We start from the raw sequence: 72,089 nt of genomic DNA on the forward strand, positions 1-72,089 counted from the left end.
ACTAAATGTATATATAAAGATTTAACAAAGTCAAAAGCCACATACAATGTTTATAGGTATACATGTACATGTATATGATTTAACTGATTTTACAAATTTTAAGAAATACATTTTGTCATCTAACAATTGTAAATGTATATTATAAAATAAACAGATCATCAGCATATCAATCATTTCCAAAATGAGCATCACCAAATATATTCTAGCACCCTACTCCATAAAGCCAAAACCACAACTTACAAAATCTTCAAATGTCCTAAAACTAATACCATGTATTCATTTCACACTTTACAACCAGTATTCTTACATGATTCATGAATCTAATCTATACTTTAAAAATATACAAAACTGACATTCTTTTATGTGATCTGGTTTCATTTACTTAATTTGCTTGATTATGAATCTTTTATATGATCATTATTCCCCCAGGCACTTTAGTTCCATATTCACATTGGATTGGAAAGGATTTTTTTTTTCTCATCTGTAATGAATCTAAAATAAACAAAAGGTATAATAAGTGTGTGCAATATCACTTGAATATTATTTACTTTACAGAAATCTCATTAACACTGTATATTCTATAATCACAGAACACAAAATGAATTTAATATTTGTAATACACTGTATAAATATTATTTTAAACTAAATGAAAAATAAAATGGAATATTTCAATTATATACAATACATGTACCTACCCAATTACTTCTCCGTCCCAATGTCAGGCTTGAAATCAGGCTGGACGGCTTTGGTCAGGGATTCTGCATACAGGTCCAATCTCTGTGTCATCTAAATGTAAAAGCATTAAAATATAAAAAGCTCAGTATCAAAAAAACTAGATTTCATCAATATGTTTCAGCATATACACTTGTATATATTTAAATGAAAGTATCTTTTATACCATATGTTCAAATTCTCTATGTAGAGTTGTAACAATACCTTCAAATGTTCCATGTTTTTAACTTGAGTGAGCTAAACACAATTTGATGGACAGATAGACAGAAGGACAGAAGAAAGACAGGACAAAGCAAACACTATACTATATATCCATGTCAGGCAAGAATATGTTCATGAAAAATCTGATTTTAGGAGTCCACAAACAATTGACTTACTCTGAAACCCCACTTGTCCTTGATCTGACGACAGAGATTAAGGTCCATCTCAGCTACCAGTAGTCCATCTCTTGTCCTGGATAAACCCTATAATACACAAATACTTAACAAATGCGTCTGGAACATTTCAAAAATTGTCATACATCCTCAAATTACAGAGAAGGCACTATATTAGCTGTGATAATCAACATGAGAATATATATAATCAACATGCATGTTGATTCACAGTTGACCAAAAGAATTTCATTGCATTATGATACAGCGAAAAACTGTCTTCAACACTTGTGCAATCCATTTCATTCTGAAATCTGTCATTTACATGTATTTTCATTTCCATTTCCATTTTCTATTTTCCAATTTTTTTAACATCATGTACACTCTGTCTATTTTGACACAAAATTGTGGGATTACACAAGTTTTTAAATTTCTAGTTACAAATATATCAAGTTAATATGAGTTGCTCTTCATTTTACATTAAGAATATATTAAGAGTCTACTCACTGGAGTTCTACTTCCGTCAGGTGCTGCAGCATAGCTAGATCCTAGAAAGTAAAATTTACAGGGGTTATTCATTATTTGCATGTAATGTTCTATTTGTTCCTAAAATCTTTTGGACATTTAGTTATATCACTGTGTAGAAACGGACTAGGGTAAAGTGCGTTACCCTAGTCCAAAATGGCGACAAGCAAATACGCTTCGATCATTTTGCACTTAGTATCAGCATTATACAGACTTGTATTATCAATTTTGTTGTTAAAATTGAATTATTTCGAACAGAAGAACACAACTATCGCAAAAAAGGCGGCATGACTTGGCTGATTAAAGCCAGATTGCGAATACAAAATTTGAGCATGATTAGGGTAAAGTAAATTTTTGATTAGGGTAAAGATATTCTGAGTTTTTTTGGTGACTAGGGTAAAGTACGTGTAAAATATCATTTTCCTTGTTTCAGAACCTAAAGGATCCTATTTTGAGGGATGTTTACTCCTTCTAAGCAACTGAACCTTCTTCTGTAATTGTCAGGGGTCTGTGTTTTATACCCTGTCCACAGATTCCATTGTTTGTAGTTTTAAGTGATAGATCACTATTCGTTATCCTACCTTTTTCATTGAGCACACTAAACACACAATCTGGATCTTTTCATAAAATCATTGCACAAAACACTAATAAACGGAAAAATTCTGATTTTAAAATGAACCGAGAGCAAATTCCAATGGCGAATTACTACTTCTTGTAGTTAGTTTATGATCCTATTTATGGACATAATATAACTTAATTAGTAGGAAAAACAACGCTCTTTTCATTTAGTTGCGGCGAAAATATTTTCAAACATCTACAGATCAATTATTTAAAAATTATAAGGAAAGGGGGGAGGGCATTTATTTTTTATTGTATTGACGTGTGCATAATGGCCAGAAATGGGGTTTTTGTAGTATTCTTACACTGGATCTATGATCAAGAAACGATGCGAAAAAATTATCATTGCTGTATCCACTAAGGTAACTTGCAAAGCATTTCTTCGAGAGAGAAAATAAATCTATATTCGGGGTTCTGATTCTTATAATTTCTTTATGTAAGGTATTTCTTCAAAGGTGTTTCTCTGACAAGTTGAACACCTGTGAAACGTTTCTGTTTTTGTAAAAAGTGCACGAAGATTTTGCTAATGTTGACGTTTTACCGTGTTCAACTCTGTGCACATCACTGAGTATATACGGGCTGATGTTACTGGTGAGTTGGTTTTGATTTCCTACATTTCTACTCTAATTTTTCTGGATTATACTTTGAATATATTTTATTAAAACACAACAATTTTTTCACTTCTCATAAGTACATGTATTAAGGATAAAATTTGCTTTGCAAGGATGTATCAATTAAGCGCATCCCGAAATTTTTAGTTTCAATAATTTCCAGATTTATAGAGTAAGTTTTTGAAATTATATTTCCGTGTGAAATGCTATAGTAACATAGGTAAAACTCCAAAGTCCGATGATGACGCCAATGAAATGATGACTTCAAACGAGACTGCTGAAATTCTTGTTTTATCAACTCGTTTGTCAATAATTTTCCTCATTTTAGAAATTGTTCATGCGTGAGCATGCTCTTGCGTATCAACTGAGATACTAGTATATTAACTCCGATTGCAGGAGATGAAGGTATATTGCTGCATAAGTAAGGGAAATTGACGATAGAAAAGTTAAAGACATCACATTTATCATAGAGCTTGGTTGTTAGATGACCATTATAACGGGTTTTTCAAGTAAAATATCTAAGAATATCTAAGAAACAGGTGTCTTAGACTCTGTGGTATCCTTTATCTCAAGCTCACCAGTATGTATCGTATCGGTATTAGAATGGAAATTACCATTGTTAATTGACAATACGTCGTCAAACAAAACAAAACAAAAAAAAAATATAACAAACTCAAAACCATTTTTTTTTGTGGATATTGATACAGCTATGCCCATCATAATACATTGTCTAAAAATGTTTTATTTATATACATTTACTGTTATATAACCTTTTTTAATAGAGATACGTACGTTAAACGATTAATTTTGCTTCCATGATTTTTATGCAGGATAAAAAAATACTACCTTAAAAAGTAACAGTATTTAAATATTTTCCAGAAATCCTTTCTCAATTTTATTAATTGTATAAAGCAGTTGTTCTGTGTACATTTAGTTTGTATAATAAATAACTTTACCCTAGTCTCGAAAAAACTTTACCCTAATCGTAAAGAAACAGTTCTTCGACTTTACCCTAGTCTACGTCAAAACTTCGTAACGTGTTTTCTGGTTAATTACGCAGAGTTAAATAAAGTCTCCTTCTAAGCGAGAAAAAATGATGCTGCAAAATAAATTGGTGCAAAATAAAGTAAGGTTTTTCATAAGTATTCACCGATATTTATTCATGGAAATTTGAAGCGTATGAGCTTGTCGCCATCTTGGACTTGGGTAACACACTTTACCCTAGTCCGTTTCTACACAGTGTATATGGTCATCTGCATATCTGAGCATTATTGCATGTACATGTATCTGATATTTTCTATCAAAAAATCTGTTCAACAGTGTTATCAACTTATTAACTTTAGTATAAAGTAAAGTATGTGTATATGTACATCATATCAATCCTTAGTATGAAATTGTAATCATTCAAAGTTACTTTGCTGATACCACTAAGATGGCTGTAGTAAAGTATACACAACATTGTGAGGGAAAATGAAAATAACGTACCATAGAAGTGACCAAAATCTTTATGTGCTGAAAATGTACAAAGTTAAAATTAAAAATGGCATTTTTTAATATCACTATACTGTATATGTACAAATAATAAAGAAACAAATTAGAAAATTTAAAATTCACAAATCAAGAAAACTCATTTTAACTGAACATATTCTAAATTTAAGCCAACTTAGTGAAAATTAAATCAAAAAAAGAATGGCCATTGTTTTACCTGGTTTCCCATCACCAGAGGAGAACTCATTGGGAAACACCTCCTACAATTGATAGAATGTCAATGAAATTACTGTGACACATAAACCATTCAATATATCTACGGGTACATCTAACCCAGTAAGCAAACTTCAATGGCTAAGGGGTGCTTGCTAAATGTACATGCATATACCGATACTTAAGTGTTCCTTTTAAGTACAATGTATAGTTACATGTATAACACAAGTATTATGAAAGATCTATTGAAATCCATATACATTTTTGTAAGTACTGGTAGACCTATTTTGCTTTCAGACTGAAAATGGCAGGAATAGTACCAAAATGGGTCTATAGAACGTTAGTTATATTCTTGTAAAATACACTGTATAAATGCCTTTGAACAAAGCTATTCATTAGACAAAAGCCAATGAATTGAAGGTTATAAGCTTAGAAAATGTTCAATACTGCATCTTGTGAGACAGGCATTACCAGATAAGTATGGAATGGTATGAATTTTCAGATAAAAATCTCCATTACAGCCTCCATCAAACCAACAACAAGAGTTGCAAAAAACTTACTGTTCCTACTCTGTTAATGGCACAGGTAAAATAACTGTTTGCAATAGCAGCATTCCTTGCTTCTATGGGCCACATTGGCTCGCTGTACACAAATAAAATTTACAGTAATGCATGAAAACAAAAATTTGTTCATTTAAAATCAAAGTGTGTCAGTGAAAAGCTGATGCCCAATATAGGCAGATCTTGGTCAACATTAAATTTTGTCAAACTTCAAGGTCCAGCAGTCAAAGTTGTTAACTTGATATTTAAGAAATATTGTGTTACAAGGTATACGCAAATGAAATATAAAAGATCAAGCTCTATGTTTTCTGTTCACTATCAGACAAACAATTTTTAAAACATATTTGCTCCTAATATCTGATTATATGGACATAAAAAGGGCTGAAATGAAATAAAATCTACAAGTACTTTTTGATATAAGTTAGTTAGGGCATAGCAAAGTACTTGTTTACAGTTAATACCTGAGAGATCCCACAGTTGCTGAAGGATTGAAGACAATTTCTGCTCCATTGACTCCATACATCATCCAGTTCTGGGGATGGTGACGGCCATAACAGATATTGATGGCTATTCTGCCTGTGATGAATATGAAACCATTTGTAGGAAAAAGCTCATTTTGCTTCATCTCTCTGAATACTTCTATATATCCAAGTAAATAATTTTTCTTACCAAACTGTGTTTGAAATACTTTGTGCCCTGTATTTCCCTCCATGTAATAAGTAGACTGAAATTAAATGTAAAATATTGCTGATCTTCATAACACATAAGCTGTAATGTTCTTGTTTGACTGATTTCAAACAGCATTCTTTACTTACACAAAGAGGAGCAAAAGAAAATGAGTAATAAACTGATACAATTTTTTAACCTCATTGAAATCCCCAACGCGAGGTATGTGGTTTTTCCGAGATTTTCCAAGGTACTTGCCAGTGTTTGAAATGACCACTGCAAAAAATAGTGCATGTGAATATCAATGTATAACCCTGACTTCTTAAGCTGAAATCATGCAATATTTGAATTGCTTTTAAAGTTCTTTCCTGCAAAACTAAAATTATGCATTGCAGCATCTTTGCTATCATGTTTTGACTGAAATGATTGTAGTACCTGCAGTATTGGCTAAAACATCACCATGCTCTTCATCCCGTTCCAAGATGGAGGATACAATCACCATGTTGTGTTTTTTGGCCAACTATATGTACAAACAAAATTTGACAAGGTCCTTAAAACATTCATGTATTTTCTTCTGTTTCTTATTTAAAGAGATGAGCAAGGTTTGCATCGGTTCTAAGGCAAGATGTGATAGTTTCCTACACTTTTACTTAATTTTGCTTTCAAAAATTTGTGATAATTATTTTGTTGACCTTCATGTAATTTATATGATTTTGATCTGACAGAGTCACAAAATAAATTAAAAATATCTTTCCATTAGGTATAAGATCAGTAACTAACTAACCTCTTGCATCAATTTTGCTGTGGCTCCAGTTTCAGCAGGTTCTGCAAAATCACACCAAGGATGCTTCTCTCTAGTGCAAAATGCAAAAGGCATAGCTGCAAAACATAATAAAGGCATAGCTGTAAAACATAATAAAGGCATAGCTGTAAAATATAAAGGTATAGCTGCAATGCAAAACTTTGCTTGACTGAAATTGTCCATTTAACACCAAAACCTGATGTCTCAGATATAATTTATATTTTTTTCACTTTCTAAATGTGCTTGCCAGAATGTATGTTCTGGTACATTTTTTTCTTAATTTTTACTAATTTATTGTTCATGGGACTAGCATGAAAAAAAAAACTACCAGAGTATATACATTACCATACAAAAAAGAACTACATGTATATTACCGTATAAGCAAAATTTTTAGCGAGGATTTAATTTTGGCATTATTAGCGAGGGTTATGAGATCCTTAAAATTGAATATTGCTAAAAACTGATTGTGTTTTATTTGTATAAGGTTCTTACGAGAGCATTTTAAATCACTAAAATTACATCTCGCTGAAAATAAAATACTAGTTTTCAAGGACAAATTGCTAAATTTGCCTCTCGCTAAAATTTCCACTTATATGGTAATAAATAGAGATTTTTTAAAAAGATCTTTGTAAGACTGTGCTTTTCTTTTCCAATTTGATTACGGTACATTCATTACAATTATCTAATGTCATTTTGTAAGATTCCTACAAATTTAGAGACATACTCCATGCTTCCTGAGTACAAATAACATTGACCCCACATTTTGCTGCCACTTCAATTATCTGAGAAATTCTGTTATGGAGGGACTCAATCTGCATAAGAAAATACACACTGTATCAAGAAATGTTTTACAAGTAGACTCACTTGTTTGAATTTTCTGCAATCTGACCTAAAATTAATAAAACAAAAAAACAAACAAACAAACAAGTGAGTATATTGCCATGTAGTTATACAACTATAGAGAGTTAGGAAGTGGATAATTACAGATTAGTTAAAAAATACCTATGTCTAGAATTAGGGAGTGAAAGAGAGTTGTTAGACCCGCATTGCTGAAATGTGGAAAAAATACATCCCTATTAAAACACGTGCAGAAAATTATGCATAAATGGATCTGCAGTGTTATGGTCAAAGACTAATATTCAAAACCATTATGCTACAGTTCTGCAGCTAGTCATACCAGTATCTCAGACATCAAAAGCAACTCTTGTAGTGTACATCAATAAATGTATCTTCAGTGCCAAGTTGGATAGCATGGGGCTTATAGTCATTTAAGAGAGAAACTGCTCCAAAAACTTGAACACAGTAGCTCATCTGGAAATCTAGGTCAGATCCAGCATCCAAAGAGAGTCAAGTAGTGTGCATCCTTAGATGTATCGTCCATGCAAATTTAGTCAAACAGGGCTTCAAGTTACTTTTGAATGAACTTTAAACCTGGTCAATCATCCAGAATTTTAGGTCACTTTCAGCATCTGAAACAAGCCTGTAAGTGTGCATCCATAGAAATGTCATCCTTAAAAGATTGGTCAATATATGAGACTTGAAATTATTTGAAAATGAAACCTGCTCCAAAAACTTTAACCTGATCATTCTTTTAGCTAAAATTGCAGCATCTGAAACCTTGACTGCAGGTACAATGAAAAATACTTGAACCCATCATCCATGCAATATAAGGCGATGGAAAACTTGAAAAGAAGTTTCCTCCAAAAAACTTTAACAGTTTAATCTGGGACACAATGCAGAGGTTATTACTCAACCTCCAGTCAACTTTGTTGTGGTTAGCTAAAAATTATCTTAGAAAATGGAGGACCCCTAGACCTGATTAAGACTGAAGAAAGTTTACAAATAAATCAATGTTTCAGTTCAAAACAGCTCTGTAATAACTTTGCTGGGACATGATATGGACCTGTTGTGGGATTGGTGCAGTGGTCGGTAAGATAATCTGGTTCTGAATCAGTCCAACCCGGACAATTCTTGGTGGACGCATACTCTCCTCTGCTGCAGTGAATGCATAGCCCTTCAGTTCAAAGTTCTTCTTGTCTGCAAGATTTTTCACCTCTGAGGAAAACTCTAGCGCCCTGAAAAATGATACAAACACGTGTTACTGTTTGTCAACAAAATATGACGTAAATATTTTTTAAATCACGTGGTTTAAAACGCGCTTTGTCGAAAATGGAAGTGAATGTGGAAAGCAGCTGATAAAATTCTGGATTAATTGTAAGTTTTATTCACCTGTCCCTGATAAATGCATGATAGCAGACCATTGCAAGTGTGCCAAGCAATCTACGCTAGATAAGGTTTCCTGTGTACATTTACACTTGCATTTGAAAAATCTTGCATAGATCGCTCATAATAAAAAAATTGTGTGCCTGGTTTTACCTTAACTCCTTTCCATACAGAATTCGCCTCACTTCAGCTAATTCTCCCGGTGGAAGATGCTTTTCCAGCGACTTTTCAACGCTCTCAAACTCTCCTGACATGCTGCGTTTCAGACGTTAGATGCAGAAAACAACCTTGACCTTGTGCATTAATTTCAAGGAAGATAACTCTAACTTTGACACATTTTCCATTTCTACAGGTGGTGATGTGATGAATACAGCAGGAAAAAGAATAAATGAAGTGGCAGAGCAACTCCTATCAGAAGTGAATACTGTGTACAGCAAAACAGGGAAATGTATGTTAATATTAAGCTAAAATTTGTAATCAATAAAATCTCAATTCCAAAAGCTTGAAAAAAAATTTCAATAAATTCAAAAGTATTTTCTTTTCAGTAAGTGATGAACTTCTGTCAGCGTGAGTACATGTAATGAATTTAAGAAAAAAAATATTGATGAACTATTACTGTTTTAATTTGCTAAACATTTTTATTTTAATTGTTATTGTTTAGAAATAAAATAGGAAAAAAGAGAGAAAAATCAACATGTCAGTCTCTACTAAATTGACTAAATCAATACACAGGTTGAATTTTGTGTTCCAAGCTCCACTTCTTCCAGCTTTGGATATAATAGACCACAGAAATGTGACTACCATCTCTGGTCCAAGTGGACGAAAAGTTTATCAGGTAAATAATAACTTAAATTAGCATAAAAAATTGCATACACTCAGCCTCTTCATGTGTCGGAATTGTCAAGCAAAATCAGTTACAAGTATTGGTCACTATCTGTATTCTTCAGTATTACTGTACTTTATTTTTAGGTGCTGGGGACATCAGGTACCCCCTATATCTGCCTGCCGTCCACTACCTACTGCTCCTGCCCTGCTTACAGATACTCAGGTACTGATTCAAGTAACTAAGTACTGATTCAAGTAACTCAAGTTGTTGTGGAAAGAACAGAAATGCGTCTTGATCGTATAGTGGTTTATTTTAGACTCTGTTATTAACTATAGAAACATAACGTACAGTGTGACTTAACAATAACGTTACATTACATAAACCCGCGGATAATCCGTGACACAAGTACTGATTCAAGTAATACGGTACTGATTCAAGTAGCTCAGGTAACTGATTCAAGTATAACTCAAGGACTGATTCAAGTTACTCAAGTACTGAGTCAAGAAACTCAAGCACTGATTCAAGTAACTCTGGTACTAATTCAAGTAACTCAAGTACTAATTCAAGAAATTCAGGTACTGGGTCAAGTAACTCAGGTACTGATTCAAGTAACTTAAGTACTAATTCAATTAACTCAAGTGCTGAGTCAAGGAACTCAAGTTCAGTGTCAAGTAACTCAAAATGCCAATTCAAATAACTTAAGGAACTGATTCAAGTAACCAGAGTGTACAGAAAAAATGTGTTTTAACAAGAGGCCCATGGGCCTTATATGTCACCTGAGCATTATGCAACAACTTTCCAGTGATTTAATTTGATTCATGTTTTAAGCCAGATGCTATGGCGTTCACAATTTTGAAAGAGGCACCATTGATCATCATAACAAACGCTTAGCAGTTGCTCAGTTTGTTTACTTCATACCCATAGGCAGGGTGGGGGAACAAAACATGCATTTCAAGTAATCAGTAATATTCAGCAATAATCAGTAATGCCCCTATCACACATGAACCCCTGACCCTTAGGCATAGATCCACACATTGCACAATTTTTGAAAAGGCACCCTTGCTTTTCAAAAATATTTGATTAATACCAAGGAGCAGATCTGAAACAATTCATCCAGTTTCAGTATATCAGTACACCCCCCCTCCCCCTATGGTACCCTTGACCCTGGGGCCTTGAAATTCACAATTCTGGAAGATTAGGGTCCTTTCTCATCATAACTACATAGGTAGTTCATCTGGTTAATACCCAAGAGCAGAGAAGAAAATTTTCAAAGCTTTAATGTATTTTCACTATATAATCAATAGAGCCCCGTCCTATCACTAGAACCCCTGACCCTAGGGCCATAAAATCAAAATTTTGGAAGAGGTATTCTTGCTCATCATAACTATGTACTTAGTTTATTTAATTCCTAGGAGCAGAAAAGAAATTTTTTTAAAGAAGTCATGTATTTTCATTTTATAATCAGTGGAGCCCTGCCCTAACACCAGAACCCTGACCCTGGGGCCATTAAATTCACAATTTTGGTAGAGGCACTCTTGCACATCATAACTATGCACTTAGTTAGTTTATTTAATACCCAGGAGCAGAGAAGAAGATTTTCAAAGAATTCATGTATTTTCACTATATAATCTACAGAGCCCCACCCTAATACCAGAACCCCTGACCCTGGGGCCATAAAATTCACAATTTTGGTAGAGGTACTCTTGCTCATCATAACTATGCACTTAGTTAGTTTATTTAATACCTAGGATCAGAGAAGAAGATTTTCATAAAATTCATGTATTTTCACTGTATAATCAATAGAGCCCCGCCCTAACATCAGAACCCCTGACCCTAAGGCCATAAAATTCACAATTTTGGTAGAGGCACTCTTGCTCATCATAACTATGCACTTGGTTAGTTTATTTCATACCCAGGAGCAGAGAAGAAGATTTTCAAAGAATTCATGAATTTTCACTATATAATCTATAGAGCCCCGCCTTAACACCAGAATCCCTGACCCTGGGGCCATAAAATTCACAATTTTGGTAGAGGCACTCTTGCTCATCATAACTATGCACTTAGTTAGTTTATTTAATACCCAGGAGCAGAGAAGAAGATTTTCAAAGAAATAATGCATTTTCACTATATACTTATTTAACCCCACCCTAGCAATAGAACCCCTGACCCAAGGGCCATGAATTTCACTATTTTGGTAGAGGACTCAATGCTGATTACAATCATGCAAACAGTTTGACTGCTTGATGTCCAGAAGTAATGAAGAAGATTTTTAAAGATTGCATTAATTTTAGTGGTTTTTGCCCCACCCCCCGGGGGGGGGGGGGGGGGGGGCAGGGACCATGAAATTCACAATTTTTGTTTCCCTTCACCCATAGATGCTCTGTGCCAAATTTGGTTGAAATTGGTTCAGTGGTTGCAGAGAAGAAGCTGAAAATGTTCAAATGTTAACGGACAACGCACTACGACGGACAAAAACAGATAGCAATAGGTCACCTGAGTTTACTCATGAGACCTAAAAATTCATTCCTTTGAAGGGAAATTCAGTCTTTTTCAGCATATACATAAAATCATGATAAAATCAAAACATGCAATTGCAAAATATAGAAAAAAAAACCTTGAATGGCTATTTTAAATCTTCATATCTGAAAAAATGAGTGCAGATAGCCACTTTTTGAAAATTTGTATATATGTGAGGATATTTTTTTTTTTCCAGTTTTACTTAAAGATGATCATATAATGGTTAGTATGGCTTTAATAACATTATTTTGATATCATCTTATTTAGAATTAAAACATACACATGTTGAGGGTATTTTGATTTAAGAATTTTTTTTTTCTTTCTTCAGTGTAAACATGTGCTAGCAATAAAACTTGCAGAGGCCATGAACTTATGTAAATCTCAACAAGTATCAGACCAGGAGATGACCAATCTCATCAAGAACTTGGAATGAGTAACAACCAGGATTGAAAATAACAATCAGGAATAAAAAACAACCATGCTCAGCTTACTTCTGATAAGGAGGGCTTGCACATTAGTACATGTATATATATTCACAGCTGTGAAGCAATAATTTTGTTGTTGAAAGTTGCTTTTTGTGCCATTTATTTTCTGTTATTTAATTAGCTTTACTTAATGTTTTCATTAAAGGGATCAGAATCACATTTGTTAGTTTATAACTTACAAGGAGATGTGGGTTTGTGCACATATGTATGATATCTCATGTAGATAGGACACAATTAATTTTAACATGAGCTTGTTACTAAGCATTGGATAACATCTAAGTCTGCCTCTTAAGGAAATAATCTCTGAATGTCTTTGAGGAATTTGATGTCTCTTGTGGCTTCAAATTTACATGTAGTGCCATAATATTAAATCTAGTGGTAGCCCTGTAAAAGACCTTTTATTATACATCTTTCACCAACACAGAAGTTTCTGAGTGAAGACAAAAACTCATAAAACATGATTATTTATTAGCAAATTATGCCAAACAAATTACATATTGTTTACACTGACTAGACTCCATATAAACAGAAGTTGCTTATTAACACTGCATCATGCAATACCCCTCTTTACTTTCAAAAATGAAAGCATTTTTACAAGGAAGGTAATTAACCACTCTGTGACCATTTCATCATATCAACATGTATGACTGATGTTTTAATAATCATAATTGATCCACAAATATTAAACATTGCTTAAATTGAACTAAGTATTTTTTTTGTTCAACAATAAAAAATGTATTTAGATTGTTTAAAAAATGTCTTAAATTGTTCTCATTTTAACAAACATTTTTGATTAAAATTCCTTGGTTAATCAAGGTCCTAAGCCCTATATTTGGGCACATTTTAAATATTTACATATTTTTTGTTTTCATTTTAAAATTCTTATCAAGAAATTTCTATCAACACGTGTATATAAAAAAAAATCAATGAGATCAAAGAACTTTGCGTATGTACATGCATGTACAAGTAAATGAACCACAATACTGCACCACTTAGAATGTTTCAGTAAAAAAGGGGGAAAAAAGGTATTTCTTGAATACACCTTTCACAACTGCAATTTGACCATTTAATTTTCATTAGCCATACAGTGCCCATATTCAACCTACAAAGCAACATCGAATACACAGACAATATTTAAAAATTCACTTCGAATAATTGATACATTTACATCTAAAACTAATTACATTGCTGTACTCAAGTTAAAAAAAAAATAATAACTGAGGTGAGTAACCAAACAAACCAAAAAAAATTACAACCAATGTCACTGATACCAAAATGTTATAAAAAGAAAATCAAACATTAAAGTTGGATACAGTTGACTTTAGTACAAACCACCTTGCAGTTTTGGTCCTTGACACTCACCGACACATCTAGAAGAGTATATATATTGATTGTATGAGCTATTAAAGCCAGTATATTAAAGATTAATACTGATCAACTTGGTGCTATAAACGTTACAAAATCTTTTTTTTTTTGGATTAGCAAATTGACAATCTGCAGAAGATGCCACATTTACACTCGAAACCTGGATTTCAACAGGTCAGTATTTACATTTCTACAAATATTGAAGTAGTAGTCCTTTAAAATTCTACTTGTTTTCAATAATACTTGTAAATAATAAAACGGGTAATACTGAATATACATGTTTTGAGATTTACAACTAATAGACTGGGACTAAATATGAAGTGATTGCTAATGGAAGCTTTCCTATGAACAAAATATTAAATTACCTGGTAATATATCATAAATTAATATGGGCACCATTGTTAGCCATTTGTCATTCAATATGTGTGATCAAATTAAACTGAACTTTGACTATTGAACAAAAAAAAAAACAACAAACAAACACACAACTTAGTCCTGCATCTGGGAAAAAAATCTCAAATTATCTTCCTTTACAATGCCTAGGTTAAGTACAAACTGTTTATAACCTTTTCTTATAGCAGCACACATGAACAAATTTGCTTTGGAAAAAAAAAATTCCTTACTTTGACACAAATGTAACCACTGTGTTTTGGAAGTCATGAATTTTAAAGTCCGACTGAACTTCTCGGTTTTTTAGCGACACTGTTAATATATTACACTTTCAACACCCTTAATATTTTTATAACTTCCTGACAATCGCTTTACAAACTAAACAGACTACACATTTTTTTAAGCACAGTATATCATGAGCTATCAGACTACATCAAGATTGTCCATATCAAACTGTCATACATGAAATATTATCAGTGTTATACAGTTTAGTTCAATTTCTCTTAATACTTACATACCTAAAATATTATTGACATGCCAAAGTAAATTGGAAGCCTCAACTATGTTTTCATATTTAAAGCTCAACATCTCTTAATTTCTCATACATGTACAGTGGACCTTCAGATATCTGGACGCCAGATATCCAGATGCTTCAGTATCTGGATGATTTTTCATCGGAACGGAATTTTTTAACGTCATTTGTCTTGTTTTACGGGTGATTCAGGTATGCGGACTACTTCACATATCCGGACAAATTGACTAGGAACCAAAGCGTCCAAATAAATGAGGCTCCACTGTATATTTAAAAGTTATATCTAAACATTTTATAATGTACTTAATAAGTTCAGGATATCTCTCTTTTAACAGAGTTTGCTATCTTGAGCTGCATTTGTAAATAAATGTACTACATAATTTAACATTCATGTTTCATACATGTTTTAAATGTCAAAAAATAAACAACATCAAAAGCAAATGCTTCTCCTTCTCAAAAAAGCATTCATTTCCTCATTAAAGCACAACATTCAGCCTTTACGTGGCACACTGGATGGAATTAATTAGCTTAATTATTGTACACATACATATATAGTACATGTACTGTAGAGTATCATTTGTATCATATATCTTTGAAACATTAACCCAACTTTTATCATAACCACCCCCAGAACCCCACTCCACCCCCTCCCCTCCCCCAGATCTGTAATAAATCTAAATTTATATCCTAATTTCAAACTAGTAACTTAACCCCCACACAAGATCTGTAATGAATCTAAACTTGTATCCTCATTTCAAACTAGTAACTTAATCTGTATGTGTTTAAAGAGTTGAATGCTTCCTCAAAAAATACATGTACAATGTTAAGAAAGTTTTGTTTTATTCTATTTCTCGCTTTCCTTCATATTCTTTCTTTCCGCTTTGCTACATATTCTTCCTTTCCGCAGGAAAAGCGATTATACGGAGCAGGAAATAATTACAAATCTCACACTTCATAAAATTTGCAGTTTTTCAAAAAATACATTAAATGGAAGACAACATTAAATCACAGGGGTAAAATACTTCATATCTTCAAACACATTTGAAGATAACTACAGTATCTAAATCCTAAAGCAAGGCTCAGGCAGTAATTGAGTAGGAAATGAGCATACATGTTATGAAAAAGGAATAAACTTAACAAAAAGAAATTTCAGCTGGTTGTTCAATCTCAACAAATACTTGAGACAGTTAAGAAAAAAAAAAACAACTTAACAATTAAATCCAGTCACAAGATTGGTCCCAGTAAAATAAGAAGAAACAATATTATGCAAGTATAAATCTCAAGAATGATCACTGTGGAAAGGTAAAAATGTGGAATGAGTTCAGAAAAAAAAGAGTTAAGAAAAAGATAAAGGTAAACCAGAAGTCTGACATTTTAGTGAATTATAAAATAAATATTCGCAGTTTTAACAATAAAGCACACAGAATGGATTTTACAACAGTTTTAAAACAACACTCTTTTGTTAAAGTCCTTTGTGGATTCCTATCTATATAGCATGTCGAGATCCTCATTTTGTGTGAGTTCTGGTGTTATGTCTGTGTTACAAGCATATTCTGACATTATGACCCAGTCCTACGTGTTTTCTGATGTTTTTGCGTCGTGTTCGAAGTGTTTGTAGATGGAGGTCACGTAAGCCATAACGGCCTGCCAGTCAGGACGCTCCATGGCTACCATGTCTCCAATGTTCTGTAAAAGAGTCAATATGAAAGAAAACGTACACAAATGTATTTATCATAAATATCCACCACAGATGATACCAAGTCACCTTTTAATGTTTTATCATATTTAATAATCAAAGTTTCACAATTGATTGTTCAGAATCATACAGATTTATTTCAGCATTACAGTGTTATATCAGATGCAGAGCTGTATCATGTGTTAATGTTATGATATTGTGAGTTTCATCTAAGATACCCGAGCCTCATTAAAACTTTTTACAACATACCAATATAGATGAGGAGATACCAACTCCCTCTGCAGCCTCAAAGGCAAGGGTAAAGTTCCTTCTCTGGAAAGTAAATAAATATATACAGTACTATATTTATATGATTTTAGAATTCCAGTTCTCCAAAATAAATTTTGAAGAGAAACTGTAATCAAGCTCTGGAAACTGAACAACTCCTAGTTATGACCTTGTTTAACTTTTACACTTTTTTCACCTACAATCACTGAAACTGACCTTGATCTTTCAGAAAAGAAAACCTTGAGTCAAAAATTTTAAAGTGAAGTACATATAAACCTAACATGTTCATCTATTAGAAGGTTATGCATCAGACACAAGTTTAAACATTTTCATTTTTCACTCCAGACTCAAGCAAGGACTGAATCCTTATCTAGATTAAATATTTCAGTGGAGATACAGTTTACAAAAAATGTCAATAAGTTTAAATACCTTGTCCTCAGTGTTCAGCTCTGCAAATGGAATTTTGTCTGGCAGGTAGCTGTGGAGAAGTGCACAAAAAGCCAGACCGTCATTCCAGCTGCTACTAAAGTTGGTAATGTCTACATTCTGTCACAAAAAAAAGAGGAAAATTATGAAAATTATCATATAATTAAGCTTCAATGAACCTTATATTTATTGTGAGGGCATATTACTATAAAACAAAAAACTTCTGCAATTTCCTGCACTTCTAAACTTACACTGTATTTGACAGTCTTCTGCTGACACCACTTCAGCAGGGCATTGCGTTTAGATCCGCCCATCTGTTTTGCTAAGACAGCCAAAGGATCCTTTGTGCCTGAATCCTTTCTCTCAGGTTCCATACTGGGAAAAAGGAAATTAGAAAATGTTAAACAAGATTCAATAACATTTTTTTTTCTTACTGAACAAATGCTGAACAAAACATTTATGGAAATAACAAAGAAACAAGGATATATTTGTTTGCACATTGCTAGGTTCCAATACATGTATTAGGATTTCAAATGATTTGCAAGTACTAAATCAAAATGCTATTCTCATCATCAGATTTTTAAAAATCTGAATGAAAAATGTTATTAATCAGAAGAAAAAAAATTGAGAATACAAATTCTATACTTTATTAAAAAGACAGTCATTTTACATTTTTAACCCCCTACCTTACACCACTGCTCCTCCTTTGTGAATTCCTGGACAATATGGAGGTCAGGGAAGGAGAAGAATCATTCTTAACAACAGGGGGTGCAGATTTCGGGGAGGAATCTATCGGAGATCGGGGCGGGTCAAAACTCAGAGACCCCACTGAATGTCTGAGGGGTGAGGGTTTCTCCACCTGTTTCCTCAGCACTGACCGCAGGGCCACCTCGGGGGAAGCTGAGGAGGAAAACACGGATGGATTTTCGGAGATGGGGGAACTTGGGGATTTCACAATGTTATGCAGACAGGGGATGCCCTGCACAGTTTCATCCATGGAACAGTCAGAATTTCTCCTGGAATTGCATGTACTGGAATGAATTGAGGAGCAACCACTTTTAACTTGTTCCTCTATGGAGCGTATTAAGGATTTCACTGATTGGCTTTGTGTCTTAGGGTCAGTGCGTTTGTCTCTCAAGTTAGCTAACTCCCTTCCTACTGAATTTAACATCTTGCCCTTGAGTTCTGCAGAGGATAATATGGATTTCGGAGTTCCGTCTGTACTTCTGTGGAGTTTCAGCCTGTCAACTTCTTCCAGTAACTTTTTGTTTTCGTCCGTCAGCACGCGACATTTTTCTCTGTATGTAGAATTTTCCTGCTGAACCTTTTCCATGTCTTCCTGTGTTTCTGCTCTGAAGTTATTCGCCACTAGAACTGCCACCTGCAAATACAGTTCAAGTTAAGATAAAATCAAATCAATCACACTCAACCTCACAATTCTTATTGTAAAACTTTGCACACATATTATTGCCCTACCCTACCTCTTGGAAGAGGGGAAACTGCCAGTTAACCTTTGAAGCCAATTAAAAGTTCCAAAAGATAATTTAAAAGATTTACAAGCTTTTTCAACTAATGGTAAAAGCATTATCTGTTCTTCATTATCACATACAAAATCTCCTCACCTGTAGATCTCTCTGGAACTGCGTCCACTCCTCTGACTCTTCAGTATGACGACTCTTCAGCTCCATGATCTCCACCTCCAGCGTGGCCTTCTCCTGCTGTAGGGAGTGATTCTTCTCCTTAGCCTCGCTCAACTGAGTCAGTAACTCGTTCTTCTCCTCCTTATATTTATTGCAGTCGTGCTTGAGCTGCTCTATGTGCTCACGTATATTGCTGAGCTCTGACGAGCTGTCCGTTTTGCCTTTCTCTAGTTTTTCCAGCTGGTACTTCAGATCCTGGATTTCAGTCTTGGCATTGTTCTTGCACACTTTCAGTTCCTCTTCCTTGGCAGTGAGCGATTCCTTCCCTCTACCCAGCTCACACTGAGCATGCTGGAGGCTCTCCTTCATGTCTGCTAACTTGCTCTCCAACTTGTCTTTCTCCTGCCTTGTGTTGTGAAGAAGTTCCTCCAATTCAGAATGACTGTCTGCTGCTTTGCAATATTGCTCCAATTCCTGCACTTTTGATTTTTCATTTTCTAACAAGGTTTTCAAATGGTCCATTTCGATTTTTTCATTGTCAATGGTTTTCTTTTGATCAGATATAGTTTTCTCACAGATTTCTTTCTCCGACTTTAGCGAGTTCAATTTATCTTCCATTAATTGCAACTTGTCTTTATTTGTATCGCACAACTCACCCAACTCCCTACACTCGTTCTCCCTAGCATTCAAAATGTTCACAAGCTCTGTCTGCTTACATAAGAATTCCTCTCGTTCATCCTGAGCACCCTTTAACAGTTCCAGCAATTGTTGCTCCCTTTCTGATCGCTCCGGAAAATTCCCACTGATAAGAAGAGATTTCAACTGTTCAATCTGTACTCGACAGTGTTCCAATTTTTCGGTTTGAGTACACAAGGATTCTAAAAGCACATACTTTTGGTCAAGAAGTTTTTCATTTTCTGCATTCAGTTCATTAACACTTTGCTGAAGATCTCCCAGCTCCTGCAAGGTTGCCTGTAGTTCCTCGTTTGTACTGTAATGAGTCTCTTCCATCTGCAGAATGCGCTCTGTTAGACATGCTACGGAAATCTCACTTAGAGCGTCACTGCTCTTGTTGCTTCCCTTTTCCCATTGGCTGTTTTCCAGAGAGAACTCCTGGTCCGCCAGGGACAGAATGGGTTCGGAGGCTGCCGTGGAAGCCGGTCTGTCGGTCCCCTCCCCCTTACAACTGATGGATCGCCCCCCTCGGGCTTCATCTGTGTCCAGACTATCACAGCTCTTACTTTTTGGAAAGCTACTTTCACTCGATTCCATGTTTTTCTTGGCATTCTTTTCTTGTAAAATGGACAGTTTTTCAGTGTCTGTGATTTGTTCCACTGGATAACCTAATTCTTGTAACTGTTCCCGCAGAAGTATATTCTCTTTCCTTAGGAATTCAAGTTCATCTTTGATATCATGTGTCGGTATTTGCTCCTTCAGACGTTTGGTTTCATACCTGTATTTCTCTATTTCAGCTTTCCTATTTTCTGCAACTTGTATCAATTCTGAAATTCGCGATTCTTTTTCTTTCTTGTCTTTCTCAAAGTTAGCCAATAATTCGGCATTGTAAGCCATGACGTCTGCAGGAGCAGACGTTCTTTTTCTAGAAGACTTATCCTTACTCACATTGTGAGAACTATGTGCCCGTTTCATGGCCGAACTTTTCGCACTTGTGCTTCTTGGCGTCAATGCCCCTGTCTTGTCCAACTGTTGCGTGCTGGAAGCTTTCCGAATTGTTGACATCCCTCCAGATTTCACTGGTTTTGGTTTCAGGAAAACATTGTCTTTTCCTTTCGTCACCAAGTTTTCCTTATTGCTTGAGCCTCCCTTTGTAATTCCTAAACTAGACTTGGGCCGATGTGGAGGATCAGCTAGGGTGGCCAACTTCTTTTTCTGATGACTGGACAGATTTTCATGGCTTTTGCTCAGGTAAGTCTTTCCCAAAGGTGAAGCCGCAGGTTTAGGCACCAGCGTTCCTTTCTGATGGGAACTGAGACTGGAATTTTCCGACTTCGACTCCTTCATGTGGAAGGCCGTCACCGCCTTGATGGGTGTGGAGGTCCGTTCCTGCCTCTTCATCTTCTCATGGTAGAAAACGTATCCCTGGGCCTCATCCACCGAGTTTCCTACAGACACAAAATGTTGACAGTTATAAATCACAACATGGTCGCACTCCATCATGTTTATAATCCTTAGAAACACTAAGGAAAACCTCAACAATCTTTCAAATATATACAAGTACCAGCACGGGCGAGATTATCCCCACTTAAACAAATGCTTCACAAATTCAGAAAAACGTAAGTCCATCATAATTTGAAATTATTACTCAGAAATTCAGCATGCGCTTCACATAATATCCCTTGTTCTAGCGAGTACATTTAACACCGAGAGTCAGTGTGGGTTGTAATGTGTTATATCTTCCAACATGAACAAAGTACTTGTTATAATATAGTACATATATAAACCTTGTGACTCAGCAGCTAGCCACCACAAAACCTTGCATATATCCGTACACAAGTTTAAGAACTTCATACAAACAGAAACAAACTGCTACAGTACTACAATAAATCAGTCATGTGAGCTGTGTATTCAACTATTTGAACTTTATTTATAAAAACTTCCCTAAAATGATAATGTTGGCAAATACGAGAGTCCCATTGATTGCACTTCACAATAATTTATGACATTTTTTCTGAAAATTAGTTTTATGATATATGTACTACATGTAAATCAATTAAACCTGCAGTGCTATTTAAATTATGTACGTATGATCATGGTGATATTAAGTGTTGTTTAAATCTCGTAAAAACTTTCTTCCCTTTTGAAACACAGGTAGCCGAAAACAAACTTATTTCACCTGTTATCATTTTCTCCTTAAATTATAATTCTACATTTTACTAGCAGTTACTGACACTGCCTATTTTAAAATATACTGTAACTGATCTTTATCCTTTTTCATATTGAATATTCACTCTGAATTTCCCTTTATTCTCAAACCGAGCCCTTTCTTCCTGTGTCATAGTCCACAAAGTTAAAATAGGAAGTATTTCAACTAACAAAAGCTTTCATATTAACCCTTAATTACCTTTATACACCTAGTGATTAAAACAAATATACATAAATTTTTGAAAAGCATGCTATCTTTTTATGCTATTTACTACATTAAATTTCAGCCTCATGTTGAAATTTAGTTGCATTTTTCTTGCATGTCAATCAGGATTTAACCAACTCATAAATGTCATAAAACCCGATCTGCTATACACAGATGAAGTTTTTTCTACTTCAAGATTAGACTGTCAATTTATTTTGCCTTATTATATTTACCCAGCATGATATCATGTTGTGAATTATAAACATAAGTGCTTTTCTTATTTACCTTTGTCAATATAATCATGTTTATGTAAGTGACTTTTGCCGAACTATGACGTCACAGTACTATGACGTCATAGACGTTACTATAACGTTATGTTATATACTTGTTGAGTTTCAAATAAACCACTATACGGTTCAGATGTGTTTTCTGTGAGTGCTACAATCTTGACATTGGTGCCGTGACCAGGATGAGGAGAGATGACTTCTAAGCTGAAGGCAGTAAGAGCAGGACAGAGAAGTGCTGTAACCAGACTTCTAAAAAGACTGGATGAAGAAAATGAAGATGCAGAGGAAATTGAGGCAATTTTGGAGACATTAAGGGACAAACAGGAAATTCTTAGAGATCTGGATGAGAAAATTCTAACAGAAACAGCAGAGGAGGATATTGAGAGAGAAATACTTGATTCAGATGAGTATAATTTCAATCTTAATTCTAAAATGAGAAAATTTAAGAAACATCTGATAGTTCATCGTTCAAATTTGAATCCATCAGCCAACATTTATTCAAACCAGAATGACAATTCACAAATTGAAGAAAACAGTCAATCAAGAAACAATTTGAGTGAAAATTCAAGAACTCCTCAGTCCCTTACAAGCTTTCATTCAAATCCAAACAGTGGTAACTTTCACAAACTACCAAAATTAAACTTACCCATTTTTGAGGGAAATGTGTTGGAGTGGCAGTCATTCTGGGATTCGTTCGATTCGGCTATTCATAGCAACAACACGTTGACAGAAGTTCAAAAGTTTAATTACTTAAAGTCTTTAGTAGCAGACGAGGCATCGAATACCATTTCAGGATTTGCACTCACACATGCAAACTACAACAGAGCAATTGAGCTTCTACATGAAAGGTTTGGGCAAAAACATAAGATAACTCAGTCTTACATGCAAGCACTCTTGGACCTACCCACTCCCAAGAATAATCTCACAAGCCTGCGTCATTTTCATGACCAAGTGGAGACATATGTCAGAGGTTTAGAATCCTACGGACAAGCTGAAGATACATATGGTTCGCTTCTAGTACCTGTGATTCTTAACAAATTACCTTGTGAATTACGCAAAAATTTGGCACGCGAGCATGGATCTACCGACTGGTTACTAGGTGACTTGAGAAAGGCTCTATACAAGGAACTTGACATACTAGAAGCAGGAACTCATATGGACACAACAGAAGACCGTGTTACAGCTATTTTCTACATGCACTCAGAATCCAGTGATGAGCAATCACAACGGAACTACAGTCCTCGGAATCATCGAGTATGTTGTGCATTTTGCAGGGAGTCACATCATACAAGTAGCTGTACAAGATACACAAAACACAATGACCGGATGAAAATTGTCAGACGAGACAAACTGTGCTTTAATTGTTTAGGGAGACATCGTGTTACAGACTGTCAATCCAAATCCAATTGCAAAATCTGCAAAAAACGTCATCACACAAGTTTGTGCACTGCTCATAATGCAGTCAAAACCAATACGAGGAATACCCATGGATCACAAGCAAAGGCTGAACTGGATGCAAAGACCAGGGAAATCAAGAATCTACAGGATGAAATCAAGAACTATAAAAGTGTCATTGCTACATTAGAACAGCAGATAACAGCACAGAGGATTTTGACTGAGAAAACCATGAAGGATGTAAACATTTTACATACCCAGTTTGCAAAGCTTCAGGCCAAATTTCATGCACAGTCAATTGCTACAAAGCAAATGACAAATGAGAATCAAGCTGAAGAGTTGAAGAAAAAAGAAGTTGAAGTTAATACGCTCACACAGGGGATACAACGACTCAAATCATCAAGAGAGACACCTGGTAGGAAACTTCAGCAAGTGGGCGGAAATATTCATTCAGATGTACAACAGCAGAGAGAAACTCCAAGAGATCAAATTACTGGTTTGAAGATGGAATCAGAGATATCCAAGAAACTAGATAACGTTCATAAGAATAACCTAGAACAGAGGTACAGAGAGGAGACCCAGGAAAAGATAAACATCATCAACCAACTGGAAAAGGAACGAATCCGCTACACCAAAGAGGCCAGCAATCCAACTCAGAATTACGCAGACTATAACAAAGTTCATGGCATGCAGATTGTTGACTTCAAGAGGATTTCCAAGGATGACACCAATATCAGGCAACAGGAGAAAACATTCAAAACTTTCAGAGATGTCGAGAGGACATACAGTCAGAACCTCATCGACTCACGGGATGAGATCGCAGAGATGAAGAGGAAGGTGAAGATTATGGATCATCATATTGATCAGCATAAGGAGCAAATTCAAGCCAAAGAGAATGCATTCATCAAGGAGTACTTCGGACATTAGAGTAAAGAGAAAGACGATTTCTTGTGAGACTTTGTTCATATACGTGATGGTACCAAACTCAAAGACATAGAGGAAATCCAAACTTAAATCTAACGGAGGAGCGTTACATTTCAAGTGACATTGCGAGTAACTTTTCGAGGATTTTTATTCATCTTTCATTCAAATTTCCTTTTATTTCTTGGTCCAAGGACTTACTCAATTCGTACTTTGGTGGGCCGGAGAATGTTGTGAAATATGGACACTTTGGTGGGCCGGAGAATGTTGTGAATTATAGACATAAGTGCTTTTCTTATTTACCTTTGTCAATATAATCATGTTTATGTAAGTGACTTTTGCCGAACTATGACGTCACAGTACTATGACGTCATAGACGTTACTATAACGTTATGTTATATACTTGTTGAGTTTCAAATAAACCACTATACGGTTCAGATGTGTTTTCTGTGAGTGCTACAATCTTGACATATCAAAATCCTACAGTGTCATTTTCACTATCGGAATCAGCTGTTATAAATTAGCGTACCTGTCATAACGTTTTTTACTCAGGTAAACAGCTATTATTTAGAACTATGGAGATGTTTTTATTTAATACATAGGTATTTCGGCATCTAAGATAAGGACAAATTCTCAATGGTCTGATGAAATATCCCTGCATAAGATAAATATCCAAGTTTCTATGCCTTAGAAGACAGACTGAACTGATCAAACTCTTGAATTATACCTTCCTATTTTTTGACAAACTATTTTCAGGAGTGTGCAAATAATTTAAAGATCACACTTCAATGACAGTAAATGTAAATGTTGTCAAAAAGAATTATCCTCAAAAACATTGTGCAATAAATCTGACACTTACAAACGTTATGGATGGTGATCTGAATCCTTCACCTATTTCCCTAGAATTTTTTACCCCACCAGGTTTTTCACTTTGCTACAATCCACTGTTGGAATATAATACCGAAAATTTTATTGGAAAACTACTTAATTTCTCTAGAAAACTATTGTTTTTGTTTTCCATCTCAAAGAAATTTCGATAACACTAAATGGAACATGCATCTTTTCTGACAAATTAAAAAACAAGAAACATTTGTTCTACCATAAACATGATTAATAAAGAAAACTGGTGTACTTCTGCAAAATCTGACGGGGGCCCTTGACCATAAAGATTTCAGAAATGTTTCATACTAGAATTCCTTCAGTACTGTCTCAGCTTGAGGATATTCAAGTAAAGTATCCATTCATCACTTCATTTTGACAATAACGACTACATCTAAACACCCACATTAAGAGGGTTCTTATCACGATTATATGTAGATTCAGTGCCATGGTAGATGGTAATTAAGACTTCCTTTACAAATATCTTTACACTGTGGATCTAATCTCCATCTCTGAGAGACCATGTACTCTTAATCTTATCACTGCAACATTATTTTGATGTGTACAACATGCATTTCTGCCTACAGATCGAGATGCATCTTGAGAGAGAGAGAGAGAGAGAGAGAGAGAGAGAGATTTTTAAAAAAAAACCTTAGTCCACTAAAAAGTCTGAATAAGACCCTACTTCATTATGTCAATATTGTTTAAATCTATTATCAAAGCATTGAAAGAATTAATCATTTTTAACACGGTCATCAAGTCCTTCAAAGTTAAAATTCTTCCTGCAAACTTTGAATCACACTCAAATCTTACAGAGAAATGTATTTGTTTAAAGTTCAAGCGAGAAGCCCTCTGATGTAATCGGTATGTAATTATTACATTTCTAATGTCACATAGGAAATGTTTGACCAACTGAATCACAGGTCACTTAAAACTCTGGACATGTAACTGATGATGAAAGACCGGTCAGAAATACACAAATGACCCTAATAACCTCAACTGGAAGGTCAAAATTACATCTCTCTTCATCACTGTCAATTACAGCTCAATCAGTATGATTCCTTCAATCGATCTCCTATGAGTAGTTGAATACAGACATATGTCTGAGTTCAGTATAAACTAGTGCTAATTGTAACGGGGACCGTTACAGATGTTCCCCAAACGCTCCCCAACTCCCTTTTGGTGCCATATTCCCTGTAATCTCTATAAGATACGAAATACTTTATGGAATTTAGACTTGATCAAGGTCTTCCCAGAAAAATACAAAATATATTTCAAAATAGGCATTGCACGCGTGTTCATGTGTGTAACGACCATATTATCTTGTCTACACTATCTCAAATTTTAATATACTTAATATCAAAGCATTTGATCCAAAAGTATAAAAAAAAATACACTCATGCGAGTGTATTTATAATTTTACTCATTTCACGTGCACGCACGCGCAAGCACATGCATAATGACTACACCTTCTTGTAGGAGTCCCTTATATTTATCTATGTTCTAAATCCAATCCTGTTTGGTTGAAAAACAAGGGAGTTGTAGCCGTTTGAAGTTTCAGCCAATCAGATTACAGCACACATGCATGCGCGTGATTTCATAAATTTTTATCTTAATCGTATTGAAGGATATCTAAATGAATGACTATATTTCAAAATTCGAAACATTTTGTCAAAAAACAAAGGAGATATAGCCATATAAAGTTTCAGCCAATCAGATTGCAGCACACGTACATGCGCGTGATTTCATGATTTTTCTCTAAATCATATTTTAGGATATCCTAATGCATGACTATGTTTTAAATTTCAAAGCATTTCGTCAAAAAACAAAGGAGATATAGCTATTTAAAGTTTCAGCCAATCACATTGCAGCACGCACGCATGCGCATGCTTTCATGAAAATTTTTATATATCATGCTGTAGATCTTCATAATGTACGACTATGTTCAAAATTTCAAAGGATTATGACAAGAAACAAGAAAGATATTGAGACTTTAGTTTCAGCCAATCAGAGCGAAGCGCACGTGCATGCGCGTGAGTTCTTGCTATTTTGACCATGCCATCTTGTCTATACTACTAATGTATCCTTATATTATGAGTTTCAAAAAAAATCATCAAAAAAATGAAAAGTTACAGCAATATCCATTATATTGGTCATTTTACGTGTTGCACGTGCGCGCTCTTGCAAGCACGTGCGCGCAAAATGACCTTCGTTCGGCAAATCTACATAACATGTCTACTGACCCTAAAAACATTTTACCTTAGTCGGATGTGTAGTTTACAAGATCACTCGTGGACAAAATTTTCCCAGGAATAATAATAATAATAATAATAAGAAACAGAGTAAAAACAATATGTTCCCCAACTTCGTTTGGGGAACATAATTAATGATGGCTACGCTTGAAATACTTCATATCGCACACAATCCTGACTTCATTTTACATGTACAATGAAATCCAATTACAAACCTTTACCTTAATACTTCTTCTGTAGAATGTTTAAAAATTGGAATTACTGCTCAAAATCACACCTACTTCTCAATAGCTGTACGTGTATCGGTACTCCTTTCCTCCATTAAACTGTATTATATATCAATTTCAATAACCTGATCAATTCTCTACTGAGATTTTACAATTAAATCTGCAATAAAATTCACTCCCCGTAAAGCAAACTGATAACATGTTACAAAATTGTTGCTATCCTATTTTCTTAAAATTCACAATGCAAGCTTTTCCCCTAATTTTATATTGATCTTTTTTTTTTAATCCAACTGCAATATTCTAATTCATTTTAATCACTACACTATCATTGGACAGATTTAAAAAAGCTAAATTAATTAATTGCTGGGTTATATTTCATCACCATGAAAAACATACAACTTCAAAAACCAGAGAAAATACTCGACACAAGAAAGGAGAGCCATTCAATCACCTGCTTCCAATTTCATTAACTCACCTAACTTTATTGAAAATCAATCCTTGTGTGCAAAAAGCAAACATGAAATTGCGGGATATGACAAAAGAAGCCTCATGCACAGAATGAATTGTCAAAAGGGGATGACGTAACATCCAATCGCTTCCAAGTCAGCCTTTTCTGATCAATTATTAACCTGCAACCTAGGAACCCCCCTAGGGCACATTTACTCCTAGATTAGATAACATGTCTACATGTCGTATTGTCACCACAATGTGAATACCTACATGGCAGCAATATACAAGGGTGTCAATTTCCTTGCTCCTAGATTTCAATCTCTGTTTCTTCTTTCACCTGGACATCTGCAAAAAAGAGGAATACACAATATTATCATTCATAATGTTCATATACTGACAATAAGCAACTTCTAATATTTTTTTCTATTAAAATTGATAAAAATTGTGGTGTTTATTATTTTATCTTACTATAATTTTCACATTTGCTATCATGGTGTTCATTAACTTCATTAAAACAGTTTAGATTAACCAAAACTACTCCATTTGAGGGGATCTTTTTATGTCCTATACAAACCAGCAGATGTACACCTGCTTCATGCCTTGCCTCAACAGGAAAACCCATGCATGGCATTAATGACTTACAAGCCTTTAATTTGTTAGATGTCTATCAGGAAAATTGCATCATTTCCAATTCAATCAAGTACAGACAAGTAATTACGGGAGAAAAAAGTCTACATTGGCCAAATTTAACATGCTTTTTTTCTTGTATTCTTTTTTATATTGAGATATATCATCCAAGATACTAAAGTTATCATGATATAATTGAGTAAACAAACATATGTAATTTAAATTATCTAAATCAATATAAAGTGAACAACTTTGTCTTTCCATAAATTTCACAATAATTTTGTCAGGAACTTGATGTATTTGCAAGTACAAATGTATATCAGTTTATTACAGGTGAACTTTTTTGACATTGAAATTCAAATAATTTTAATATTAACCCCCCCTTTCTTAAAAATCTTCATATTGTTGGTTATAGAGAAGGCATCTCACAAGAAAGGTAAAAAGAAAGTAAACAATCTAGTTTATGTTGATTTGATTCACTGAAAACATGATATAGAGAGGGGGATCCAACTTTCAATTTCCTCTGTCTTTCCTTTTATCATCTTTATATTCAAGTTAATAATATGTTTTACATGTTTTTATGATCATGTTAAACAAGTGAATTTGAGAGGTAGAGCATATCAGAAATGCTTCACGTTGCCAGACTTAATATAGAATATGGTGATGCATATAGGTAATCAAAGTACTCAGAAGTACAGAGAGCCGGGCTCATTTACAGAGTAGAATGGATTTCTTACATGAATCACGTTTATATTCTGATGAAAAAATAATTTTAAAACTAGAACTGTCCAATAGGGACAAATACCCCCCGCTGGTTTTTCAGAGAAGGTGCCAATTCGAAAATACTTTATGGATCTAGAGGTGTTCACTATTTACTTATAAAAATTTACAGTAAAATATAAGTGCTCATTATGTTTCTTAATGAGTGAAACAAAAGTGCAACCAAACGAAACATCAATACCTATACATTGTAATTCAATCGTAACATTTTTTTATTTCTGCATTAAAGAAATATATTGCAATTATGTGTCATGACACTCTGCAAACTAATTGCTGAAAAAAAAATCATTATACAAAATCAAATTAATCTTGATATATCAAATTCATTTTGAAAATAAAAAGCTGGTCATCCAGTAGGGCTGTCACGGTTCCAAAATTTTTCGGGTCGGGTCGGTTCTGATTTTTTGAGGTTCGGTTTCGGGTTTCTCGGGTCGGGTAGGTAATGGAAGAAAAGCTCATGATTTGTACTATTTTCAACAATAAAAAGAATATTCTCATTTAATCTTAGAAATTGCAACATTATAACTAGTTTAAAGTAGCCTCCTGACTAGACAACAACTGTACCAAATAATTTAAAACACCTTTCAGGGTTTCAGATTGAAATAAGTAACTACAGGACATCTGGCATATTTACCAGAAAAGTTATATGCCATTCTGTCCTAAACTTCCTAAAATTATAGGCCAATAGAAAAGTTAAACTAACTCAGATTTCTGTCAGACTTTTACAAAATAGTCATTTTATTACATAAAATATTCAAACTTGTATATTAATTTTCCTTTTAATAAGGTGGAAATATTATTTTGTTTCTTTTAAACAAAATTAATATATTGAAACAGAATGGGAATTGTTTTTTTTTAAATTCCATTCAATGGGTATTTAACTTATATTAGTCCCACCTTTCATTACATGTAAATGTATTTATTTCTTGGGATTACAATTTTTAAAAATAGTAATCCAAAAATTAGACTTGTATCTCTGATGATACTCAATGTATAATTACGTTTAAAGATTACCTAGACTATTTTTTTCCCTTAGTAAAACCTTGCAACATTGTCCGTTTCCTGCTATTAGTCCGACCCCATATTCAGTCATGGCGGTAAAAATAACAACATGGCATGGATTCCTTCGATGTTTTAAACATTCATCACTACTTAATGCTCCTTGCAGTTGGGTTTGGAAATAAAATTATAGAGTATTTTGTCAAGATCTAAAATGTCATTGGCTGATTGAATCGGCAGTTGCAGAAAGTAGAGAAAAACAATCGGATCTGAATGGAGGAAAAATTATACGACCGGCCTTTACATACAGAAGATAATCGGCCATTGTGTCTGTTCAATGTCAAACTTATAGGCCAACATGGCAGGTAAACTTTTATTGGCAAATGGCCGACGCCAATCTGAAACCCTGCCTTTTAATGACAATTTACTAACAAAACTCTCGTTTTTGACGCCATTTTATAGTAAAATCTACTCTATTATACAAATCGGAACCGAACCGAATTCCAGAAAAACGGAACCGTACCCGACCCGAATTAATTGTTCCGCGGTTCCGGGTCATTTCGGGTACCCGTGACAGCCCTATCATCCAGTAATGAAGTGCTTTGACAGACAATAAATTACAATTAAGAGAATAAGAGAAGAGAGATCTTTAATTCTTGTGCCTTATTCCCTGGAGATTTGATAACACACACACGCTTGATAAGAGATATGCCTTAACAACCTCCAACACCAAACTCATTAATTTATCTTTAACTGGATGCATGTCCAGCCATTATTCCCAAGAGACAAATGAATTTACATTATCTTCTATGTAATGTAAAAACTGTTTTAAACACTTGATGATGTTTCTTTTTTTTAGTTTTAATGAGTTGTTTTAAGCTGTACTAGTTCACATTTTTGTACAGATATTTTAGATTCTATCTCTCAAACCTTATAAATGAGCCCAAAATGAACAAGTCAATTTAAATAAAAAGTAAAACCTGTAAAATGCAGAAAAATAAACAAATAAAATTGAAAATTCCAGATGCACACCTTCATATGGTGAATAATAAGTGTGCAAATTTTCAGATAAATCCTTGCAATAGTTTGTGAGAAACGGTCTGCACAAGACCACAAAATAAAAATGAAAAAACACCTGTAAAATTCAAAATAATCATCCAATCAAGATGAAAATAGCAGGTGCACACTTTCATATGGTGAATAATATGTGTATAAATTTTCAGACAAATCCTTCCAATAGTTTTTGAGAAATCGTCCGGACAAAATCTCGTCTACAGACAGACAGACAGACGGACAGACAGACGGACATGGTGATTCCAATATACCCCCCCTAAACTTCGTTTGCGGGGGGTATAACTATCAATTTAAATGATAAGACACTGACAGTGAGTTTTTCAATCCTAATACCACGGTCCGCTTTTGTCAAAATCAGAATTAATCTGGTACCGCAGCTGAATGTAAACAAATAGGCCAGTCTGGTTCCCCTCTCCTGCTTTACCTCATATGTGTAGAGAACTACAGTAACACTGATTATCAAAAATCCTTACGCTAATGAACTATGTTCTTTGACTTATGAAGTTTTCAAAGTCATTACTACTAATGTTTATTTTATATAGATAAAACTTCGTTTTATTTTTGTTGCTTTATTTAGCGTTTGTATTATCTCAAAAGCAGTTGAGAGTAAGAACTATATTTTTGCACGTAACTTTAAAATGGCGACTATGGGGTTAACATCCTGCCTTGCACAGGATCACATAAGCCGGCAATTGCTCTTTGAGCAATAAGCCCGGCTAAAAATCAGACATTCAGGGCCTTATGTGCCAGCGTACACGAAAAAGATAGGTGAAGTAGATAGGGGATAGGTAAAAATCATTTCTTGACTAAATAATTCCTGTATATTCACAATATTCAAGATTATTATAGTCAATAAATAGTCCCAATATAATCTATACATTATATATTTTACATATGCAAACAGTTCATAATCCTACATGTTTAAACTGGATTTGAGGATACATAAGATGGAGGTTCAGTGCACATGAAGCTTTCCCTTCTATTAATATTGATATTTTTCTTGTGAATAACGAACCATATTCATCACTGAAAGAGTCCAAATATTGACTAAACTTGTCTACATACTATAGATATCATTACTACGAAAGTTACAGGATGAGCTATGCATGCTATTTAAGCACAGCACAACACTGTTATCAGTGTTTTCCTTTTATTTCAAAGTAAATGGTTAGAGATCAGTTGTAAAAGTCTAGGGTATGAGGTTTATGAAAAAATCTCTGTGGACCTTACAACAAATTGTTATTTCAAAGCGGCATTTTTGTCAATTGAAGCGGTCAATTTGGCCGGTTGCCGGTTCTTAGGGAAAACACTGTGATACTATGTAGTTTCTGAAAACTGAGTTAGGCATGTGAACTTTTTTTTTGATTTTTTATCCATGATTTACCAACCAGCTAATGATAAGGTTATTAGGTGCATTTCTTTAATGTTCAGTTTTCAAGAGATTAGATCTAAATAAATAACATTGGCAACAGTTTGAACCGACAGAAAATACTGTCCATAAACTATAAAGCCAACAGCCAGTTTCAAATTTCTACTTCTTGTTTTTACAATGAAATGACTTCGTAAAAGAAAATGTACAACATGCAACACTAGTCACTGACTGACAGATATTGAGATTTTCGAAACATGCACTGCAAAGTTTATATTGACAAATCACTTGTATGCAGCCTTTTCTCAACATCTATTTTTTGCTAATACACTAAAAACTATATAAATCGGTAAGATCTTACCATGCAAACAAATAGAAAAACGCATAACATCGGCTCTTCGCCTGTTTCCGAATTTGTCGACCAATTTTAAAAGAACTTCCGCTCTTCTGCTCAAAATACCATGCGCAGTCAACGCTTTGCAAATTTAAGAATCGGTTTGCCAAAACGAAATAAATCTTAAATAGCTCTGCATATAATTCTGTGGGATCGAATGTAGGATCCTATGCATTCTGAAAGTCGTGTTTCTTAAATAATATTCATAAAACAACTTTTGTAGCATTTCTTTGACAGAGAGCTATTTTTATTTTTTGGAATACGCATGCTAATATGAAGTCTCTATCTCCTATGGTTCAAAAGTTATGCCGAAAGTTCAAAAGAGCTACTTTTAGCATAAAGGTCACAGTCAAGGTCACAAGGTCATTTACATTGGTGTCATTTGAAAGAAATTAATTAGCGGAGTAGGCATATCAAATATGAAGTATCCATCTCTTATGGTTCAAAAGTTATGGCGAAAGTTCGAAAAAGCTATTTTTAGCATATAGGTCACAATCAAGGTCACAAGGTCATTGACCTTGGTGTCACTTGAAAGAGCTTAATTAGTGGAGTGTACAAATTAAATATGAAGTCTCATGGTTCATATGTTATGGCGAAGGTTAAAGTTGACAAAAAACAAACAGACAAACTGATAAACAGACAGGACAAACACAATGTACGCCCCGGATCTATCGATCCAGGCGCATAAAAAGCAACTCGTTATGACACAAAAATAGCGAATTGTATTTTTTTTTTTACTGATATTAAAAATTTGCATATGTAATATATGATTCGTCATCGACATACTAACGATACGGTACTGTGAAAAATAATTTTGAAAAATATTACAAAATGAATGATTAATCATAATTAAAAGAAAAATATATGGAAGGCTCAAACATTTAGCTGGGTAGACGAGTGGATGTTGATGCTCGTTATAGCCTGGATTTAAAATATACAGTATATAACATAGCTTAATTGGTGGGGGAGATGGAACACTGTTGTTATATCTTATAGTTGTGTCAGTACAACAGACACTGTCACAAACTCTGATGATTGTAATTTTTGTGAAATAAAAAAAATCCATCGTAGCAAAGAAAACGAATTATTAATGAGTACAGCTATGCGTAATGTAGGACATCACTGAAAGAAATACCTAGTTAATTCAACTATAGTTTAATCATTCCGTTTACTAGCTAAGACAGTGAGTATAGAGTTAGGAAGTCATATAGATACCTAGTGAAAGTTACTTTAAAATTCTAGATTCACTTAAGTTTTCTAATTGTTAAATTTCGGAGTCATTTTATTTTTTCTTAATTTTCCATGTTTATAGATTTTCTTATTATGCTGTTCTAATTTATCTGGCGAAAATGTCGAGAGCCCTGTCAGAATACACGTACATACACTGAAAATATAACTAGTGAAAGTTACTCGGAAGACTAGTTAATTTACTGTCCATAAATCACTACCTTTTACTAGGTATTGAGTAGATTTACTAAATAACATTATTTAAACAATAAAATGCTTTCTTTGATTGTTATTACTGGAACTAACGGAAGCAGCTGTTGCAGAAAAAATACATAACCCGCGTAAGCGGGTTAATGTATTTTATGTATTTTTTTTTCGGCAATAGCTGCGACCCTTAATTCCAGTAATAACAAACAAAGAAAAACATTTTATTGTTTATATTTATATCTGTTTCAATAATCATTTAAAGTAGGATTAAAAAGATTAATTATTGTATTAATGATGCGAACGTCTTTATACGTTTCATTGATGGAACAGCCACTGATCAAGAAATCTGTACAGGCGACATGCCTACTGTAGTTCATGCAGTGATTAACGCAATGGGTTTTCTTAAGAAATAAAGGAGAAAATATTCAGTGGATGTAAATAATAATAAATCTAGAATTTATCAGTATAACTTTCACCAGGTTAGTAGGTATCTATACGACCCTCGCTCCACGTGACACCTACTACTCACTATCTTAGCTAGTAAACAGAATGATTACTAATCACGACGAACGCTTTACTAGGCATACTAGTAAAATTAACTAGGTAGTAAAATTAACTAGTTACTAAAATGCACTTTTCCAGAAAAAAACGAAACCTGTTTGAAAGATTTTTGACATATTAAAGGTAAATTTATACGAAAGCTCAATGAGCTCATTTTCGAAGGTTAATAAAAAATTTCGCGTTACAACGCAAAACTTTCGCGAATAAACGCGAAACTTTTGCGTTATATCGCGCAGTTATATGTATATCGTAATGTTACAAGTACTTAGAGACCTTTGGTGCTTGACCTTTGACAGATATGAAACATGAAGGCAGACGGGAACCTTTATGAATTCATAAATGAATTTTTCTCAGAAGATGTAAAGGAGAAATGACGCAAGATATATATTTGTATTCAAATTTTTGCATTTTATTTAAAATCCCTACTAATTAATAAAATGAATATTCCTTTAAAGATTTTTCTTGCTTCCACGTGTTGAATTCAAGATATCGTTAGTGTATCTTGTGTTCTTGCAATCCTTTCATTGGTTTACGTCATTACGATTATGACATCACGTTTCTAGTAGGCTTGCGTTGTGTTGTGGTTACCTCTCATAACCACGACATTTGTTGAAAAGATCGGACGCTTTTATTTTCTCTCCCAATTTTCTGCAAAGTTGACCTTACTAAGCGGAGAAATGGAGCTTAAAGTTCACAGAAACAAAGATAAGAGGGTAATGCCTCGTGTCGTTAATTTTTTTGGTGAAAATCAATCGCGGCAGATTTTAATTTGTAATTTTTTACTTTAAAAAAAAAACGGAGCTGTGGTTTGCATACCATGTCAGCATCCATTGTCTCAAACATCCGTCCATTTTCAATTAATGTTTTATTATTTTTTTTTTTTAGAATAAAAGTACATTTACATGAATGTGTCTTTCTTCAGTTTTAGCTTATAAAGTAATCATGATAATTAGTATAGTATATAATTTGTTGTTCTTGTCATGTCAGCATCCAATCCTCTCAAACATCCGTCCATTTTCCATTAATGTGTTTTTGTTTTTTTTAAAAATAAAATTACTTTTAAATGAATGTACATTTATTTATTTTTTCTCCTACAATGTATAACTATTCATGACAATATGCATCATACCTCCAGTAATAGTAACACTTTTAGAAACTTTTTAGAGTAGCCAAATTATTTTCCTAGCTCTACATTACTCAGAACGTTGCTATTGACAACTACATCCGGTGTCGCATAATATTTGGTCCGCCTCGTTTAAAGGTCCGGCCGGACCTAATACGATAACATATTAGGTCCGCCTGGCTCTATAAGAAAAGGTCCGCCCTTTGCCTATTATACAAATTGTATGCCTGTGTTCATTCGATATTAATTGAAAAACTATTATTTTAAAATTAATTGAGGATATAAAGTCGTATTAATAGCTAGTATTTCCTCCAAGAGAATGTAGTAAACAATAAGTAAGAAATTAATACATAAATAATTTATTTATTAAAGAAATGTATAGATTTATTGATCGAGTTTCCTGTCGGGAAGATGAGACATGCTTTATTTTGTCGTTTAAATACACTGGTGTCAACATTATCATTTAAAAAATATTAAGAATACAAATGTACACACATTTACCTTCACCACCTCCACTGTCGTGATCCCGTGCCGGATTGGACAAAACAAGATGGCGGCGGGAACAAATCGAAAAAGGTAGGTACCTGAGATTTCGGTAAATATCCCCTGTTAACCGTCAGATATGCTTGATTCGAAGATTTTGTCGAATTCCTAGTAAAATGTTTATTAGTGTGTTTAATTGCTACTTTTCCTATCGTCTCTTAAACTTGAACATTTAACGACTGAAGACGGCAGAATTATTCCGATTGAGTTTGAAGCGGCATGGAGTTGTTTTTTTCTTCGATTTTGACAGTTTAATGCATCCAGCAGCAGGAGTGTGGCTAACAAATGATACTTTGGAGTAATTCTGACCCGTTGTTATATGTTTATTTGTTATAACCCATTTTATTACAAAAATATTTCGATTTAAAAATGTTGACACGTGCTGGATTGGAATCGGTTAATTTTAATGGAAATTGTGCCGGATTAGACTGCATTTTTGGTGCCGGATTGGATGATGTTCATTATAGTCGTTTATGTAATAACTTTTTTATCTTTAATTTTTTAAGATATGGATGCATCGTTTAATGAAATATACGGGAAGGAGGAATTTAAATAATATAGCTTATCTTACCGAAGTAAGATTGTTATCAGTTATGGTCACCCCCCCCCCTCCTCGATTAAAAATCTTTTTTTTTTTCCTGTTTCTTTTTATCTCAAATTTTATTGTACCCATATTTCTTTTACAGAGACCACTGTTTTGGTAAACCCCAAAGAGCTCGTGGGGCCAGAAAAAAAGCAAAGGAAAAACCGTTCGCAAGCAAGAGGAATCGTCCGCAAAACCCTTAAGCATACGAGAATTTCATCATGCACATGAGGCGAAATCCGAAATTGCATCATGTTACTTAGTAGGGCCTTTCCATCAGAGGTCAGAAAAACAGCCTCGAATGTATCATCATCAACGGGTGTTAAAAATTTATACATGTACATTTCCTGTTTATTTGAATATAGGATTGAAGGGTTTAGAAGTCCCTTCTCTTGTATGTTTTAGGTAATATCATTGCAGTCAATAAAGTTAAACTTCATACTCCATAGATAAGAGGTCTTCCAACATTTATTTCAAAGTTTGTGAAAAGGGGGGTTGTCATGGCGTCTATATAGAACATGTACATTCGAGGTAATTTTTAGACTGCTAGTAGGAAAGGCCCGAGAGTTGGCCATTGATCCTACTTAACAGAGTACCTATGGACGCTAGTACAAAAGAGTGCTTTAGGGTACGCTAGTAAAATTTTATAATTTAATGCAAATAAACTGCTTTCTGTATGTTTTTCTAAATTAGTTTAACATAATAAACATATCATTTAAATAAAATGTGTATGTGTTCTTTATTTTCGAAGTTAAGCCTATTTTAATTTTTGATTTCAGATTACAGTTTAACGCTTGATCCCGATATCGATGTAATTTAACTTCAAATGCTTCGTTGTTAATGTGTAAAATATTACATTTTAAGTAATGCAATTAATTTAATTTTTGATGAATTAAAATTAAGTTGAAATTAATAAGTCTGAAACAACATTACTTATGCTATAGTAAATGTTCATTGAAGGGCTGGATGGCCCCCAGCTTTTTGTGATATAAGGTAAATGTAGTATAAATAATTGTTACTGAAAGAAGTTGGCTTTGAAATTGAAATTTCTCTGGCTGCCCCCCCCCCCCCCCCCATTTCAAAAACGATGCTTCGTGGATGTACTGTACAAAACCATGAACATGATCGAGTAGAATACTAGAATTTCAGATTTGGTTGTATTTCAGAAGACAAAATCAAAATGTTTCTTCTGTTATACGGCAAATTAAATGAACTTACCGTAAAATTGTTTACAATAAATTTTAGTAAAATAGTAACTTGCTAGAAAAAAGTGTCGATGGTTACAAAGGCATTCCTTTATCTACTACGGGGAAGAGATATAAAAAAAAAGACGAAGAAAATTTCTGACATTTTTTGTTAAAATTTAATAAAATAACAGTCATGAACATTTTTTGTGCCTAACGATAACAAACAAAAAAATAAAATGCGTGAAAGAAAAATGATATAAAAAATCAATATGAATGAGAGAAATCAGTACAATTGTTTTGAATTTGAAATAATCACAGATATACCTATCTAAGATCCTAAAAATATTTTGGTCAGTGTCTGTTCCTCGGACTTTCTGAATTTGTCTATGCCTGTTTTTGATGTAAATGTACCGTCGTAGGTTGTACTTCCACCTGTAGCAGCTGCCGTGGATAATGCATCGATACCTCTCTGCTGCTTCATGGTCAATTCTTATGTGCTTGTGAAGTGTCATCTCTACAAAATCCTGAGTGCAGATGCTTAGATAAGCTTTATTAAATTTCTCCTGGTATTTCATTGAACTATGCATCCATAGCTTAAAAAATAAAAGAGAAAAAAGTTATTACATAAACGACTATCATGAACAACATCCAATCCGGCACAAAAAATGCAGTCTAATCCGGCACAATTTCCATTAAAATTAACCGATTCCAATCCAGCACATGTCAACATTTTTAAATCGAAATATTTTTGTAATAAAATGGGTTATAACAAATAAACATATAACAACGGGTCAGAATTACTCCAAAGTATCATTTGTTAGCCACACTCCTGCTGCTGGATGCATTAAACTGTCAAAATCGAAGAAAAAAGCAACTCCATGCCGCTTCAAACTCAATCGGAGAAATTCTGCAGTCTTCAGTCGTTAAATGTTCAAGTTTAAGAGACGATAGGAAAAGTAGCAATTAAACACACTAATAAACATTTTACTAGGAATTCGACAGTATCTTCGAATCAAGCATATCTGACGGTTAACAGGGGATATTTACCGAAATCTCAGGTACCTACCTTTTTCGATTTGTTCCCGCCGCCATCTTGTTTTGTCCAATCCGGCACGGGATCACGACAGTGACCTCTTTACTGGCAGATTAATCGGTAGGCAATGAATAGATGAATGTTCGTAAGTCCAATACGGATCATTTAGTTACACTCTCTTTCGAATAAAGATGATAAACGTCCGACTTCCACTCGCAAAAAAAAAATCACATCTTTCAAAATATATTTCTTTATAGAATTAATAAAAAAATCTGTCATTCTTAACGTTTAACATTGTCAATAACTGGAGGGTCACTGTGACGGGGGGCTTATGTCACGGTGTACTACCCTACACCCGTTATTGTAAAAACAACATGCTGCGGATTGGGCAGTTTGGGGTTAGCCTATAATTGTCTCGTTTGAGAAAACCTTAAGTACCATATCCCCTGTGTTTTTATAAGTTAACACTGTTTCTTACCTATTCAAAGGCTAATAATTATATCTACTAGAACTCTGCATTTCATTTCCTGAATTTTGCATTGGTTTTCCGACAATTTTTGTTATTATTTCGGAATCCGACTTTCATTTCCGACATTATTTATTAATTTTTTTTTCACATTTTTGGATTTTTTTTTTTGAAAGATACCTTTATGACACTTTAAAGTTAATATATATAACAAAGATGGAAATAGATTTTTAACAGGATATTGTATATATGTATTATATTATATTAATTTTTAACGGAAGTATGATTTTTTTTTTCATTGCCGAAAAAATAATGACATGAATTTGACAAATGTCAGAGATGAAAACTTTTAAAATGTAAAAACTGTCGGAAATGAAAAGTTCAATATATATATATATATTTTTTGGGGGGGGGGGGGAATTCCGGTAATGAAATACGGCCTACTAAATATTACTCTAGGACAAGGTAAATGTGCATTAATAGGCGAAATCAAATTAAACCAAAGTCGATAAATTGCTGGATTTATAAATGCCTTTATCATTCATATTTAATATACATGTCGCTCATATGAAATCTCTGTGCATTAATAATATAATCATACTTATGTCTCTCGGTTTCAATAAAAAATCCGAACATTTTATACGCCCCTCCTAAATGTTTTTTTGGCGGGGGGGGGGGGGGGGGAGTAATGGGGCGTAGTAAAATCACGCGGATACGTGTCAAAAAGTTTAAAGTATTAAAGAATACCGGTATTGTACATATATATCCCACATTTTTTTCCCCAGAAAAAAGAACTGAAGTTTAAAGACACACCCCAGTTTCAGAAGCTTGGCATACTAGAATTTCCCGTTAGCATCTAACTAACAATCCCGACTTGATTTTTCACCAGAGAAATACTGCTTCAGTACAGATTTTTTTTCTCCCTTTCCACTGTTTTACTAGCTATAGTGAGAATTTTTTCAAACAATACATATTAAAGAGAAACTTGACACGCATCATTTTTTTAATAAATTAAATAGAAATACTAGTAGTCTTTTAATATCATGACGTATCAAAAACTTCGTTGTAGCTACTTGGTTAACGTTAGATTTTTCTGTAACTATAAGAGGCTATTTTGATTTCTTCTTATGTGTGTTTGTAATTAGTCATATTAATATATGCAGTGAAAATTGGGACATAAATTTAACCCCCTTTCAACGGGCGCGTTGCTGTGTAGTCAAAGAAGGGTAAGTGGTAGTGTTTGGGAAAAAATTGTTTCTGGAAAAAGTTAAAATCACCTACCCATCCCCCCCCCCCGGTCAAAATTTCCTTTCTCTTTTTTGTGCTTGTCAAGTTTCTTTTTGAGGTGTGACATTTTTTTTCCCTTTGAAATAGCCCCCCCCCCCTCCAATTTACTTCCGACGCAAATGATGTTACAGCAATTTAAATTTTATTTCTAAATTTTTAATTCTAAAGATGGTCTTTAAAAAGTGTAAGGAAGAATTATCTTACGTAGATTTTATAAGTATATTCCTTGTTTATATATTCAAATTCTCGAGAGCGACGTTAAGCAGCATTTAATCAATAAATCAGTCTTTTTTGTCGATGTATTTTCTTATGTTTTCCAGTTTTTATCAGTAGACAGTAGTCACTTGTTGGAAATTAAGTTAGCAATTGTCTATTCTTTTTTTTAAAACTATTTTCAAAACAAAACGCGGACCTTTTCTTCTCGTGCGTTTTAAGGTCCCCTTTCTACTATTTAGCTCACCTCAGCCGAAGGCTCAAGTGAGCTTTTCTCATCAAAATTTGTCCGTTGTCTGTCGTCGTTCTCTTTTGTTAATGAGAGAGATGTGCCCCGTCCATAATTTTTGCTGTGTAATAAGATATATCTGAATTACAGAGGGCGGACCTTTTCTGGTAACTGCGTTTTAAGGTCCGCCCTGTCTCTTTCTCTAGTTTTTTAAACTACGAAAATAAACCCTGTCCAAAAAAATTCCCTTTAAAACATAAACTTTAAGATATCTGAAATACAGAGGGCGGACCTTTTCTGATAACTGAGTTTTAAGGTCCGCCCTATCTCTTTCTCTAGTTTTTCAAGCTACGAAAATAAACCCTGTCCAAAAATTTCCCTTCAAAACATAAAGATATGTGAAATACAGAGGGCGGACCTTTTCTAATAACTGAGTTTTAAGGTCCGCCCTGTCCCTTTCCCTAGTTTTTTAAACTACGAAAATAAACCCTGTCCAAAAATTTCCCCTTAAAACATAAAGATATCTGAAATACGGAGGGCGGACCTTTTCTGATAACTGAGTTTTAAGGTCCGCCCTGTCTCTTTCTCTAGCTTTTTAAGCTAGGAAAATAAACCCTGTCCAGAAATTTCCCTTTAAAACATACAGATATATCTGAAATACAGAGGGCGGACCTTTTCTGATAACTGAGTTTTAAGGTCCGCCCTGTCCCTTTCTCTAGTTTTTAAGCTAGGAAAATAAACCCTGTCCAAAAATTTTCCTTTATGACATGAAGATATGTGAAATACAGGGGGCGGACCTTTTCTGATAACTGAGTTTTAAGGTCCGCCCTGTCTCTTTCTTTAGTTTTTAAGCTACGAAAATAAACCCTGTCCAAAAATTTCCCCTTAAAACATAAAGATATGTGAAATACAGAGGGCGGACCTTTTCTGATAACTGAGTTTTAAGGTCCGCCCTGTCCCTTTCTCTAGTTTTTAAGCTAGGAAAATAAACCCTGTCCAAAAATTTTCCTTTATGACATGAAGATATGTGAAATACAGGGGGCGGACCTTTTCTGATAACTGAGTTTTAAGGTCCGCCCTATCTCTTTCTCTAGTTTTTCAAGCTACGAAAATAAACCCTGTCCAAAAATTTCCCTTCAAAACATAAAGATATGTGAAATACAGAGGGCGGACCTTTTCTAATAACTGAGTTTTAAGGTCCGCCCTGTCCCTTTCCCTAGTTTTTTAAACTACGAAAATAAACCCTGTCCAAAAATTTCCCCTTAAAACATAAAGATATCTGAAATACGGAGGGCGGACCTTTTCTGATAACTGAGTTTTAATGTCCGCCCTGTCTCTTTCTCTAGCTTTTTAAGCTAGGAAAATAAACCCTGTCCAGAAATTTCCCTTTAAAACATACAGATATATCTGAAATACAGAGGGCGGACCTTTTCTGATAACTGAGTTTTAAGGTCCGCCCTGTCCCTTTCTCTAGTTTTTAAGCTAGGAAAATAAACCCTGTCCAAAAATTTTCCTTTATGACATGAAGATATGTGAAATACAGGGGGCGGACCTTTTCTGATAACTGAGTTTTAAGGTCCGCCCTGTCTCTTTCTTTAGTTTTTAAGCTACGAAAATAAACCCTGTCCAAAAATTTCCCTTTAAAACATAAAGATATCTGAAATACAGAGGGCGGACCTTTTCTGATAACTGAGTTTTAAGGTCCGCCCTGTCCCTTTCTCTAGTTTTTAAGCTAGGAAAATAAACCCTGTCCAAAAATTTTCCTTTATGACATGAAGATATGTGAAATACAGGGGGCGGACCTTTTCTGATAACTGAGTTTTAAGGTCCGCCCTGTCTCTTTCTTTAGTTTTTAAGCTACGAAAATAAACCCTGTCCAAAAATTTCCCTTTAAAACATCAACCTTCCATCACATTATGTCAACTCTTTATGACATTAACCCACCCTACTATTGCATTGTGCCAACCTTCCATTACATTATGTCAACTCTTTATGACATTAACCCACACTACTATTGCATCGTGTTAACTTTCCTTTACATTATATCAACTCTTTATGACATTTACACATACTACAATTTTATTTCGTCAACTTGCATTTCGTTATGTTTACTTTTCATGACAATCTTAGTTTTTATTAACTGATGTGAAAAGCTCCAATCTCCCATGCAGAGTTGTCGTTCGTTCCTCTCTCAGACACGTATGAGCCGATGGTAGAGAGTGGAAAAGCTCATGCCATACTGTGCGCACTCTTCTACATTATGTCGATTCACTATTACGTTATGCGAACGCGGGTATCCTCGGCCTTTATATGAGCATAACGTATTTTCCGCGTTCCACAAGCACTAAAATGGCGGGAGAGAAAACTGTCGAAGAAGAGATTCTCAGCGATTTCGGAAAGACATCTTTAAATGAAAACTTTAAGCGACAAATGATTGACAATCTTGAAACATGCAAAGCCTTAACACTGCGACTGTGAATTAAAGTCACGTCGAAATTCAATGGTGTTTACTTTAATCTGATAATTAAATAAATCAAATATTATGAGTCGTGCAGCAATCATTTTTTCTTTTTATTTTGAATTTTTTTTTTTTTAATATATAAAAATCTTAAACTTTTTAGGACATTGCATTAGTTTCACATTAAGTTTAGCTGAATTAAGTTGAAAACTTTTTTCTATAAAACTATAAAGCCTGAGAGCTTCTCCGCTTTCCGCCCTTGGTCTCCAACCATATACCGTCCCCCTTCCTTGTTCAAGATTCCCATATCTGCCACTGATATGTGCCCATGCATGCTTACTAAGGCATATTCAATTGATTTAGATGAGCGACTGGTAGATTTTTGTAATAGAATTCTGGCCCTGGAATGATTAAAAAAAATTACTAACTCCAGTGACGTAGCATCATTTTTTTGAAAGAGGAGGTCAGCCAGTAAAAAAATCATTTATCCGAAAAAACTAGACAAGCCAAGAAAAAAAATGTCCAAGCCCGAAAATCCTATTTCGGGGAGAGTGGTCCAACTTCAATCAATCCAATTTTTTCCAGATATATTATATTACCCTTAGTGGACTATATTTCAACAAGAAGTGGGGGTGAGGGTGGGGGGGGGGGGGCTGTACAGTTTCAATGAACATTTCATTTTCTATAGTAAAGTTATGTCTGGGAAAAGAGGGGGGTTGATATTATGTGCCTGTAATTTTTCCTAATCAATCACGACCCCCCCCCCCTTCTTACCAGTCATTAAAACACGGTCGTCAACATTTATTATATACTAGATATACAGCTTTGAGATAATGTAAATGTATTTTTGCATCAGGTAATGAACTTGGAATCCACATGATAAAGAGTTAACACAACATAAAGATATTTTTAAATCACATAAGAAAGAGTTGGCATAACGTTATAATATATCCACATCACGGTATGGAGTTTTGACATAATGTAATAAAGTGTTGATATGATATAAAGGTATGTTCACATTATGTTATACACTTTTTACACCACGTAATAAAGCACTGACATAAAGGTAAGATGTGTTCACCTCACATCATGATGCCCTCCCCGCCCTCGCCGTAAAATAAAGATAAATCCATATCACGTAATAATACTTTGATATAATAGAAATATACACTCTCAAAAAGGAATGGGCTTTTGACTTCATGTGATGATAAGTTTAATTATAAAACATAATTTACTTGACGTATTGCAATTTTGACCTCACATATTAAAGAAATGAAATGATGTAAATAAACATTCATTTCACGTAATAAAGTTTTAACACAATGTAAACACATTATCACTTCACATAATGAATTTTTTACTTCAAGTTATGAAGTGCTGACATAATGAAAGGATGCATTTACTTCATGTAATGCAGCATTGACATGATGTTAAGATATATTTTCATCATCCCATAAAAAATGGACATAACGTAAAGATATGTTCACATCACGTAATGATAAATGGACGTAATAAATGCATAGTTGTATGCTATAAGGCAGTGATGGCGTTCCATAATTTTGCACCACCCGGACCTTAAAACGTAGGGGGACCTTTTCTTATACGGGCCGGACCTTTTCTTATAAAAGGCGGACCTAATATGTTATCGTATTAGGTCCGGCCGGACCTTTAAACGAGGCGGACCAAATATTATGCGACACCGGCATTAGTTTTTCAGTGGGATGGGGGAGTAGTGGTGAGCCGGGCATAGTTAAGTGACGACGGATCAAATAAACAAAGCTAGTGATTGAGTCGGAGGGGGGGGGGGTTACCGATATTTTATCATAGATGCAGTTCAAATGTTTTAAAGGACAATTCATATTATGCTGCTATATACGATTTAAGGGGCGGGGGGGGGGGGGGGTTAGGGGGCGGGGTGTTGTTACAAAATAATTATGCTAATTACTGACATTGATCTGTTGCGTGTAATTTATGGAACATAATTTATAGTAAACACCCGACTCTATTAAAAACAATCACAACTACACTCAGAAAACTTTGTTTCTTTTATCAAAAATAGTATATTATCTGATAAAACAACATTTACAACCAAGGTCGTTAGGATTACCTTCTATGTCAAAACTCTATTAGTGTAAATGTTCTTTTTCTTTATATTTTAGAAGATTGATGATCCAGACTCGTTAGGAACAAGAGGTTCACAACTCTTGGTGCCTGATAAGGTACTGTATAAATGCTCTAACTTTACTAAATGGAAACACAAATTATTTTCTGTAGAAACCCAAATTGTCCTTGGGAGAAATTTCCCCCGATTTATTTCTACTTTATTTTATTTATTTATTTATTAATTATCTATTCTCTGAATTATTTTTATGCGATGGATACATTTTAAAGAAGGAAATGGAGATAACGGATAATATATGTACACGTATGAGTATTTTGACCATTCATTTAACAGTTTGAAATATATATTTGTTAGAAAAGACTTTCAATAAAAAAAAAATCACACTATTAAATCGATTTCTGGTAATATATGCACAATGTAAGCGTTTCGATTCACAAACTTTCAATAGAACTAGTATTAGTTTTCAAGAAAATTTTATTGAAGTAAGAATCACTTTTGTTTAAAAAAAAATTGTTTTTATTATTATTATTAGTAGTAGTTTATTATAACATATATTTCTTTTTTGGTAAAATAATAATAAAAAAATAGACGTATTCATTAATCGGTATAAAAATATTTTAATACATACATGTAGGCGTCGGAACCGGAGGTGTATTTTTGCAAAGATAATACATAAAGTAGGCATTGAACATTGGGGCGTAAGTTTAGCCCCCCCCCCCTTTTCAACAGGTACGTTATAGTTTAGGTTTAAAGAAAGGATAAGTGGTAGCGTTTTGAAAACAATTTGGTATTGATCGAAGTTCTACCCCCTCCCCCCTCCCCACGAAATAGGATTTTCGAGAATGGACAATATGGACACAACTTTCCCTCTTTTTTTTTTTTTTGCTTGTCAATTTTTTATTATATATTTACTGTTTACTGAGATTTTTATCAAAAATTTAAAATTTATCTTCATTTAAAAAAAAACAATTTCCCTCCCTCCCTCCCTCCTGTGTCTGAAACCCTTCAGGCAGCAATTCCAAACAAACACTTTTTTAAGGATGACCCAACTTAAAGAAAGTGACAGTGTAAATTGAAGGATTTTACAATGCTTGGATCTGTAGCCCTCTGCTTTATCTGTCCGAGTTTTTAAAGCACAGAGCTACAGTTCTGGTGATCCGGAAAATCGGATCAAACTCTGTAAAATTAACAGTAACAAAAACAAGGAAATTGATGGGTATATAATAAAATAACGTCACAATTAAAATGACGTCAAATTGTGCTAAAATGTTTCGCTGATCTTGCATTCCTGGAAGCTCTATAGACTGTGCATATTGAAAGCTGGCTCATTCTGGCATTTCTATTATTTACATGTTTTAATTTTTTTTTAATTGATAATCACTTGTAGAACATAATTTATTTTGAGGTATAAATTCCTTGGTACAAATTCATTAATTTTATCTTGTTTTATTTCAATTAGTGAATTAGAAAACAAACACTGCAACCAAAAGTAAACGATTTTCGTCTTTCTCCTTGAACATGTTGAAGAGTTTATACACATCCCTTTTTACTGCGGACTTAAACATGCACATGGATCAGCTTGAGTTTAAAAAAAGTCTCTGAATCATTCAAATGCTACCACCAAAATATTTTATTTGTCTATATAATACACGATATTAGTAAGTTTGTTAATTTTTTGTCGCCTTTTTAACCCCCCCCCGTCCCCCCGTTTTCCACATAAAACAACGTCGTGTGTTAAAAATGTTCAGAAAAAAAAGTAAAGCATGGAGAGAAAATTATTTCATTATGTAAGAATTGTTTAATTTTTAGAAACTAATACAGTATTACAATCGTTTTTTGATGTTATTTAAACCCATTGCGTCTTATATAAATATCTAGTTGGATAAAAGAAGTCCTATTTTTCTGTTTTGATATGTTCCCTTTTCACTGCAATAAAGGCTACCTCAGATTTTCTTTTCATTTTTTAAAAGAGGAATGAAAATCGCATAATATATGTGAAAAACAAAACATTTCATCATTTAATTTTTTTTTATTTGTCAATTACTTTGTTTTTATTGGAGTTTTAGTATGTAATTGTGTATAAAAACACGAAAAGTGGTCCATATCTTGAAAATGCCCCCATTTAACTACAATGAAGGCAAGGTAACAAAATTTCACTCTAATTTTTTTTGGCATAATACATACAAATATATTTCTAAGAATTGAAATTTTTTATCATATCGTTTTCGTAATTTCCAACTAGATTGGGCCTCGTTAATTTTTATCTCTGTCACTTAGCCCCCCACCCATCCACTTCTTTCAATTAGCTTCCGACGCTAAAAACTGCCTCTTTTGTTACTTGCAATCCTTTCTAACGTGAGTTTTCACTGGCTTTCGTCATTACGATTATGACATCACGTTTCTAGTAAGCTTGCGTTGTGTTGTGGTTACGTCTCATAACCACGGTATTTGTTGAACAGAGCGGACGCTTAAATTATTTTCTCTCGCAATTTTCTGCAAAGTTTACCTTACCAAGCCAAGAAAATGGAGCTAAAAGTGCACAGAATCAAAGATAAGAGGGTAATGCCTCATGTCGTCTATTTTGTTTAGTGAAAATCATCGCTGTTGATTTTAATTTGTAATTTACTTTCAAAAACGGACCTGTGGGTTACTTGTCATATTTTAAAACATCCATTCTCTCAAACATCCGTCCATTTCTCAATTAATGGTTTACTTTTTATTCATTCTTTAAAATAAAAGTACATTTACACGAATGTGCATTTCTTTTATTTTTCCCCTATCAAGTATTCCTGACGATTTGTATATTTGTCGTTCTTGGTACATATATTGATTTTATGATATAGTTTAAACACGTACACGCATATTGTTGAAGTCATACTCTAGTATAACTATGTAAATAAAAAGAAGGTTAATCTGATAATTTATTTAAAAAAAATTATATATGCGATAGTCATACTTCCTTTATTAAAAAAGTAACATTTTTAGGAACTGTAAAGGGTATCCAAATTATTTACCTAGCTCTACATTATCCATAACGTCGCTATTGACAACGACATCCGGTATTAGTTTTTCAGTGGGGGTGGGGGATGGGTGGGGGGCATAGCTAAATGATAACATATCAAGTAAACAAAGCTAGTGATAGCGTCGAAAGGGGGGAGTACTGATATTTTATTACTGGGTCATTTAAAATGTTTCAAAGAGACAATCTATATTATGCTTCTATATATAATTATGATTTAGGGGAAAGGGGGGGGGTTTACAAAATCAAGGAAGTTGTGTCTCTTAATTGTAACATACATATATTTATAATAAACACCCGACTCTATGTGTTAAAAAAACAATCACAACTACTACAAAGTTGTTTCTTTTATGAAAATATTATATTATATCATATAACAAAATTACATGTAATAACCAAGGTCGTGAGGATTTCGATTCCCATGTAAAAACTCAATTTGATGTACATGTTCTTTTTATTTATTTTTTAGAAGACTGATGACCAAGACTCGTCAGGAACCAGAGGTTCACGGCTCCTGGTGCCTGACAAGGTACAGTATAAAATGCTTTAACTTTACTAAATGGAAACAAATTATTTTCTGTAAAAACCAAAATCGTCCCTGTGACAAAATTTTTCCAGATTTGTTTTACTTCTTTTTTGCACTGAAAAAAGTGACTATTTTATTTATGCATTGACCAGGTATTAATTAATAATTAATTTATCTATATTTATTAAATTACCGGTATTTTTCTGCAATGAATAAAAGTGAAATAGCATGGGTATATTGACCAGATATTTAACATTTGAAACGTATATGTTTGTGATAAAAGTGAATTTCATGGGGGGAATTTCTCTTCGATTTCTGGTAAAACATACGGAATATAGGCCTAAGCATGTCGATACACAAAGCTTAAAAAAATATATAATATTCGTTATTAAGAAAAATCTGTTGAAGAACATCGTCGTAAACCACGTACGGCCAAAATGTACGATCTTCTCCCATTCTAGGACAGAACAACTCCAAGCCGTGGCTTGAAACGAAGGTTGAAGTAATCGTCTAATTATTGATTACGTTAAAAAATCTATATATATTTTTGAGAAAAAAATCCACCTTTGTCTTCAAACAATCTGTTTCCCTTTGGTGAATAATAAAAAATAGACATATTCATACAAATGCAATATCGGTATTAAAAATATCACTTCACAAATAAAAAAAAAAGGAGGGGGGTGAAATTGCCTCTTGCTAACTTGCAATCCTTTCTAACGTGAGTTTTCATTGGCTTACGTCATTACGATTGTGACATCACGTTTCTAGTAAGCTTGCGTTGTGTTGTGGTTACGTCTCATAACCACGACATTTGTTGAACAGAGCGGACGCTTTTATTTTCTCTCCCCATTTTCTGCAAAGTTGACCTTACTGAGCAAAGAAATGGAGCAGAAAGTGTACAAAATCAAAGATAAGAGGGTATTGCCTCATGCCGTTTATTTTATGTAGTAAAAAACTAATCGCTGTTGATTTTATTTTAAAATTAATTTTAAAAATAGAGAGATGCCTCCATGACAGCATTCATCCTTTCACGCAATGAAATACCTTTATTCTCAATTTATCCTAATAAAAATGTACATTTATATGCTTTTCCTTTCTTTTTTCCCCTTCATGCATATAATTTGATTTGTAACATTCTTGGTGTATATATGCATCTGGGCTTTATGATATTGTAACCAAGGATCATGCTAGTATTAAATAAGCCTATACATCTCTGGGTGTAGATGTAGAGATGTTTAAATACTCTAATAATTTATTATTATAACAACTGAAGAATCAGACACATTACACTTCCCTTAAAAGAAGAAGTCCCAGAAATAAAGAAATTGATAAGATTTTATATTTACATTTGCAAATGTTTTCCTTTATATAACACTACTGAAGGCAAGCGTTTTTATAACTGTATATTTACATTTGCAAATGTTTTCCTTTACATAACACTACTGAAGGCAAGCGTTTTTATAACTGTGTAAATACAGGTTTGGGGTCAAGAGGTCATAGATGTGCGTTTGGATAAACGTTCCACGTAATTTTTCTGTGACGTCATAAAGGGTCGTAGAGTCGTTTAGTAGATTACATACATGCCGTTGGGTTTGAAAAATTAACGCATTTCACACGGTAAAAGTAACAATCAGACAAATATAAAGTATGAATAAGTCACAAATGTAAATATAAGTAATAAGGTATTCATTTTTTGAGTTTTGTTAGATGTAAAACGGGTTGACACATGATCAAATTTCCATAAAGCCCTTCGGGCTTTATGGGATTTGCAAAGTTTACCAACCCGTTTTACAAGCAAAAAATGATGCTTATTTCTTAGTAAATACAGGATGGGGGTAATGTCATATGTAGATTTATTTTGTGATAAAAATAATATCTCTGTGACGTTGCGTTTAGTTTACATACATGCCGTTTTTGAAAAATTAACGCATTTCACACGTTAAAAGTAACAATCAGGCAAAAATAAAGTAATAATCACAAATGTAAATATAAGTAATAAGGTATCATTTTTTCAGTTTTATGATGTAAGTCCATTATCAAATCTTCCATAAAGCCCATCGGGCTTTATGGGAAAATGATTTTTTTTCAATAAAAATACCTTATTTCTTAATTAAAGGCAGCAAAAAACATTTTATGCTATTGACAACGACATCCCTTTCTTTTTCCTTTTTTGGGGGGGATGAATGTCAAGATTATTTAAAAAATATGTGCAACAATTCTTTGTTGGGAGAGTTTGTTTATCAAATACAATACGAGTGAAAAATTAAATTATCGAATACAAAAAAAAAAAAAAAAAAAAAAACAGAACACAAAATTAATAAAAAATATACAGTACAAATGAAAATTTTTACAGTGCAATTGGAAAATTATAGAATGCAAATAAAAATTATACAAAACAAATGGAAAAGGTCGAATGTAGCAGCATTTGAATGCCATAATATGAATGTATGGAAAATATTCTCATTTTTATGGAGGTTTGGTATTTAAACTGATTAAAACTTTTTTCCTGGATGAATATGAGCCATTAATTGAAATTATTTTTTATTTCAGGGACTGGTCTCTTCTGGACCCCAGAAACAGGTGGCACCAGAGCCCAGACAGGTGTGTTGATTCTGTTGATTGGTAGTCAGTCACTGAGGTCTAGTCATTTTCACATTATCCATATGTTCTTTATCCCCAAAAATGTTAAGATTAAAAAAAATAGCAAGTTCATGATAATATATTTTGAATTTAACGAATATATAATTTGTACATTACCAGTATTTATCAAATATTACTGTAATAACATGTATAAATATATGTAAAATATTAATATATTTCAGACATGTGATAACCCAGATGGGACCACACCAGGAGGAAGTAACTCGCCTGACCAGGTATATTGTAAAGTACAGAATATATAACATTTACAAAACTGAATAATTCTCAATTTTTAATTTTTTAAATTCTGGTGTATTTTAATTTTCCTTTGTATACTGATATTTTTTCAATTATTTAAGAAAAAATATGAACTATACAAAATTCATGAAAATATATTCATTATCAAATGTTCATTTCCAGTGTGCTTATATTTATTAGATGTAAAAACTTTCATATTTACTTTGTAGGCTGTACCCAAGAAGAGACGGTGGCGTCCATATAACAGAGTGTGGAGACGCGACCAGAAATGGACCAGAGAGGTCAATTCAGTATTATTTTATAATTATTCTGATTTCATAGACTGATTGAAACTTTGAAAATTAATATGAATATTTAATTGTTGTTTTTTCTTTTTTATTGTAGGGACTGACATATCCCAAAAAATTAGATTTAAAAAATTGAAAATACATGATATATACAGGTGTGTTCAATATATAACATATATTCAATATTATGTGATATTACATGTATATCAAATATATTACATGTATTATTATTATACCTGTATAATATTTCAGACATGTGATAACCCGGCTGGGACCACATCAGGAGTTGGAAACTCGCCTGTCGAGGTATATTGTAAAGTACAGAATATAAATTATAAAACTGAATTCATGTGTATTTTTGTAATTTTTCTTTGTATAATTATGATATTTTATCAGTCATTTATTTTGTACATTGTATTATTACCTAAGAAAAAAAATATAAACTAAACCAATTCATGAAAATATATTGATTATCAAATGTTCTGTAATAGAATACTTATCTAATAAAAGTAAAAAAGTACTTCATAAACCTATACTATATTTTAAATTACTTTGTAGGCTGTACCCAAGAAGAGACGGTGGCGTCCATACAACAGAGTGTGGAGACGTGACCAGAAATGGATCAGAGAGGTCAATGCGTATTCTGTATTATTATCAGGATTATTCTGATTTCATATTTTATTAAAACTTTTAAAATTAATATAAATACCTAATTGTTTTTCTTGTTTATTGTAGGGACTGACGTACCCTCAGAAGCCACCAGTATCACAGGTGTGTTAAATGATAATTCATTACTAAAATATCATTTCCCCTTCATTTTCTACAGTATTGTTGATTAAACAGGGAAGGGTAGATAGATCAAATACATATGACTTAATTTTAATTTATATACACTTTTATTTCAGAAGTCAGCTGAGCCAGGCGAGGTTTCGTCGGAGACCAGATCACCACCAACTCTGGTGTCTGACAAGGTAGGGTGCAGAAATAGACTGAATTTATATATATATAATTCTTTTAATAACAATTTGTCCAATATGGTTTGGGGCATATTTAGGGTCTTACTGCCCCTGATTCTTTAATGTAATTATTTTATGCATGCTGTATAATGGTATTAATGTGTAGAGGTGCAACACTGATTCCCTTTGTTTTGTAGGTCGTTCCTAACAAGAAGAAGAGACACTGGACATACAACCGTGTGTGGCAAAAAGACAAGAAGTGGATACGAGAGGTAAGTTTCTAATTTATTTAAAGGGGGGGGGGGTAATTTTAAAAAGAAAAAATATACAAGTTAATTCTAACTTGAAAAAAAGTATCTGAAAACAATAGTCTAAGAGAGGAATTGCATTAATCTATGGATTATTACAGGACAATTAAAAATAATTAATTAATGAATCAATTAAACACATTAAGTACATGCATGTATGAGGTATAAATGGTCACTTATTAAAATAAACATGTTGTATCATAGGAGCAGACCCAGCAGCAGGCAGTGCCACCTCCTACCCCGGTACACAGGGACCACCCCACAAAGACACCACCGGTCCCAGTACCCAAACAGGTATACATTGAATGATGGCCTTAAGGTTGTCTTGTATTTTTTATAATCATTTACAGGCTATGACGGAAAACCTTGATATCTGATGATTTAACATCAAGTAGTTACTAGCACAAAAACCTCACAAATGAAATCTTTTTCAATCTTTTTGTTATATTACTTGATAATACTATATAGCATTTTAACAATATGACTTGTTTTGTAGCATGAGCCACCCCCGTTTCTGAAGAAGTACTGGAGGAGAAACAGAGTATGGAGGAGGGACATGGTGTGGGTGAGAAAGGTAAACATGGCACTCTTACAATTCTCCTCCCTAAATATGATTATAAAATTCTGTCAAATTTCTTAAACTATAATTTTAGTTGCAAGATGGAGGGGGGAGGGGGGTGTTGAAATTAATGATATATTACAAGTTTTTTAAAGATAGAAAATTTTCCACACCTTAAATAAAATAAAAACCAAAACAAAGCATAAACCGAGTTGAACTGCCGTCGTGGACTTCTCCTGTACCAGTATCTATGGATCAGAGAGAAATTGCGGTCAGGCAGTTGTGTGGAATTATGGGTAAAATGTCAAAAGGTAAATTATTTTTTCATCACTGATTATAGGGCTGTTAAATGTAATGTACAAATATGTAACACATGAAAATTGTAAATACCATACTTATACAGTACAGGTTGATATTCTATAGTCAATGTCACCTTTGAATTGAACAGTCTTTTACACTTTCTTTTTTTATTAAGAGGGCAGGCGGTTATTTTTTTTAATCCAGCTTTGATCATTATTAGTTTAAAAAATAATTATCTGTACTTGGGAAATACCCTCCAAAGTAAATTTGTTTAAGTTGTGGCCTAGTATTTATAATTCCTTTTCCAATTTCCTTTTCATAGCCCACACCAGAGCCAGAGACTCATGCTGTCGATGAAGCTCAAGTATGTATCTTCTATCATATTTTCAATCATTGATATACCAGTGTATCTTTCAACATACATTAATCATTATCATCGGTTTTAAGAACTTAATAGTGATCATCTTTCTTTACACAGGATCCCACTTTGGTACCCTCTTCCCAGGAGACTGTATCCTCTTCCACTGACTCTAAGGGACAGGAGACTGTTACTGCTGGATCCTCTTCAGCCACTGATGTCCCCCTTGATGATGGAGCACCCTCCCCACCTGCGGCTTCTGATGTTCCTCCCCTCCCTCCCTCTGATGAGCTAAAGACCATCACTGTCAGGGTTGGTGTAATTTTCAGTTTCTCCTCTGAATGAATCAACCAAAATTTAAGAAAAGCTTTTGATTTAACAAAAGCTTCAGGTATTGATGTGTTTGAATTGTGTAAAAATCAATTTTTTATCTAATTTAAAACAAAAACCAATTAGAAATGACAATCATACCCGGTTAAGGCAGGCAACGAAAGGTCTGAATACTAAAATCGGAACTCGGATGTATATTTTTAAAAAAGCTTATATGTCATTAAAACATCGGTTATTATATAAAATGTTCACTGCACTTGTACTAATCTCAGCGAGATGTCGTAGGGACTAAAATATTTGGTCGGACGTCCACTACGTTTTTAGATTACACTTGTACATACAGTAATTAGGGTTTCCTATGCCTCTAAATGACCTTTATCGCCTGTGGCAGTGTTTATACTGTAATTATCGTGACCAAACACCTGATGTACCTACCCGGGCTTTTCTCACCTTCGACTGTCGTTTTCCCTTACATTTAGTTTGCTTTAATTATTTGTTTTCATTGAACATGAATGTCATTATATTTAAACAAATTATAATCAATTCTCAAGAAGCGTAAAAAAAAAAAAAAATCGTGCGATGATTTTGCATTTGATTACACAATTAATGCAAAGCTTTAAAAATCTTATGTCCATCGTTGCTTAAACTAAAGATTTACCGACCTAATTTTATTGTGGATAAAAGAGTCTTTTATCGTATAAAGCTCTGTTATAGGATTTGCAAGTTTAACCGTACATATAGCTCGTCTGACAACTTTGTTGACATCAAAGCTACATCAAAGGTTACATTACATATTACGGCAGACGTAAACAAAAAAGAACCATTTCTGATTTTATTTTTCGTATTTATCTGATAAATAAATTGAACTTAAAAAAATGTTAGAATAAATTTCGTCGGTTACAAAGTGGTCATAATTGTTACAACGCATTTAATATCCATGCATACAACAGTTTAAAATGTTGTGTTATCAATTAACTTGTTGTTACACTTTTGCTAAGGCTGAGGGTCCGAGTAACCGAGTATCAAAAATTGACCGATTTGACATCCCTACAAAAAATAATTAGAAATGACAATCATAGCTGCCTTTAGGCAGGCAAGAAAGGTCTGAAAAAGAAATGAAAAAAAAGTTATATGTCAAATGATCATTATAACAAAATGTCTTCCTGTTCAGCTGACTGATGGCATACAGAGTGAGGACCAGACAGATGGGGACAGTCGCGGTGGTGCTAGCCAGAAGACCAGTGACCTGCGTTCTCCCTCTCCATGCTGCACAGAGAAAAAGCAGACAGGGGTTGAGGTACTGGATAAAATCCTACTTCAATACAAATACTGTAGACATACTTTTTTCCACGGGGTCATAAATTCCGCGGAATCTCGATTTCTGTTTAATCCACAGGTAGAAAATTACAGATTTTCGGATTTCGGAAAATTACGGATTTTCTAGATTGTCTCTATGTGCCTTACATTTGTACTAAGTATGACTGGATAAATTTCCGCAAAAAATTTGTGACTGCGTACATAGTGAGTGTAAATTAATACCACGCGGAATTTTTAAAAGTACTTCAGTCTAGAGTACATTAAGTAACTGTTTGAGGTATATGTGTCTGTATTATAATGCAACAATAATTTTTTTATTTTTCATATTCTAGAACCAGTCCACCCGGAAGCGGAAGAGGCCCAGTGGTACTTGTGTTCCCTCAAAGAGACAAAAGACTGCTTTGGTAAACATATTTTTGATTTTAGTCATACATTTAAAGAATTTAAAAAAAAAAAAACCTTTTGGAATATATATGTATGTGTATGTATAAAACTTGTTAAATTATAATTCTTTATTGTAGTTTTCACCGATGGAGATTGAGATGCAATCCCTGGAGCAGATGTTCGCGGCCTGGACCTTATGAGCTGGGCGCCGGTGTAGGAACTTTTACCTGTGTGACTGTATGTCTGATGTAAGATGTTTGGGTTGGGATTTTACTTTTTCTGGGTTTATAGATCGTCACACAGGTAAGTGCTGCTATACCTTTGTATATATTTGTACATAGTTCACATTTTATCACTGTAAATAGTTCAGATTATAGTTTTGCTTACCGGTAACCTTATTTTTTTTCCCAGATTAATGTTTAAAAGATTTACATTTGTTTTGTTTCTTTATTTTAGATTTTCTATTTATTTTTATTTTTGATTGTGTTTATTTCTTAATCATGATTTACCGGTATTACGTGTTGTTTGTTTTTTTCCTTTTTTGCATTGTGAGAATGCTTTACGGTATTTGGAACATTGTAAATACTTGCATGATTTTTTCCAATAAACATAAAACATCTATTTTTGTTGTTGCTGTGTTTTATATTTTATAAAGGAGGCAAACAGCAATATTATACTGTCAAGTTGAAAACGTACATTCAAGTGGAAAACATGGAGAAAAGAAAAAATTTTACGACATATACACTTGTCGAAAGGAAATCCTCTAGTCAGGATGGTTTCTATTGTTATTCAGAATTTTTTGTCCAAAGCACCATTTTACTGAAGACAGCAACTTGGCCCTGACACTCTCTCTGACTTATGATTCTACAGAATTCTCATCTAACTATCTTCTGCCTGATAGCAAGTCATGGCTGTACTATAACTGCAACACTGTTGGTATCAAACAATTGGACATGTTTTTCTAAGTGGGCTGGATGGTCTTTTTTCAGTGCAGAAGTCTGTTGTATTCAGCCATCAGTTGTGATTTCTTTACAGCCTCAAATGTTCTTGCTGCATAATGAAACCTACAAAAGCCGAGAATGACAGAAAGCCTCAGCAAAGATTAAAAAGCCTGGATAAAATAATGAACAAAAAGCTGGAGGCCCAAGGGCCTTAATGGTTGCCCGAGTATAATACAAAGGATCCACAGTATAACTAGGTACTCAAAGTTTACAAAGCTTACAAATTTTGCCTTGAAGTAAGGAAAAGTTCCATATTAAACTAATAATCTGGTTATGCACATCTCAAGATGCAACATTTAAGCAATCTTGATCAGATAGGACTAGCAGTTACTTGGGAATGAACTTATCCAGAAGCTTCAAACTCAAACTCGCCTCAAACTCACTCATTCAGAAAATTCATTCAAATCCAGCATCTGATGTTAGTGTTTATCCCTTGATGCATCACCCATGCAAGTGAAGTTCAGATAAGCTTTATTGTTTCGTAATGAAAAGAAACTTCTTGAGAATCCAGCATCTAAAGCAAGTTTAGTAGTAGGCATCCTTAGATCATGATGTATCATCGATTCAAGTTTGGTCAAGATACAGCAAATATTTACTTTAGAATGAACAAGCTCCAAACACTTTAACCTGTTCCCTCATCCAGAAAATATAGGTTGGATCCAACATTAAAAGCAAGTTTAGTAGAGTGCATCCTTAGATGTATTACCTATTCAAGTCTGGTCAACAAAACTTTAACCTGGACACTCTACCATGAAACATAGGTCAGATCCAACATCCGAACAGCCTAGTAGTGTTTATCCTTGGACGTATCATCCATGCAAGTTTGGTCAGCGTAGGGTTTATAGTTATTTTAGAATTTGTCCAGAAAAAGTAGGTCAGATCTAGCATCCACAGCAAGCATGGTAGCATGCAGCCTAAGATGATCCATGCCAGGTTGGCCGACATAGGGTTTATAGTTACTTTTGAATGAATCTGCTCCAAAAACTATCACCTGGTCACTTGTTCAGAAAATGAAGGTCAGATCCAGCATCCGAAGCAAGTCTGGCAGTGGGCATCATTAGATGTATCATCCATTCAAGTTTGGTAAACATAGGGCTTACAGTTACATGTATTTGGAAAAAGGATCTGCTCAAAAACCTTAACCTGCTCTAACACATTATCCTGGCCATACTATTGCTGAAATTGCAGCATTTGAAAACTTGGCTGATACAAGGAAACACAAGGAAAGCATCTTCCATGCATTTCTGATTAATGTTGGGCAAAGAAGTACTTAGAAGGAAAACTGCATCTAAAACATTAACCTGGGACACTGACACCAATGCAGAGGGTATCACATAAGCTCCCCCAACTTAGTTGAAGTGAACATGAGAAAAAGTGATAGATGATAAAGCTATGTCGCCCAGAATCAAAATAAATCAGATGACCAAGGAACAGCAAAATAATTAATGTATTATTCAGTAACATATGTAATAGCATATCTACGTATTTGTTTTTATCAGTACATTCTCCCATTTGTTTCTATCACCATTCTGACTAACAAAACTGCTTCAGCACTAATAGAATACCAATTGCATTCCCTCTCACATTGGTCTCTCTTGTGTTCTCAATTTTGAAGAGAAACATTTGCTTATCATGGCTTTGCACTTAGTTTGCTTAATATCCAGGAGAAGGAAAATGTTCAAGGTATTTATAGAGTTCACTAAATGCTCATTTCAACCCTACCCTAATTGAGAATTCCTGACTGTCGGGCCACAGCTTATCTTAAATGGTAAGAAGAGGCAACCTTGCTCATTATAATCAGACACAGTAAAACTGGGTTATAACAAAGTTTTCTCTGACAATGTTGTGTCCGTAATTCGTTATATCCGGCATGGAATCTGTTAAATTTATATGTTTCCAAGATAACTTCGCTATAACCAGTGTGGTAAACTAGGGTAGCCTCTGTACCTACATTAACAGGCTTATTATACTGTGGAGAGAAGAGGAAAGAATTTATGCATTTCACCATATGTTCATTAAACTACAGAACCCGACCATTGGGCCACAATTTTTAGAAAAATTGCTTTCAAATACTATACATTTTTATTTACATTGTCCCATATGGTTGAAGAGATTATCTATGTAATATTTATGATGCTAAATTGACACAGTTTGCTGGGAGATTATGTTACTTGCAATCTAAAAATGATTGCAAAGAAAGTGAATAGAATCTGCATTAAAAAAATACTGTTGATGTAATATTTCCACATTTCTTCAATATCTACTTCTGATAGTTTAAATCTACTTTTTAACCAACCTTGCTAACATGTATGCAGCCAGATGATATTTGATTACTGTAAACCAACTTTATTCGCGACGACTTTATTTCGCGATTTATCGGGAGTAAACTAGTTCACAACGAGTAATTTTCGCGATCAAGTCTTTCTGGAACTATTTTTGATAGAAAAAGAGACTTTAGGGACCAGTTCGCGGCGAGAAATATTCGCGATGACAATGTTCTTGCGAACCTCGCGAAAATTTCTTGCACGCGAATAAAAGTTGGTTTACAGTATCACTTACCATGAGATTCTTTCTTATTTTCCATATTTGGAAACAGATACAAGTTGATGTCGGTTGGCTGATGTTTCGGTAACCCTGACAACAGGTTTCCACTTGCCATAGACACTTCCCCTGCAAAACATTAACAAAGCAAGGAAAGTGAAACCAAGGGAGATAACTTCAACTGGATCGTTAGAAATTGATACCATTGGTACCTTTTAATTTGAGCTTTGAGGTCTCCAGCATCTTGGAGAGTGTTGTTTGCATAGCCTGGTGTGTTTCTCTGCTGAAATGATCTCTGGTGCATTTGTTCTGCACGAACACTATAAATAGTAAAACTTATTTGATTAAATCACAGAGTGTATGTAATTCTTAAGTTTATTTTTAAAATCATGAAATAATTGACTTCTTAAACATTAAAATTTCTTTGCATCAGAAAACCAAAGAAAAAAAGTTTTGAATTTCAATTATAAACAAGAGGCCCACAGGCTTTATTGGTCAAACAAGTATCATGTATCAACTTTTGTGAAAGTTTTCAACCAGAGGCCATGAAATCAAAGGTTGAAAGAGGCAGCATCGCTCATCATAACTATACGCTTGGTTTGACTGCTTAATTCCCAGAGACAGAGCAACGGATCAAAGAAATAATGCATTTTCACAAACACTACAAATGATAAAAATTATTCGATTAACCACAAAGTGAATGTAATTCTTTAGTTTATTTCTAAAATCATAAAATAACTGACTTCTGGAACATTAAAATTACTTTGCATCAGAAAACTGAAAAAATGAACCAGTTAAACAAGACAGAATAACATTTAAAAATTTCATGTTTCAAATGAACATTTTCAACCTGAAATTAAAGTTTGAAAGAGGCAGCATCGCTCATCATAACTATACACTTGGTTTGACTGCTTAATTCCCAGAGGCAGAGCAACGGATCAAAGAAATAATGCATTTTCACTATATTACAGTAGTATCACCACCTCACAGGAACCCATGGCACTGGAGCCACATATTTCATAATTTTTAAAAAGTCATGCTTGCTCATCATAACTATGCATTCAATTTGTTCCTTTAATACTCAGGAGCAGATAAAATGTTTGAAAGACATAGTGCATTTTCACTATATAATCAACAGAGCCCCACCATAGCACCAGAACGCTTGACCCTGAATTTTGTAATTTTGGAAAAGGCACCCTTGCTAATCGTAACCTTGCACTTTGATCGTCAGCTTACTTCCTAAGAGAAGAGATTTTTCAAAAGAATAAAAATTAATTTTCACTTAGTAATCATTACTGCCCTGCTCTAACACCAGAATCCCAGACCCAGGAGCCATGACATTCACATTTTGGATGAGGCACTCTTGCTCATCATTATCATGCACCCAGCTCATTGGCTTCATACCCATGAGGAGATTTTCAAAGAATTAAAGCATTTTCACTTTTTAATGATAAGATCCCCACCCAAACACCAGAACCCCTGTCCGAGGGGCCATGGAATTCATAATTTGAAGGAGGCACCCTTCCTCATCAACTATGCATTTACACATAGTTTGTTTAACTCCCTGGAAAAGAGAAAAAAGATTTTTGAAAAGAAATAATTCATTTTCACTATATATTCAACAGAGCCCCACCCTAGCACTAGAACACCTGACCCTGAAGCTATGAATTACACAATTTTGGTAGAGGGCTCAATGGTTATTACAGTCCTGCCAACAGTTTCCTTTCTTGATGTTTGGGAGTAAAGAAGAATATTTCTACAATATGCTTTTAACCCCACCCATCAGGCCTCCGTGAAGGGAGCCAAAAATTTAATTTAACAATTTTCACATTCCTTCACCAATAAATGATATTTGTCAAAATTGAAATTGGTTCAGTGGAACCAAAGAGTTCACATGAGTAAACTCAGGTGACCTAAAAATTTAATCTGTACCTAGAAGTTTGTGATTTTGAATTTTTGTAATTTTGATTGAAAAAACTGAACATATGCAAAAAGGACTTGTATTTGAGACTCATGATTGTGTCTGGAGTAGTTCAGGTGACTACAATATCTTCAAATGTTTTCACATAAACCAACCGATTCTTGGGTAGTAATCATTAGTGTCCTCAGATCCTGATGAGCTATCGTGACTGGAGGAGGGGGTGGAGGGCTTCAACATCTCAGCTGTCTGTAGAAATCTGTCAAACAGACAATTGTAATGAATAAAAAGAAACCAGAAGTCTCTGCTGAGACTGTAGCTCTACTGGTCTGTACATATAACAAAGGAAAGGCAGCACTTGGATTTGAAACTTTGCAACAGACAGCAATAAACAACTCACCTGATTAGATCAATATCTGCAAAATGGACCAGCCCTTAACAACCGACTTGATAAGATTAATATCTTGTACCAGTCTTGAACTACTCACCTGATAAGGTTGATATCTGTGAACCACTCACCTGATAAGGTTGATATCTGTGAACCAATCTTGAACAACTAAGATAATGTGACACACTGACATCATGAATGCTGCTTGGTGCAGGGACTGAAATGAAAACAACGATAGCTATTTAGTACATATACACAGGGTAAAATTTTATACAAATCATTACCCAAGACATTATACATGTAATTGAAAAGGAGAAGCAGTGCATTTGTTGCATTTAAAAATTATCTCCATTCACACAGAGAGTTGTTTTCCTTTTATAGGTCAGTCCTGTACCCGTACGACCTTAACATTCAGAATCAAGACAGAGTTTAAACTGTAAAGATGAGTGCTTTGCTCAGTCACCTGCATTTCCACACAGTTTTCAGCAGTGCTGTACTCTGGAGGGATCTTTTTCTCTTGTCGAATCATTTTGTCAAGAACAGATGGGCTCATGATTGGCTGAAGAAAAAAAGAAACAATAACTGTGTTTGCATCAAGATGGCAAAATAGAATACATGGAATTATTTTACCCCTGTAAAAATTTGTCAACTTTCAACAAATAAAAAATTAGACAATACTGAGAAACAGATTTTATTGGATCACATTTGTACCTTTGCTCTAACAAGTAAAATGGCAATGAAATGTAAATTTATAGAAATGGCAAACCTGAGAATCTAAGAATATAGTTCTCTCTCCTGTCACAAACATATTAATCCCACTGGTCTGGTGTTCACATAATTCTTTACTGTCTCTACTTTGTGGTGGAAATATGTACTGCCTGTCCCATGAAAAAAATTCTAATTTTATTGTCCATTCAAAATATATCTAGGTGCATATAAAGTAAAGGTAACTAGTACATTGTATTCTCATCTTTAAAGGTACTCAGAGAGGACTACTTTGCCCTGGTCACTCATCTGAAAAATTGAGGTCAGATCTAGCATCCAAAGCTAGTCTGGTAGTGTTCATACCTAGATGCACCATCCAAGCAAGTTTGGTTGGGGTAGGGCTTATTATAACTTGGGAATGGACTTACTCCTCAAACTTTAACTGGGACACTGATGCTAAGGCTGACACCCATGCTAGGGGTATTGCATAAGCTCATTCTGACTTTGTTGAGGTGAGCTATTCTTGAAAGGGGCATTAAACAAAAAAAAAGTTTTCTATGATAAAAATTACATTTCATTGTTGTAAATAAGTCCCATTCCAGACTATTGGTGAAATTATTCTATACTGGAAATTAATCACCTTGTACTGTCTGAGGGGTTGTTTCCTGCCAGCAGAGATAATATGGTGGATTTTCCAGAACCCTGAAGTCCAAGAACTCCTACCACAAAGAAATCTGTTTGATCCAGTAAAACCTATAACAGAGATACAACAGAGTTACCAATTTACCAGTGAAGTAAAACATACAACAGAGTGAGATAAATCTTCAAAAGAGAGATTAAACCTACAACAGAGTGAGATAAAACTTACAACAGATTGAAATAAAACCTACAACAGAGTGAAGTAAAACCTATAAAAGAGTGAGATAAACCTACAACAGATTGAAATAAAACCTATAGACCTTAAATAGAGTGGGATAAAACCTACAACAGAGATAAAATCTATAACAGAGTGAGTTAAACCTACAATAGATTGAAATAAAACTTAAACAGAGTAAGATAAAATCTAACACAGAGTGAGGTAAATCCTAAAGTGAGATAAAACCTACAAAAGAGTGAGATAAAATCTACAACTGAGTTAGATAAAACCTACAAAGGAGTGAAGTAAATTCTACAACAGAGTGAGATAAAACCTACAACAGAGTGAAATAAAACAACAGAGATAAAACCTACAACAGAGTTAGATAAAACTTACAACAGAGTTAGATAAAACTTACAACAGAGTGAGGTAAATTCTACAACAGAGTGAGAAAAAACCTACAATAGAGTGAGATAAAACCTACAACAGAGTGAGATAAAACCTACAACTGAGTTAGATAAAACCTGCAACAGTTCGATAAAACCTACAACAGAGTTAGATAAAACCTACAACATACAACAGAGTTAGATAAATCCTACAACAGAGGGAAGTAAATTCTACAACAGAGTGACATAAACCTACAACAGAGTGAGATAAAACCTACAACAGAGTGAAGTAAATTCTACAACAGAGTGAGATAAAACCTACAACAGAGTGAGATAAAACCTACAACAGAGTGAAGTAAAAACTACAACAGATTAGATAAAACTTAGAAAAGAGTGAAGTAAATTCTACAACAAAGTGAGGTTAAATCTACAACTGAGTTTGATAAAACCTACAAAAGAGTGAAGTAAATTCTACAACAGAGTGAGATAAAACCTACAACAGAGTGAGATAAAACCTACAACAGAGTGAAATAAAGCTTACTACAGAGTGAGATAAAACCTACAACAGAGTGAAATAAAGCTTACTACAGAGTGAGATAAAACCTACAACAGAGTGAGATAAAGCTTACTACAGAGTGAGATAAAACCTACAATAGAGTTAGATAAAACCTACAACAGAGTGACGTAAAATCTACAACTGAGTTAGATAAAATGATGTCCAAGAACTCCTACCACAAAGAAATCTGTTTGATCCAGTAAAACCTATAACAGAGATACAACAGAGTTACCAATTTACCAGTGAAGTAAAACATACAACAGAGTGAGATAAATCTTCAAAAGATGAGATTAAACCTACAACAGAGTGAGATAAAACTTACAACAGATTGAAATAAAACCTACAACAGAGTGAAGTAAAACCTATAAAAGAGTGAGATAAACCTACAACAGATTGAAATAAAACCTATAGACCTTAAATAGAGTGGGATAAAACCTACAACAGAGATAAAATCTATAACAGAGTGAGTTAAACCTACAATAGATTGAAATAAAACTTAAACAGAGTAAGATAAAATCTAACACAGAGTGAGGTAAATCCTAAAGTGAGATAAAACCTACAAAAGAGTGAGATAAAATCTACAACTGAGTTAGATAAAACCTACAAAGGAGTGAAGTAAATTCTACAACAGAGTGAGATAAAACCTACAACAGAGTGAAATAAAACAACAGAGATAAAACCTACAACAGAGTTAGATAAAACTTACAACAGAGTTAGATAAAACCTACAACAGAGTGAGGTAAATTCTACAACAGAGTGAGAAAAAACCTACAATAGAGTGAGATAAAACCTACAACAGAGTGAGATAAATCCTACAACTGAGTTAGATAAAACCTGCAACAGTTCGATAAAACCTACAACAGAGTTAGATAAAACCTACAACATACAACAGAGTTAGATAAATCCTACAACAGAGGGGAGTAAATTCTACAACAGAGTGACATAAACCTACAACAGAGTGAGATAAAACCTACAACAGAGTGAAGTAAATTCTACAACAGAGTGAGATAAAACCTACAACAGAGTGAGATAAAACCTACAACAGAGTGAAGTAAAAACTACAACAGAGTTAGATAAAACTTAGAAAAGAGTGAAGTAAATTCTACAACAAAGTGAGGTTAAATCTACAACTGAGTTTGATAAAACCTACAAAAGAGTGAAGTAAATTCTACAACAGAGTGAGATAAAACCTACAACAGAGTGAGATAAAACCTACAACAGAGTGAAATAAAGCTTACTACAGAGTGAGATAAAACCTACAACAGAGTGAAATAAAGCTTACTACAGAGTGAGATAAAACCTACAACAGAGTGAGATAAAGCTTACTACAGAGTGAGATAAAACCTACATTAGAGTTAGATAAAACCTACAACAGAGTGACGTAAAATCTACAACTGAGTTAGATAAAACCTACAAAAGAGTGAAGTAAATTCTACAACAGAGTGAGATAAAACCTACAACAGAGTGAGATAAAACCTACAACAGAGTGAAATAAAGCTTACTACAGAGTGAGATAAAACCTACAACAGAGTGAAATAAAGCTTACTACAGAGTGAGATAAAACCTACAACAGAGTGAAATAAAGCTTACTACAGAGTGAGATAAAACCTAAAACAGAGTGAGATAAAACCTTAAACAGAGTGAGATAAAACCTACAATAGAGTGAGATAAAACCTACAACAGATTGAGGTAAAATCTACAACTGAGTTAGATAAAACCTACAACTGAGTTAGAAAAAACCTACAACTGAGTTAGATAAAACCTACAACAGAGTTAGATAAAACCTACAAAAGAGTGAAGTAAATTCTACAAGAGTGAGATAAAACCTACAATAGAGTGAGATGAAACCTACAACAGAGTTAGATAAAACCTACAACAGAGTGAGATAAAACCTACAACAGAGATAGGTAAAATCTACAACTGAGTTAGATAAAACCTACAAAAGAGTGAAGTAAATTCTACAAGAGTGAGATAAAACCTACAACAGAGTGAGGTGAAATCTACAACTGAGATAAAACCTACAAAAGAGTGAAGTAAAATCTACAATAGAGTGAGATAAAACCTACAATAGAGTGAGGTAAAATCTACAACAGACTGAGATAAAACCTACATCAAACTGAGATAAAACTTACAACTCAATCAAGTAAGACCTACAAAAGAATGAACTAAAACCTACATCAGAACAAAATAAAACCTACAACAGAAAGAAGATAAACCTACAATAGATTGAAATAAAACCTACACCAGAATAAAGTAAAACCTACAACAGAATGGACTAAAGCCTACAACAACAGAATGAAGTGAATCCTACAACAAAATAAAGTAAAATCTGAAACAAAATAACATAAAATCCCCAGCAGAGTAAAGTAAAACCTTCTTGCACAACTCACTTAAGATAGACACTTAACATCACTGATAAATTTTATGGCCTGAAAATCTCCATCATTTGGTAATATATTGGCACATATCATGTGATCAAAATAAATCTTGTTAAGATTGAGATATTGACAAAAAGATTCTAACTTCCATTCCTGCGTCGCTCCATTGATGACAGTCGTCTACAATCCTTATGCTTTGGTTCATTTCAAGGGGAGCAGAGAGTCGACTGGATCCTACAATAATATAAGTACACAGTTAAAGTTAATTTGAAGGAAGCTCTAAATATTAACAAAAAGTGGTTGAAAAGTTGAAAACATCACAGACTGAAGTCCTTAATAATACTATTTACAATGTATATCAGTAATTTCTCTTTTAAATCAACTGCAAAGGCTAAGGGTCCTAGGTTTGTGAACCAATCTCCATGTCCTTTACAAAAATTACTTTGTAAAAAGAGATGTTTGTAAAACACTTATGCCCCCCTCCCCAAAATAATTAGATTTTTTTAAGTCCAAGGGGTATACTGTAAAATCACATATTTTCGTGGGGTCAAATTTTCGTGGTTTGAGGAAAAAATGTTGGTTCGTGGGGATTTGATTTCGTGGATGAAGAACTTTTTAGTAGTTGTGCATATGCAAATTTACATTTCGTGGTGGACATAAATTCGTGGGTATCTTCATACCACGAAAACTAAACCCTCACGAAAATTAGTGATTTCACAGTAACTTTCTCAGAAAGGGCTCGATCGTACCCAAATCAGAACTTGACCTCGATATTCATTTGATAAAATATGTATACTAAATTTCATTTTAGTATGTACAATGGTTGTGAAGAAAATGAACAGAAATTTATGATTTCTAAGGTGCATTTATATTAGTTGAAGTGATTAAGGAAAACACTATTCTATGGTATATGTTCATATTAAAAGAATTGACACAAAAACATTCGACAGATTTTACCATCCGTCTGGACGATTCCTGCAGGAATTCGGTGCGAGGCTGAGGGGATCTGAGATGGAGTAGTTTCCCCTGATGGTACAGAAGCTGAGCTTGATGGGAATGTCTCATCTCTTGGTCTTATCGCCATGACAACAGGCTTGTCTGGCTTGTTTGTAGACGAAGTTGAAGATGGGCTCGTACTAAGAGTGCTTCCACCCTTAAAAAATGCATTAAAATCAGGTAAACTGAACATTCTAAGTGTAGAAGTAACTTTTTTAAATTGGTATTAAAATTGGTTAATAAACAGAGACATAAATAGCAGTGATGTTCAGATGTTCAGAACTTCAGGATAATAAATATACTGGTATGTTGCTGATCCTATTGCATTGTACATGCATTTTTGAATTCATGCACTATATGTTCTTGCAAGAATATCTACAAAAGTTTAAACAAAAATAAACTTGCTTTGATTTAATTGAAATATTACAGATAAAAACGTTCTTCATTTAAAGTCGGCACATTTCAGGCTTCATGCAGTTAATGCAACTAACACAATGTCATGTGACGTCAGAGTCTAGACACACCATATATGTCATGTGCGGTTTGACGTGCCTGATCAAAATTAAAGTTGAATAAGTATCTGGGCTATCCCTAACGGTTGCTCTTTCAACATATTATGTGAATTGCCATAAAAAATATTCAAACCGAGTCCAGAGCAGCAGGTTTGGCCAAAATGATAGTTGGCTTTGATGACTGGTAATCTCCATCATATGCCTCCCTTTCAATCTGAAATAGAACACATAAATCTTAACTTTATAGCAGGGTTCATTAATTTTATGTCTTGTGATAAGTGATTATTAACCTTTCTATTGCCACTGTTTGGACCACCGCCCCTTCTCCTGGGTCTCCTTCTACCTCGATCTCCTCTTTCTGGGTCAGACATTATCCTGTTTTAACGGCAATTCTTTAAGTCAATCAAATTATTTCTGATACCACGCTATTTAAATTTAAAGGACGTCTTCTGGCTCAGTGACTGGCGTCTGGCCACTGGCCTACTTTCATTTAACAAATTTGAGTATTCCGAACCCGACACATTTAAATATGATAAATGGGTTTGACTTTCTCATTAAGATGCACATCTCTTATTTTATCCACTCCATTTTCGGAAGAAGTTGCACAAAAATACTCTTTCGACTGAAAAATATTTCGTAATAAGTAAAATTAAATATAAATAATTTTAAAAATAAGAATCTGCTATCTAGAACAGTTTGAGTATTTCAAATGTTCTGCAATAATAATAACCGCCTCCCCCTCTTTCGTAGCGTTTTTCTTTATCATAAATGTTTTTGACGGACACAAGCTACTATTTAGTGGATATTACTAAAAAAAAAATTGTTTTATTCTATTTCTTTTTGAAAAAATGTTTTTATTACCATACTAAATTACTGTTACAAAACTTTTATAAAAAGATTTTAAATAAATTTTGTTTCATTTTATTGCAATTTTCATTACGATGTTTCATAGTTTTACGACCAAATCTCTAATAAACAAATGCTCTATAAATAAATGATCATACATAAATGATGATGATCCGTTATTTTTCCCCTTCTACCCGGCAAAATTGCTTGCGATTGCTTGAGAGTTGAAATACAAATACCGCAATATGCATATTTATTTCCTATCTAGCTTGTAACACGAGCTTTGATTGGTTACAAAGTCGGGTGTAAATATCCGTGCACCCGACTTGAGCCGGGTGTAAATAAAACGTGACGTCACAATGCATACATTCTCTATGATAAATATCTTATCGATAGATTGAGACACACTTTGATGTTTACAAAGCATTCTTATGGATACAAAGGAAATAAATTCGTTATCCAGGTTCAATCAAGGGTGTACGGGGATTTACCCCGGGTTGTATTCCATACACCCTTCGGCCTGCGGCCTCAGGGTGTATGGAATACAACCCGGGGTAAATCCCCGTACACCCTTGATTGAACCTGGATAACTAATATTATATCCCTGCTTGAAAAGTGGGAGGTATATAATAATCGGGATGTCCGTCCGTCTGCAGGCACGTAGCATCGATTTTGAAAGGGGGGGGGGCAGCCACAGAAATTTTTTTTTTACTTACCTTAAAAATTTTAAAAGCAAAAAAAAAAAAAAAATAAATAAATAAATAAAAATCCTATTTCGTGGGGGTTGGGGGGGGGGTTGGGGGTTGGGGGTTGGATTGAGGCAAACTTTT

The 72,089-nt window shown here is 34.0% G+C and overlaps 5 protein-coding genes across 5 annotated transcripts; 2 read left to right on the plus strand and 3 right to left on the minus strand.

Moving 5' to 3' along the window:
• Positions 1-347: 347 nt before the first annotated feature.
• LOC134244331 (beta-ureidopropionase-like) lies at positions 348-9,091 on the minus strand. The gene is made up of 15 exons (XM_062726604.1): positions 8,963-9,091; positions 8,490-8,661; positions 7,311-7,398; positions 6,569-6,663; positions 6,220-6,304; positions 5,984-6,060; positions 5,788-5,842; positions 5,580-5,694; positions 5,119-5,200; positions 4,563-4,605; positions 4,343-4,369; positions 1,611-1,651; positions 1,110-1,196; positions 696-786; positions 348-492 (listed from the first exon to the last, which is right to left on the minus strand). Exons 1-14 carry the CDS (start codon positions 9,061-9,063, stop codon positions 700-702), a joined length of 1,155 nt encoding a protein of 384 aa, XP_062582588.1. The 5' UTR covers positions 9,064-9,091; the 3' UTR covers positions 348-492; positions 696-699.
• LOC134244332 (zinc finger SWIM domain-containing protein 7-like) lies at positions 8,718-12,814 on the plus strand. The gene is made up of 7 exons (XM_062726605.1): positions 8,718-8,800; positions 9,162-9,257; positions 9,355-9,376; positions 9,542-9,644; positions 9,779-9,857; positions 12,349-12,374; positions 12,481-12,814. Exons 2-7 carry the CDS (start codon positions 9,173-9,175, stop codon positions 12,583-12,585), a joined length of 420 nt encoding a protein of 139 aa, XP_062582589.1. The 5' UTR covers positions 8,718-8,800; positions 9,162-9,172; the 3' UTR covers positions 12,586-12,814.
• Positions 12,815-15,584: 2,770 nt separating this feature from the next.
• LOC134244330 (cytospin-A-like) lies at positions 15,585-33,745 on the minus strand. The gene is made up of 8 exons (XM_062726603.1): positions 33,663-33,745; positions 28,723-28,797; positions 18,936-21,076; positions 18,000-18,694; positions 17,565-17,688; positions 17,317-17,433; positions 16,870-16,932; positions 15,585-16,610 (listed from the first exon to the last, which is right to left on the minus strand). Exons 3-8 carry the CDS (start codon positions 21,027-21,029, stop codon positions 16,497-16,499), a joined length of 3,207 nt encoding a protein of 1,068 aa, XP_062582587.1. The 5' UTR covers positions 21,030-21,076; positions 28,723-28,797; positions 33,663-33,745; the 3' UTR covers positions 15,585-16,496.
• Positions 33,746-49,046: 15,301 nt separating this feature from the next.
• LOC134244320 (serine/arginine repetitive matrix protein 1-like) lies at positions 49,047-58,593 on the plus strand. The gene is made up of 15 exons (XM_062726579.1): positions 49,047-49,076; positions 50,423-50,482; positions 53,030-53,080; positions 53,302-53,355; positions 53,587-53,658; positions 54,400-54,435; positions 54,570-54,635; positions 54,818-54,892; positions 55,133-55,222; positions 55,425-55,502; positions 56,110-56,151; positions 56,266-56,457; positions 57,647-57,772; positions 58,125-58,196; positions 58,314-58,593. Exons 1-15 carry the CDS (start codon positions 49,047-49,049, stop codon positions 58,374-58,376), a joined length of 1,107 nt encoding a protein of 368 aa, XP_062582563.1. The 3' UTR covers positions 58,377-58,593.
• A 3,135-nt stretch (positions 58,594-61,728) lies between these two features.
• Positions 61,729-70,893, minus strand: LOC134244321 (nonsense-mediated mRNA decay factor SMG9-like). Its single transcript, XM_062726580.1, has 11 exons — positions 70,704-70,893; positions 70,547-70,627; positions 69,863-70,058; positions 69,051-69,139; positions 65,370-65,482; positions 64,791-64,902; positions 64,488-64,583; positions 64,156-64,241; positions 63,795-63,895; positions 61,931-62,038; positions 61,729-61,847 (listed from the first exon to the last, which is right to left on the minus strand). Exons 1-11 carry the CDS (start codon positions 70,782-70,784, stop codon positions 61,729-61,731), a joined length of 1,182 nt encoding a protein of 393 aa, XP_062582564.1. The 5' UTR covers positions 70,785-70,893.
• Between the last annotated feature and the right edge of the window lie 1,196 nt (positions 70,894-72,089).

Source organism: Saccostrea cucullata, unplaced genomic scaffold (genome assembly GCF_032062105.1).
Source record: "Saccostrea cucullata isolate Sc308-1 unplaced genomic scaffold, CSIRO_AGI_Scuc_v1 ctg330, whole genome shotgun sequence".
Lineage (NCBI taxonomy): Eukaryota > Metazoa > Mollusca > Bivalvia > Ostreida > Ostreidae > Saccostrea > Saccostrea cuccullata.

What these genes read in the sequence shown, in the direction of transcription:
- LOC134244332 (XM_062726605.1), top strand. Translation starts at nt 9,173, where the DNA reads ATGAATACAGCAGGAAAAAGAATAAATGAAGTGGCAGAGCAACTCCTA. An exon ending in GTACAGCAAAACAGGGAAAT is followed by an intron (nt 9,258 to 9,354) that starts GTATGTTAATAT and finishes TTTTCTTTTCAG; the next exon opens with TAAGTGATGAACTTCTGTCA. An exon ending in GTGGACGAAAAGTTTATCAG is followed by an intron (nt 9,645 to 9,778) that starts GTAAATAATAAC and finishes CTTTATTTTTAG; the next exon opens with GTGCTGGGGACATCAGGTAC.
- LOC134244331 (XM_062726604.1), bottom strand. Translation starts at nt 9,063, where the DNA reads ATGTCAGGAGAGTTTGAGAGCGTTGAAAAGTCGCTGGAAAAGCATCTT. An exon ending in CTGTATGGAAAGGAGTTAAG is followed by an intron (nt 8,662 to 8,962) that starts GTAAAACCAGGC and finishes ATCATTTTTCAG; the next exon opens with GGCGCTAGAGTTTTCCTCAG. An exon ending in CTGCACCAATCCCACAACAG is followed by an intron (nt 7,399 to 8,489) that starts GTCCATATCATG and finishes TTTCTTATGCAG; the next exon opens with ATTGAGTCCCTCCATAACAG.
- LOC134244320 (XM_062726579.1), top strand. Translation starts at nt 49,047, where the DNA reads ATGCCCCCATTTAACTACAATGAAGGCAAG. An exon ending in TGGCACCAGAGCCCAGACAG is followed by an intron (nt 53,081 to 53,301) that starts GTGTGTTGATTC and finishes AATATATTTCAG; the next exon opens with ACATGTGATAACCCAGATGG. An exon ending in AGAAGCCACCAGTATCACAG is followed by an intron (nt 54,436 to 54,569) that starts GTGTGTTAAATG and finishes CTTTTATTTCAG; the next exon opens with AAGTCAGCTGAGCCAGGCGA.
- LOC134244321 (XM_062726580.1), bottom strand. Translation starts at nt 70,784, where the DNA reads ATGTCTGACCCAGAAAGAGGAGATCGAGGTAGAAGGAGACCCAGGAGA. An exon ending in AGGAATCGTCCAGACGGATG is followed by an intron (nt 69,140 to 69,862) that starts GTAAAATCTGTC and finishes ATATTATTGTAG; the next exon opens with GATCCAGTCGACTCTCTGCT. An exon ending in AAAACTGTGTGGAAATGCAG is followed by an intron (nt 64,242 to 64,487) that starts GTGACTGAGCAA and finishes TTTTCATTTCAG; the next exon opens with TCCCTGCACCAAGCAGCATT.
- LOC134244330 (XM_062726603.1), bottom strand. Translation starts at nt 21,029, where the DNA reads ATGAAGAGGCAGGAACGGACCTCCACACCCATCAAGGCGGTGACGGCC. An exon ending in AGGAGGAGCAGTGGTGTAAG is followed by an intron (nt 17,689 to 17,999) that starts GTAGGGGGTTAA and finishes CCTTTTTCCCAG; the next exon opens with TATGGAACCTGAGAGAAAGG. An exon ending in AGAAGACTGTCAAATACAGT is followed by an intron (nt 17,434 to 17,564) that starts GTAAGTTTAGAA and finishes TTTTTGTGACAG; the next exon opens with AATGTAGACATTACCAACTT.